Source organism: Lipotes vexillifer, unplaced genomic scaffold, assembly GCF_000442215.2.
Source record: "Lipotes vexillifer unplaced genomic scaffold, Lipotes_vexillifer_v1.1 scaffold1038, whole genome shotgun sequence".
Taxonomy (NCBI): Eukaryota; Metazoa; Chordata; class Mammalia; order Artiodactyla; family Lipotidae; genus Lipotes; species Lipotes vexillifer.
Genome location: NW_006780148.1, coordinates 12100 through 84188, shown reverse-complemented (window position 1 = coordinate 84188; position 72089 = coordinate 12100). Strand labels below are relative to the sequence as shown.

Below are 72089 nucleotides of genomic sequence, written 5' to 3'. Positions count from 1 at the left end.
ATCCATTCTTAACCACTATATTATATGATCTCTCCTCAAGGGAGTAAACCAAGATTGAAGAGAATATGCACTCTATTAAGCTGGAAGAGGAAAAGAGAGAGATCTCAGGCTTAGTGGATTGTATATCCTCTTATTTCCTGGTTTACTTCTTTCTTTGGGCAGAGCACATACTTCAGCAGCTTCCTGAGAGGGTTCATAAGACGGAAATTTTAGAGAACTTGGATATCTGAAAATGTCTTTAGTCTTCCCCCACACTTACTCAGTAGTTTCCCCACTGTTGTGCTGATCGAATTCCCCAGAAATAATCTTCTCCCTGAAGGATTTAAGCTTGGTTACCAGTTTTAGTGGGGAAAAGAGTGTGAGTTTCATCATTCACATGATGCCCTTCTTATATAGAGCCTCTGATCTCATCTGTACCCATTGTCCCTAAGTCGTACTCTCTCCAGAGAATAAACCTTCAATCTTCTGCTATAGTGGGAGAGAGACAGGTTTCTTGTACTGGAAGGAAAGAGCCTTAAGTGCATGTCTTCAGTGCTTTATAAATTGATGTTCAATCAACTCTGTTTTCACTTCCTTCCCCAGCAGAAGATATTGAGACCTCTTAAGACTTTGAGGACTTATTTGGTGCATATAAGGTTGCTTCTTAGCTTTTTCCACTGTCAATTCAGAATCCTCTTGGATTCACAAAAGAAACGATCACCTATCCATCTCATTCCTGCTCTTAAGACTTTGAGGACTTATTTGGTGCATATAAGGTTGCTTCTTAGCTTTTTCCACTGTCAATTCAGAATCCTCTTGGATTCACAAAAGAAACGATCACCTATCCATCTTATTCCTGCTTGCAAAGTTTTATTGCTGTTGTCTCCTACCCTATCATCTTCATTCTTGTCAGAAATCCTTTGAAAGTTCCCTTTTTGATATTTTATTTGGATTTCTGAAAGGAGTGAAAATAACTACAGTTCAAACTGTCACCTTAAACTGGAAGTCAAAATAACCTGTTGACCTGTCTTCATGTGCATACTCTTGCCACAGTCTAATCCATTCTCCAGACCTCAGCTGGAGTAATCTTTTGAAATGCAAGTCTAGTATGTCACCTCTCTGTTGAAAATAGTTCATTGGTTTTCCACTGGAAAGCTCAAAGTCTTTAACGTGAACCGTAACCCCCAGCAGGGTCTGACTTCTTCCTGCAGCCTTTCATTGTCCTGTGCACTCTGCCCACACTGGTCTTCTTTCAGTTCTCTGATTGCCACTGAGCCTGTGCACTTCTCTGCCTGCACCACCTCTCGTCCCTTCCCCTTCCCAGCAATTTCCCTTTACCTTGTTAATTCTTCCTTTCCTCCAGCTCATCTGTCACTTCTCTTCCTGACTTCCACGAGCAGGCCAGGCCCTCCTATGAAATCCTCTCAGAGGAACATGTATTTCCCTTTTACAACTCTTATCCCTGTTGTAAATTTACATTTAGTTGAATAATTCTTTCACTAGTTTTCTCTCTTCTCCTGAACTACAGTCTTCACGAGAATAAATACCATGTCCATTTTTGTTCACCATTGTCTCCTGGAGTTGTGTGTAATACATTATAAGCATTTAATACACATTTGTTGAAATGGAAAAGATCAAAACTTGCTTCATTCCCTCATTCTCTAGTTTATTGTCACCTTCCGAACTCTAAGGGGAGCTCAATGTTCTCTTCCCTCATTTCATCACTGGGAAGGGAGCAGAGGACCAATGTGGGTTAGACCTAGACCACGAGGCCTCTGGCCATAGTCCTTACGGACAGAATTTTTTGGTGTCCACATGGCATGGTGTCAGGCAGAGTACAATGCACTAATTATCGATCCTGGGGAAAACTCCAAACACATCTGCCCATTGCATCTTGGTATTGATTGGAGTTTCAAAAACAAAAAAAACAAAAAAAACAAAAACAAAAAAAACAATGCAGTCCAGCCCTGGATGGGACAGCACTTAACTTACATAGAGAAGAGGCACAGCAAGCTCAGCTTCAATAATGGGCATCGGCACCCCATAGCTAAAGGGTCTCTCCCTGCTGCTGACACAGGGTAATTAGCCTAGGTGCTGCACCCATTCATGCTGCAGTGAAAGGAACACTGTTCCCTCACCTTAGAGGACAGTCATAACAGTGGGGTTGGTCAGGTACCATATGAGGCACATGCTTTAAGCAGAGACAAAAGAGTACTCATTGAGATTGAAACAAGGAAACATATTCCCACACAAGGTAATAAACCAGGCACGTCTGTGTGGGCTCCTTAACCCTTGGTAAGGAAGTGTTCCAGACCCAAGGTCCATTCTTATGCAGCTGAGTGGGGGCTCCATGAGACTGCCTTTTCCAATGCAAGGTCTTCTTGATTCTCTCTCTCTCTCTCTCTCTCTCTTTTGTTTTGGTTTTCTCCCTTTGTTCTCTCTTTAGAATTTCTCTGTAGATTCTTAGGTCTTCCTCTTGCTTCTTCCTTTTGTTTTATGTTCCTGGGACTGGATGGAACACAGGGGAAGGAAGCCTAAGCAGAAGGAGATATCCTCTTTCACACATGGTCCTGCCTGTTCACTAGAAATAGGTTCTACAGTGAGATTTGGGGGTCATAGCTTCATCACTGAAACCCAGAGGTTTTATCCAGCACCCTTCCTGCATGCCTCCTTTTTGTTAATTATAGCATCCATAGACTATTCAGGATCTCAGTCTCCTCCATATTTCTACCATGAAGACAAGACTCTCATTTACATCAGGCAAGAAGTTATCCAAGTTAGAATGCTGGGGTCCTGTTAAATTCTAATTGACCACACATCATTCATTTGTTGATTCTGTTAAGTCTTTCGGATCTGACTTCTGTTACACACAACTGAGCAACTTCCTTTATTTAATTAGTAGTATCCATACAGTGCTCCAGTGATTCCTGGAGGTTTTGTAGGTGAGCCCCTGAGAACCACTGCAGGGGACAAACTGGAAAGGAGCATACAGGCCACCAGAGAGACATGTAAGATTTTCATGTTATATGCTTTTCCTGGTGCTTTACTATGGGTCTTTAATGCTTATATATATAAGACCATTTTATCTACACAACAACTCTACTATTGTCATCTTCATTTGATGGGTGAAGAAACTGAAGTTCAGCAACTAAAATGATACAGCTAGCAAGTGGCAGAATTGGGCTTGGAACTATGGTATTCTGATTTCTGAGCCTACCTTCTTGATTTCTAAGTTATACAGTTGGCTCTTCATATCCATGGCTTTCACATTTATGGATTCAACCAACTGCAGTTTGAAAATATTTGGGAAAAAATTCCAGAAATTTCCAAAAAGCAAAACTTTAATTTGCCACATACTGGCAACTATTTACATAGCATTTATACTGTACTAGGTATTATAAGTAATCTAGAGATGATTTAAAGTATACAGAAGCATGTGCATAGGTTATATGCAAAAACTATAACATTTTATATAAGGGACTTGAATATCCCTGTATTTTGGTATCTGAAGGGGTCCTGGAACTAATCCCCTGAGGATACCGAGGGACAACTGTAATGGAGTTTACTGTGTCTTAGGGACTGTTCTAAATGCTTTACAAGCATTATTTCATTTAGTCCTCATAATGGCCCTGCATGGTGGGTACTGTTAATTTCCTCTACAAATGGAGAAGTTTAAAGATAAGGAACTTGTCCATAGTCACGAAGTGGAAGAGCTGGGATTTATACTTGAATCTGGCTCATCCAAGAGCCCACGGTCTTAATCCCTATGCTCTACATGTCCTCCTGTATGTGATGACTGGCTGCACATGTGGGCTTGTCTCTTCTGCTACAGTATGAGGTTCTTGAGGAAAGAGGACAGTGATTTCTTCAGCTTTGTCTTTCAGGAGCCTTAGCAAGGTTCTGGACACACAGTCCTTGCTCAATAAATACCAGTTGAATTGAATGGAAGTCAGGGTTTGCAAGAGGGTCCTTGGAGTTTAGAAGATGGAGGAACTCTGAGACCAAGTGATGAAAGGCTGTTCTTGTGGATGTTGAAGACCTAGGAAGGACAGCTGAAAACTGTCTGGTACCAAAATCATGCAGGAGGGTAAGTAGTGCTGTAGTCGTGGTAGCATGCCTAGTAAAGTTGACTAATTGCCCAGGCAGAGCCAAAGAATGGCTCGGTGTGGTTACCATGTTTCAGGGTATAGTCTTCTGTTTTGCTGTTCCAGAAACTTTCTTTCTGTTTTCTAAAATGATTACATTTTCATGTTGACACACTAAAGGCTCAAGAAACTGTTCAATAGCCAGAATACCATATAGGTAAACTCAATTACCTTGACTGGAATTTTCTTCTTTTGATTATAATGGTGTAGTCATCAGAGAAAGGCAGAAGGCAGACTAGAAAAAAACAGCCATTCACTATATTGTTCTGTTTGGAGAAAATCTATGTGAATAGAAGGGGGATGGTCATCTTCGAAAAACAAGCGCAGCTGGCAATATCTGTCTAAGCCTTTCCAAGGGAAGGAGTCTGATCTAAGCACACTTGTTCAGATGAGCCTTATAGTAAGTGCTCATTAAATGACAGCTGTATTTTTGTTAAGATGGGTTAGATGGGTTTCTTAGGTACCCTTAAATGAAAAACAGTTTTTGACATTAGATGACTCATGTTCTATTTTCATGCTTAGCAAACAATCCTCTCATCATTTGACTTCATATAGAGAGTGTTTACAGCCAGTAAAGTGCTGGTCAGCCTGAGTTGATCTCAGTTTCACTTTACTAGTGCTTCTTCTTGTGAATTAATATTGACAATATTGACATTTTGGAGCACTGTTTCTGTGTGCTTGTTTACATGGAGTCTGCCTCAGAAGATAGCATACTCTCCCTGTATAATTCAGAGCAGTGTTCTCTGGAAGCCAACCACTTGGGTTCAATTCCTGGTTAATACTATCTCTGTAACCTTGGGCAAGCTACACAATCCTTTATGCCTCAATTTCTCTTATTTGTAAAATAGGAAAAATAACAGTACCTACCTCTAAAAGTAGTTGTAAGAATAAAATGAGATAATACACAGGGGCTGGCACATAATAAACTCTCAATAGATGTTAGTTTTTAAGTTCAGGTTCTTGAGCTTGCTAGGCTAGGACCAAACCCTGGAGTTTTGGAAATAATCAAGGTAAATGCTGCCTAGTCATGGAGCCTAGCTCCCTGAGGTGACATCTTCTGCTTGTCTATGGGATCACCTTGACATTTGAAACAAGTCACTAATACTTATGTAGTCTCAGATATTTACATATATTTGCTCATTCAACATTTCTGGCAACCTTAAGAGTCAGGTACTAATATTATCCCCATTTTACAGATGAGGAAACTGAGGCATAGAGAGGCTAAATAATTTGCCCAAGTGAGTAAATGGTGGCTCACTCAGAGAACCACCTTTTATTCACTTGTTAAACTACCTCTTCTTTCTCAAAGAGAATGGGTATTTTGCAGTGAGAGATATTGAAAACTCATTTTTTTCTCTCATATGTAACAATGCTTTAAAGTAATAGTTTCTTAGTGAGCTTTGAATCCACCCATAAATATATCCTGTAATTATAAAACGTGGTGGGCTGCTTTGTTACTTGCAAATAATAAAACACAAGGTTGTTCACCAGTTCTTACAAAGCAGGCACCACAGAACGTGCCTGTAACTGTGCTTTTCGCTTCCCAATTTGCAAAATTGGCTTTATGTGTTGTTTCAAAAAACCCAAAGGTAGGAAGAACTGTATAAAGACATTTACAGACTTCTGTCTCTAAAGTTGAATATGCATGCACTTATTAAGCCCCTTGGGTGTTGGCACTGTACCTGTAACATCTCAGGCAGCAACACTAACATTTTTCTGGTTTTTTAAAAGTTTTTACAAAGAGGCTTTCGTTAGATGCTTAGAACACATAACTGCAGCGCTGAAAAGATGAAGAAATCGCAAAATTTTCTCCGCTTTTGCGTCTCTTTTCTTAACTCCTGGGAATCACGAACGTTTGTCCAGTGTATTTCGGCTGTTATTTACTGAAGCCTCTCACCGCAGCAACGGGTTAACCCCGAACTTTGTCTCAGAAGCTCTCTCCTGTCCCTTGTTCAGGTTCCCGGCTTGGTTGGAATCTGAGCATGCGCAGGAGCTCAGCAACTCCAGGGCGAGCGAGCGCGCTTGTGGGAGCCACCTCCCTTCCCTGGACGACGGGAAGTAGGTGAGCGTCTGGGCGCGTGCGCAAACGTGGCCGGGGCGCTGGGGTGGTGGGTTACGCCTGGAGAGCGCATGGGCAGACAAACTGTGCGTCCGTTTGTCCGGAGCAGAGGGGAGAGTGGGCGCCATCTTCTTCTAGGCTCACTCAGGGGTCTGCCTGTTTTGGGGAGGCTGCTGCGACGAGGAGTGCACCCCGACCCCAGCCTTGTGGTTCCGACTCGGCAGCAGCGGTGTGTGTTTATTGCCAAGTGCGAAGCAGTTACCCCTGGGGCGCCGGGGGCTGGGAGGGGTTGGCGGCCGGGACGGAAGCACAGGGAAAGGCGGGGCCGCGCAAGGAACTAGCGTAGCTTCTGTCGTTAGGGCACCCTCTTTCCTTGCTAAATACCGACTCCCCCGTCCATGTGGTGGTGTGTGTGCACTTGCCAGTCTGCTTGAGAGTGAAGATCTCGAAGGATTGCATAGGTATTTTTTTTCTTTGCTATGTCATCGTAGTCAGCGGTGGCAGAAAAGCGCTGAAGGCCTGGCTCGTTAGGCTTGAGGGGAGCTAAAGTGTTTCAGTTAGATTTGGGGACAGTTCACGCTTTGACGAGTTAGGGCGGAATGTTTGCCCTTGGGACGGTGTAACGGAAAGGCACGGAGGTTGGGCGGTCCAGGTTAATATGAAGGCTGATTTTTGGCTGAAGGTCTGGCTACAGCATCGGATCCCATGTAGCAACTTTGGCCTGGTGCGAAAGAAGGAAGCTCTGACCCCTGGGAGTATGGACAAAGGCTTTGGGCTATAGAAGCAATGCCTTCGGATGATCCGTTTGAGGATGATGGATGTTATGGGAATTCCTGTGCCGTGTGGATTCATCTTCATTTACGGTTCCTACTGGGGACTTGGCTCTGTGTCGTCATGCCTTTAGTTTTTTATTTTAACCATCTACATTATAAAAGGATAAAAGGCAGATCGTCATAAAGAATCATTGTGGACTGGGGTAGATTATTTTCTGCAGGGGAAACTCTTGGGTTTGTGCTTCAAGTGTGCTTCATCCTAACTTTAGGTTTTAAGAAATAGTGGCAGTGTTCTCCCCCTCACCATGTCTGGAAAATGACTTGCTATTCTCTAGTTAAAATAAATGGATCTGAAATAATACCATTTAAATTTAGCCTTCCTCCCTTTTCCCTTTCAGTCTTGATGAGAAGATGCACATTTCGTGGGTTTTTTTTGTGTGTGTGTGATAATGATGATTAAGTGGGATGAATCGTTGGATAAAATTAGCAAAATTATTTAAAATGAGCTTGTTAATTTCAGCGACTTGCCCTTAAATGAGCTCTTAAGGACCCACTTCCTTCTTTTCATAGGTTAGAAGTTCTAACAGATCACTGTCTTTAAACCAACACAGCCACAAAAATACTTTTGTTGCATTCGTAAGTAGAAAAATTTTAAGTGTAGAGTATTTTAGGGTATTTTTGTGTCTTACTTTTTTGTGTAATGTTCTAAGAATAGAATTTCTGGGGAATTTGCTTAAGGAAATAACATGGGAACCACAGGAAAGATGCTCATTTTCAGAGCTGGTTTCTTATAGGTGGTCTCCTAGGTGTGTTTTTTAGAGGGATAAATGGTACATTACCTTTCTATCTCAAGGGCAGACAAGTTTAAGCAGTAGTTATATTTGTGGCAAATTAGAAGAAACATTTTATATATTCTACTTGAATTGCAATTCACGAATTTGTACTCATGGAACTACTTAGAATATTGTTTACAAATTAGGGAGGATAAATTATAAGACTTTTTTTGTGTGTGTGTGTGGTACGTGGGCCTCTCATTGTTGTGGCCTCTCCTGTTGCAGAGCACAGGTTCCGGGCGCGCAGGCTCAGCGGCCATGGCTCACGGGCCTAGCCGCTCTGAGGCATGTGGGATCCTCCCGGACCGGGGCACGAACCCGCGTCCCCTGCATCGGCAGGCAGACTCTCAACCACTGCACCACCAGGGAAGCCCCTATAAGACATTTTTTGTATTTGGCATTAATTATTCCGTGAAATGTTCTCAGTTTTTTCTGTAGATATATTTCTGTTCCTTTTTGAATTTTTAAGAAAGTTTAGGAGGGACAAAATGATGTTTATTACACTGCTTTCTAAAATATTTTAAAAGCAAAAAAGGAGCTAAGTCATTTTGCATAGGAAGGAGTCTTGGAACAGTGGACAACTATTCCAAATGTGGACAGCTATTCCAGAAGCCATTTGTAGTTTTTGTTAAAATGTTGGTGTGGATGTTGGTTTGTTGAAGAAACTAAGTTTACACACATTTTTTGGCAGGGGGTGGGGGTGGGTGGGGGTGGGGTTGGGGAGACAGTGCAGATATTTTCTAATAGACTATTTTTTAGAACGGTTTTTTAGTTTCACAGTAATATTTAGTGGAAGGTAGAAAGATTTCCCATATGTCCTCTGCCCCTCCCCCCACATACCATGCAAATATTTTATAGTAAAACTCATTAATATTTTTAATATCAGTTTGGCATTGATAATTCAGATGTGTAAAATGTGCCAGTTAATTTCTTGCTATCCTTGTTAGTTTAGCTTGTAGTTTAAAAAGTAATCTATGGACATTTTTCAAAGGAAAATAAGCCTTGCAGACCTCAAAGAACATGTTTTCAGACACCACTTTTGTGGATGAGTGGTACTTAGGTGTAAGTACTGAATTAAAACAACCTTTATTTGCACACTAAAAACATAAACTTATAATCATTAATTTAGCCGGTCTTAAAAACTTACTTGGTTAAGACTACTTTGTTTGGGTACATCTGAAAGTATTAGATGTAATTTCCTTAAGGAATATTAAATTGAGATTTTTCAGTTGTTAATACTGATATCCCCAAACATTCCAAACTAGTGTATTCTTTTTTTTTTTTTTGCGGTACGGGGGCCTCTCACTCTTGTGGCCTCCTCCGTTGCGGAGCACAGGCTCCGGACGCACAGGCTCAGTGGCCATGGCTCACGGGCCCAGTGCTCCGTGGCATGTGGGATCCTCCCGGACCGGGGCACGAACCCATGTCCCCTGCATCGGCAGGCGGACTCCCAACCACTGCGCCACCAGGGAAGCCCCAAACTAATATATTCTTACTATATTTTTACCTTTCTATATTTTCATTTGGGTTTCCTCGGTAGAATGCAGGATAGTTGTTTGAAATGGAATAAACATTAGCATAATAAGATTCTGTGTTTATCTGAATATTTTCTTTCTGGCTTAAGATGAGTTTTAATAGTTTTTTAGGAGTTTAAGATAAGGAGTAGCAATGGTTGAGTATAAGAGTAGTAGTAATTGAGATTTTAGATTTTAGGGATATTTTATTATTTGTCTTATTTATAGTGGAATCAGGAAATTTGGTTCCATGTTTAGAATGTGAGGTGTATATGTAGAACGTAAAATTGTGTCCAAATGGTAGCCATTGGTCTTAGATTTATTGCTTTAAAAATTGGTCTTTGAATTTGAAACATTAGTGTTCATTGTACCATTTATTAATTTGATTTGGTCTTATGTTTTGAACGGGAGGAGATTTGCAGGAGAGTTGGACATAATGAATTAGATGTTGGTCTTTTCATGGGTGGAAATGAATAAAAGGTGTTTTGGGAATTTTGGGTGTTAAATTGTCATTTTACTTGTAGAACAATTTTTTTTTAAGTGGATATAAAATTCATATACAGTGAAATGCACAGACCTTAAGGATAGAATTCGTTTAGACTTGATAAATTTATACAACCATATAACCAACACTCCAATCAAAATATATAACATGTCCATCACCTTTTTCCTCATGTCACTTCCAATCAAGGACCGATTGTTAAATTTTCAGGTTTTTTGTTTCTAAATAATTTGCCGATGTCTACTTGGAATCTGTACCTTCTTTTTGCTGAAGGATGATTAATTTCCCCTTGGAACAAAGATAACCATTTTGTAATGTCCTTAGTTGTGCTTCTTATATTGCTTCACTTTTAATAGGTAATTCTGAAGTGAATATCCTAATCTGGCGTTGTTTAAGATCAATTGCAGGGTCCAAGGATTAATTATATTTCATTTTCTTTCCACAGTTAAGTTGCTTTTACAGAATTAACAGGTCTCCAAGAAATTAAAAAAGGTAAGATATCCAGAGCTTAAGGCGTTTCACAGAAGCTTGACAAAAAAAAATGCAAAGTAGAATAGTACATCTAGGTACATATGGCTTCTGTACTTTATGTCTGGTCAGTGATGCACTAGTGGTAAGCAGTTTATTATCATGAGCAGCAATTATATACTGACCATAGATGCCTTTTCTAAGTATGTAAAATTCGTTGTGGTTGGTAAAATTCTTTAATCACCAAAGCTCTCTCTCCCATGTTTCAGTAGAAGATATGTCTGAAAATAGTTTGGTCTTGTTGTGAAGTAGCACTTGGCAGACTTACAAAGAAGATGTGATATTTTTGATGCTCATACTGTATAGGATAGGTGACAGGAAATGTTTCTTCAAAGTAGCTGGTTTATTTATTTGTATGTTTAGTTGGGAGAAAGTTTATTCCTTTTTTTCTTTCTAAGAATTAGATACAGTCAATATCTTTGTGAACTCATGTCTTATTTTCATTTATAAATGCTGAAGAAGGTAGGAACCAAGTAACTATTAAGCTTAGTTTGGGATTAGGTACTTCAAAAATAAGACTTGCTATTATGTGTACCTTTCTGTCTGCAGGTCATTATTGCTGTGGTTTGAGCTCAGCATGGCTGTAGTCATCCGTTTACTGGGGCTTCCTTTTATTGCGGGGCCTGTGGATATTCGTCACTTCTTCACGGGATTGACTATTCCTGATGGAGGAGTGCATATAATTGGAGGGGAAGTTGGGGAGGCTTTTATTATCTTTGCAACAGATGAAGATGCAAGACGTGCCATAAGTCGTTCAGGAGGGTTTATCAAGGATTCATCTGTAGAGCTTTTTCTTAGTAGTAAGGCAGAAATGCAGAAGACTATAGAAATGAAAAGAACTGATCGCATGGGAAGAGAGAGACCAGGATCTGGGGCACCAGGGGTTGGCAGCTTATCTAATTTTGTTGAGGCTGTTAAAGAAGAAGCAAGTAATTCTGGATATGGCTCTCCGATTAATCAAGATGCTGGGTTTCATACTAATGGTACAGGACAAGGTGATTTAAGGCCAAGAAAGACACGGCCATTGAAGGCAGAGAATCCTTACTTGTTTCTACGAGGCTTGCCTTACTTAGTTAACGAAGATGATGTACGTGTCTTTTTCTCTGGTTTGTGTGTGGATGGAGTAATTTTCTTAAAACATCATGATGGCCGAAATAATGGTGATGCCATAGTAAAATTTGCTTCATGTATCGATGCTTCAGGAGGTCTTAAATGTCATAGAAGTTTTATGGGTTCAAGATTTATTGAAGTAATGCAAGGCTCGGAACAACAGTGGATTGAGTTTGGAGGTAATGCAGTTAAGGAGGGTGACATTTCTATGAGGACTGAAGAACATTCTCCACCAAGAGGAATTAATGATAGACATTTTTGGAAACGATCTCATTCAAAATCTCCCAGAAGAACACGTTCTCGTTCTCCTCTTGGATTTTATGTTCACTTAAAAAATCTGTCCCTAAGTATTAACAAAAGAGATTTAAGAAATTTCTTTAGAGATACTGATCTGACTAATGAACAGATTAGGTTTTTATATAAGGATGAAAGAAGAACAAGATATGCCTTTGTGATGTTCAAGACTCTGAAAGACTATAACACTGCTCTGGGTTTACATAAGACTGTTTTACAGTATCGTCCAGTTCATATTGATCCAGTTTCTAGAAAACAGATGCTGAAGTTCATTGACTGTTATGAAAAGAAAAGACCAGCGTCAACAGAGAAAGAGAGGCTTGGACACGTTTCACAAAAATACTCTCAAGAAGGCTATTCAGGCCAGAAACTGTGCATATATATAAGAAATTTTCCATTTGATGTTACAAAAGTTGAAGTGCAGAAGTTCTTTGCAGACTTTTCTCTTGCTGAGGATGACATTTACTTGCTTTATGATGACAAAGGAGTTGGTCTAGGAGAAGCATTGGTGAAATTCAGATCAGAAGAACAGGCCATGAAAGCTGAACGTTTAAACCGACGAAGATTCTTGGGGACAGAGGTATTGTTAAGGCTCATATCTGAGGTACAAATGCGGGAGTTTGGTGTAAATTTTTCTTCAATGTCCAGTGAGAGAATGCATGACCATTCACAGTCATGTGACAGAGATGATCATTCCCATTCATTTGACTCAAATGATCTACCATTATACTCGGTTGGCCCTTCTGAAAACTTTAGGCATCAGCAGGAGGACTTGAGGCAACTGGACAATTTCAAGCATCCCCAGGGGGATTTCCGACCTCCTGAAAGGCGCCCTCCAGAAGACTTTAGGCATTCCCCAGAGGATTTCAGGCACTCCCCTGAAGACTTCAGGCGCCTTCGGGAGGAACACTTCAGGCGGCCTCCTGAGGAGGACTTCAGGCGCTCTTGGGAAGAGGACTTCAGACACTCTCCGGAGGAGGATTTCAGGCACTCTCGGGAGGAGGACTGGAGGCGGCCACCTGAGGAGGATTTCAGGCGGCCTCCCAAGGAAGACTTCAGGAGACCCCCTGAGGAGGACTGGAGGCGGCCCCCCCAGGGAGACTTCAGGAGGCCACCTGAGGAGGATTGGAGACGGCCTCCTGAGGAGGACTTCAGACGGCTTCCCCTCGGGGAATGGAGGCGGCCACCTGAGGAAGACTTCAGGCGGCCCCCTGAGGAGGATTTCAGGCGACTTCCAGAGGAAGACTTCCGGCGACCTCCTGAGGAGGACTTCAGGCGGCCCCACGAGGAGGACTTCAGGCGGTCTCCTGAGGAGGATTTCCGGCGTTCTCCTGAGAAGGACTTCAGGCGGCCACCTGCGGAACACTTCCGGCGGCCACCCCCAGAGCATTTCCGGAGGCCGCCCCCGGAGCACTTCCGGCGGCCACCTCAGGAGCATTTCCGGCGGCCGCCCCCAGAGCATTTCAGACGGCCGCCCCAGGAGCATTTCAGACGGCCGCCTCAGGAACATTTCAGGCGGCCATCCCAGGAGCATTTCAGGCGCCCCCGAGAGGAAGATTTTAGGCACTCACTGGATGAAGATTTCAGGGGTCCTCCAGATGAAGACTTTAGGCACCCTCCTGATGAGGACTTCAGGAGTCCCCAGGAGGAAGATTTTAGAAGCCCTTCTGATGAGGACTTCAGGCGGCTCCCGGAGGAAGACCTCAGGGAAGCTCCAGAGGAGGACCCTAGACTTACTGACAGTTTTAGACTTCCTGGTGAGGAGTTTAGGAGCCCCCCTGATGATTTTAGAAGTCATCGCCCTTTTGTGAATTTTGGTCGCCCAGAAGGTGGCAAGTTTGATTTTGGAAAGCGTAATATGGGAAGTTTTCCTGAGGGGAGATTTATGCCTGATCCAAAATTAAATTGTAATTCAGGTAGAGTAACACCCATTAAGATAATGAATCTTCCATTTAAAGCTAATGTTAATGAAATTCTAGACTTTTTCCATGGTTACAGAATCATACCTGATTCAGTTTCAATACAGTATAACGAGCAAGGATTACCTACAGGGGAAGCCATTGTTGCCATGATAAACTACAATGAAGCTATGGCTGCTATTAAAGATCTGAATGATAGGCCAGTTGGCCCCCGCAAAGTTAAGTTAATTTTGCTCTAGAGAGCATTTCTAAATTCAGAATTACCTCCCCACAGTATTGATGCAGTAAAATGCATTTTTTTAAGTGTTTACTTTTAACTAATGAAAAGAAACATTTTAATTTTGACCTGTGAATAGAACAAATGTAAATAGTAGAATGTGAATCTGGTTTTCTTTTGCTTGCAAATTGCCGTTCACTTTTTCTAACTTAAAAATATATATGCTTTTTTTTTTTTTTGACCAGTGGGGGAGAGAACTAATTCCCTGAGTGCATTAATTTTTGTTGATGTCATGGGTAAACGTCAAGACTTGTATAGTAGAACTGTATTTGGGGAAGATAAGTTTTATATTCACTTTTGTTTCCATTCTGTAGTCTACATCTTTTTACTCAAACTGTATAAGGAAATGGTCAGTGACTGATTGTTCAGGGTTAGCATTTTCATTGCTAACTGCCTGCAGAATTAATGCCCTCTTCCTTGTCTGAGATATTACTATGTTAAGCCTCCCCTTAATCATAAATAGTTCAAAATTGACAGACTGTGAACTTGAAGTTTACTTATGTAAAAAGCTTAGGAAATTCTTAAAACTTCGATGATCATAACTTTCAAAATTTTATAAAAATAAAAAAATTGCAACTGAATAAACCAACTAATTGTATTTGTATAAAGAGAAAAAAGAATTATAGCTTCTTTTGTGAAGGTTTCCAACAGCTGTATAAGGTAATATTTATGACAGGAGAAACCAAACATTCTGTAATAATAGTGTATTAGTGCTGTGTATAGTTCTCTGGTTTCTTCCAACATCTCATCAACCAAACTGATAAGATTTACTCAAAATACTTAAAGACAAAAAAATAAAAAAGTAATTATAGGTACAAGAGGACTTTCAGGCTTACGCTGGTAAGAATCTGATAAATGGACGTAGTTTGTGTTTCTAGGAAGAATTTACTGATGATTGATATAACTTGTATTTTTCAAATTAGGTTCTCATTTCTTAATTTCAAAACTTTTTATCCAAAGACTTAATGACTAAATATAACAAGACTTTTGTAAGATTGAATTTTGACTTCTTTGATATTTGACATTTAGTGTAGACATTTTGCAAATACTGGATTTGATTTTCTATACAATCATAATGTTAATGCTTACATTGGGCACTTACTATGTGCTAGGCAGTATAAGTACTTTACATTCATAATGTCAATCTTAATTATTCCCTAAGAAGCTTAAGAGTATTTAGCTCTATTTCACAAATGAGATAATGAAATTCAGAATGAAATTCAGAGAGTTTAAGTTACTTGCCTAAAGTCATAGCTAGTAAATCATGGAGCCAGTTTCAACCCAGACAGACTACACACTCCAGTTCATGCTCTTAATACTTTTGCCTGCTAACTTTGTTAAATGCTGTTTTTAATTTTAGTAAGACCATGCTAAAAATATTTTCAAGAGTAAAGGATATTTTCTTACTTCCATTTTTCCTTTAAAAATAGCATTAAGAAAAGATAAAATTAGTATGCCCAAACATTGTTAATAAAAGACAAAGTAACTAAAACTTCCAGGGTTTCTCTGGGAGACAAACATTATATATTGGCTTCTAATTTAAAATTGTTCATCTTATGAAACATGATTTGACTTTGGTTGGCCTTTTATAGTTTACATAAAACAAGGTTAATTTTCCTCAATTCTGTGATTTAGATATTTCCCACAGTGAGCAAATAAGAATAAAGTTTGAATTTATATCAGTAGTTTAGTCATTTAATAATAGGGTATGGCAGAAGTAGAATACTTTGTCAGTATTTAGCCAGTTAGTGCTGTAAGTATTTTTGGATTAATCTTAGAAAAACCAACCGAAGTTTCTGCGTTTTTTTTTTTTTTTTTTGCGGTACGCGGGCCTCTCACTGTTGTGGCCTCTTCTGTTGTGGAGCACAGGCTCCGGATGCTTAGGCTCAGCGGCCATGGCTCACGGGCCCAGCCGCTCCGCGGCATGTGGGATCCTCCCAGACCGGGGCACGAACCCGTGTCCCCTGTATTGGCAGGGGGACTCCCAACCACTGCGCCACCAGGGAAGCCCTCTGTGTTTTTAATTATGTTGAGTATCGTTCTTGCTAGTGGAATGAATAAATTGGTAAATTTGGTTCAACAAAGCACATCAGTATGGCTCTTGCAACTAGTAAGCTTACAAGCAGCTAGGAAAATGACAATAGGAAGAAATATTTTTTAACTGATCAGAGATTATTTAGATAATTTATTTGAGGAGTATGTGGGAAGACTTAAAAATGCTTCTTAAATATATATCAATAAAAGCTAAGATGAATCTTAAAGTGCAGTATCACTTAATATTGAACTGCTTCTCAGTCTAGGCTGGGATGGTGGTGGTAGATAAGAGGCTATCACAATAGTAAACAAAGGCTTTGTATTTCGATTGTAAAATTAATGGATTGATATGAATAGTTAATTTACTCCGTAATCTTCGGTTTAATATATTTTTTAACTTTAAAAAGTTTATTACAGAAAGCTGGCTTCTACTGCTTGGGAGCCATTTTTGCATATCTGTTCCCAACTCTGCCTTCAGTGACATGTTGATAACTTAAATTGGCCGTGGTAGGAGTATTCACACCATGGAAATTGGTAAATGCAGAAAATCAGGGCATTTTCCACCCCCGAGAGTCAACTACCAGCACATCACCAATTTCAAACAGGTAAGAGAATAGTGTACTAAATCCTCATACACCCATCACCCAGCTTCAATAATTATCTCATAGCCAGTTTTGTTTCCTCTCCTAGATGTATCAGGTATAGTGGCATATTGGTTCTCTAGTTTAATACCCAGTGGCATTTTAATTATCTTAAAGCCAAACATTTTTGACTCGAGGTATTCTGAAAAATATAGATCATGCCTAGAAAGTAAACTTAATCCCAAGAGATAGGTAAGAATCATTGTGTTAGGAGCACACACTTACCACTTACTGAAAACACTGTCAAGAGCACTGGCTCTTGGTCCATATATCACCTATTAAGCAGTGACCCTGTCACCTCCATCTTTGTATTAAATGTAAGCTAATGTTTACTGAGCTGTAATAGATATTGTGTATTTATGATCTTTAATTACATGTGAATTAACTATATCATTTAGTTCTAATAACCCTAATAAACCTATTTTGGAGATAAGAAATGGAAGCCTATAGCCTGTCTTTTTATAAGGAAGCTAAAAGAGGCTTTTACATTTTTAAATAGGGTTACATAAGTACCTATGTAATAGCCTTGTCTCTCAGCTCACAAATTGTAAAAATACTTACTGTGTAACCCTTTAAGGAGTTTACCAACCTACGTCTGGTCTAAAATTTAATTTTACATCGAAAGTATTTTGTATATTCCTTTTCTCCTTAGAATATTTTTTTTGAAGTAGCCAAAGCATACATCTTATATCAGAATTATTTGCTGATTGCTTTATATATCAGGCACTATATTAACTTTATAAAGAGAAGTGAATTGCTATCATAAGCAGCAAGAGCAATACTAGAACTGTTTTTTTTTCCTCCCAGCTACAAATACCAAGATTAAATACTGAGAAAATAAAAATGCAATGATATCCTCAGTTTTTTAAGAATATCAAATTATTTAGGATTTTAAAATGTTTTGAATATTTTACTTAAAAACTAAGTAAATTTATCACTTAGGGCTATTTTCATGAAGCAGTGCTTTGTTAAGAACAGAACCATGAATAACAAAGTCAAAAAAGCTTTCTGGAAAGTTTTATTTTTCTGTTATCTTTTTGTGGTAATCCCAAATGATCATTTCCTAATTTTTATATGCCTGACTGGGATCTATGAAATAACAGAAGTACAATTCCCCATCCAAAGAATAAAAGCATCAGACATACTGAAAGGCTCTGATTAAATTGTTTTATATTTTCAGGAACAAGAGTGACTGTACACTCTATTGATTAGATGGTAATTTGGTAAAAGTTTTATAGAATTTTTACTGATTTATGATTTTCCATGATGTTTTTCAGGGCAACATTCCACCAAATCATAGCTTTGCAAAAGATGTAGTGCCATATATAGCACTTTAGTATGACAGTGGCTTCGTTTTAAAACCAGAATCAAGCTGAATGTAGCTTTCTAAAGCTAAAATTTATGCTTTATGTATAGTTGTAAAACACCAATATCCTAGTGTCCTATTATTGTTAAGAGTGACTATAATACTCTCATTGAAAAGTAAATTTATATATTGAATGATGAAACTTCAGGTTGTAGTAGAAGTGAAAAAAAAGTAAAAAAAGAAAACTTGGCTTTTTGATTAAAGCTTTATGGAACAGAATTTTTATTTCATCAGAATGACTAGGACCCTTTTCTGGTACTGAAAGCATGGTGTCTTAACCTAAAGGAAGCAAGTGGAATTGTTAAGATTTTTTGTTGTTGTTGTTATCTATTTAACTAGTGTAACCTCAACTAGGTATAATGCATTAATATGAAATACTTCTGAAATACATAATCTTTTTTAAAAAATGGAACTTATACAAAAAGATCACATGCTGCTAGACAGAATGTTGAAATGACTGGTGTGTAATATTTTTTAAAACTTCATTTTTGGTCAGCATAAATTTCCTTTAATAATTTCTCCATTTCCAATAGGATTTCATTTCATTTCAAGCCAGTATAAAGTTTTACAGTTTTAGTCATTCTGGATTCCAAGTCATTTAAGATGAAAATGGAAATGCAAAGTTTACTTAAGAAATTTAATTTTCTTCTTCTGTAACATCTAAGTCTTCATCCTCTTCATCATCTTCTATTTGTTGATCCTTTCTTAGTCGACAGGTGGATACCTGTTAAAAGTTAAAACATTTTAAATAATACTAACTAAAAAATATTTTTACATGCTTGGTATCTTTTTTTTTTTTTTGCGGTACGTGGGCCTCTCACTGTTGAGGCCTCTCCCATTGCGGAGCACAGCCTCCGGACGTGCAGGCTCAGCGGCCATGGCTCACGGGCCCAGCCGCTCCGCAGCATGTGGGATCTTCCCGGACTGGGGCACGAACCTGTGTCCCCTGCATCGGCAGGCGGACTCTCAACCACTGCGCCACCAGGGAAGTCCTTGGTATCTTTTTAATACGCCCTGATAGAGAAGTACACGTAGAACAAATATTTCAGGAAAATGTCCATAAGTAGTAATTTTTAGTAATGAAAATTCCCTATGAATTATTGTATTTTAAGGTTTGAAAACAGACGCAAAATTTTTTCATTCATATTATTTTTTGAAGAAAAATGTGAAATTAGCCATTTGATTCCAGTTGGGTACCAGTACTTCAATAACCGACTTTCAGAGAAAAGTATAGTCTCCGTATATTATAAATGTCAAAAAATATTTTAAGTTAAACAGCTCTTAGGTCACAAAAACAGGTATCTGAATGAGAGTCATTAAAGGGATGGCAAAAACAGAAGGATATTTCAACTAGGCAACTGAAATATTAAACTTTAAAAATAGTGTGATTTAAATGTAATGAGTTGAGAATCTGAATTCACTACTTGGCTTTAAGTCCTGAGTGTTGCCACTTGGATCATCCTGCTTCAAACTTTTCTGAGGGTGATTATACCCGGGGACGTCTGGCAATGTCTGGAGACACTGTTGATTGTCAAAACTGGGGTGTGTGTTTGTGTGTCACTGGCATCTTGTGGGCAGAGGCTAGGGATGCTGCTCAACATCTGTACAATGCACAGGACAGTACCCCTGCCTCCCTCCCCCACTCCAAATTATCTGGCTCAAAGTTAATAGTGCTGAGGTTGAGAAACCCTGGGATTATGTATTCTAAAGTGCTACACAGATCTTGGCTAACTTAGGTGATATTTTTAGCTCTAAAAGGTCAAAACTCTGCATACTATAATACTATAGTACTGTAATACTAGTACTATAATACTAGATTTATGGAATTTATGTGCAAGGCACTTAGTACTGGAATAATAAAAATATAATTTGGTTAAGGGGAGAGATGCATAAATAAAAAACAGTAAATAAATGCTTAGAGGAGAATCAAATGTAAACAGAAGGTACTGGGTCACACTTACCTGAAAGTTATATTTTGAAAATATTTTGCTCAATTTTGAATTCTGAAGGCTAGATATGAAAAAGGCCATAGCTTTCTAAATCAGGAGTTGGCAAGCTATAGCCCAGTTTGTGGGGTTTCTGTAAATAAAGTTTTAATACAACTACTGATTTGTTCATGTATTGTTTATGGCTGCTCTTGGTTGGGGCAGAGACCATATGGCCCACAAAACCTGCTCTTTTCTGTGTGGCCCTTTAGAGAAAAAGGTGGTTGACCCCTCCCTGTTCTAGATACCAGGTACTTCAGGCTTTCAGGATATAGAAGAAAAGAAAATTGATTCTTTACCCTAAAGATATGTGCATCTGGATCTATGATAATGTTCAACAAAAGCCCTGTTTAGGTATCATTTCTAGTAAGCTGTGATAGTGGGATTTAAACCCTAAATAGTCTGATTTCAGAATCTGTGCTCTTCATGCTATACCAGAGAACAAATGTAGATCAGCATTTTCCTGTCCCTTCCACCTCTGCTCCCAAGTGTTCTGCTTCAGAGAGTAATATCTTACAGATGATATAAGAATTAAGAGCCGAACCTAGTGCAGTCTTCTGTTATTTTACATAAGAGGGTAAGAGAGGGTAAGTTATTCGAAGTCCTGTAGTCACAGGAAAGGGTAGTACTGAACAATTCCAAAGGCAGTAGCTCACATTCCTTTAAATTATGGTTTCTAGCTCACCTGTCCTGTTCCAGATACACACTTAGCTGACAGTGATCTCTGAAGAGGTGACTTTGAATTTGCTCTTACGATATCTAAACGGGATGAATAATCTGGTGGATACAGAGAATTTCGGAAAACCTGTTGCAATGATAAAATGTTATAAAGTGATACTAAACAATGGAAATCCAGAAAATCATGTTAAGTTCCCCTTAGTTTATCATGTTAAGTTCCCCTTAGCTTAGAATTTTTTTAAGCAACTCCCCTCCCCACACTGGGACAAAGTTTATTTATTGTAAATTTAAAACAAAAATCAAAAAAATAAAATAAATATTTTAAGTTGGAAAGATGTAAGCTAAAAAATTCTATTGAACCACCTAAGATGATGACGGGCCCTGAAACAATCACTTAAGAGCTTTTGCTGGTGAAACATGAAAAGTTCCTACATTCAAAGAGTATGCAAGCCAGTGGGAAGACTAAGTCAACTTTCTTTCTGTTCGCTTATCCTCAACTCTTTATCAGTTTAAACTCACTGATGGCTTTCATAGTACATCACAGAAGAGTAAATGGAGCCACTCTAATTTATGGATTCCAATCTCCCTAGGATCTGGAATGCCATCGCTTGGCAGTAGTTCCAAATCTTACTGTGGTCTTAAGCTTCCCTACCTGTAGCTTTTCCACCATTTCTGTAACAAAGAAGGCAAGTCTTGTCAGATGTGAATTTCTTCATATTCCCTCTTTTTTTCCTCAACTCTTTACCCTATCCTTTTCCTTTTTTTTTTTTGCGGTACACGGGCCTCTCACTGTTGTGGCCTCTCCCGTTGCGGAGCACGGACACGCAGGCTCAGCGGCCATGGCTCATGGGCCCAGCCGCTCCGCAGCATGTGGGATCTTCCCGGACCAGGGCATGAACCCGCGTCCCCTGCATTGGCAGGTGGACTCTCCACCACTGCGCCACCAGGGAACCCCCCTTTTCCTTTTTTAAAGCAAATGTCATTTTGATTCTCTCGAAGGTACACTTTCCCTTTAGCGAAACTTCAACAAACAAAAGCTCTCTTTCTCCAGTTTTCCTCCCCCACAAACAAGATCCGTTAAAAAAAGATTACTTCAAGGTATAACTTTACTTTTTAAAAAACTTCTCAAACATTCTACTTCATTTGTCAACAAACTACAATTAGGCTTTCCCCTTCCACTGAAATTGGTCTTGCTGTCAGTCACCAAAGTTGTCTTTTTGTCTTCAGCTGACCTTGTCCTGAAACTTCTATTCCATGCATGCCATCACGAAACTCTTCACATGCTAGCTGCTCTATTTCTTCACATCCCTTTTTCTACTGCATATACCTGAAATATTTTTAAAGGGTTTCCCTTAGGCCACGTTACCTTTTTGACACCTTTCTCTGAAAGATCTACATAGTGTTTAATGGCTACCCTTCCACCAATTCTCTGTAGACTCTTCTGATAGCCATATTTATGCTCCCCAGTACCTTCTGTTCTAGACCAACACTGTCCAATAGAATTTTCTGAGATGATGGAAATGCTTGCTGTTCTGTGCTGTCCAAAAAGGCCACATATGGCTACTGAGCCCTGGAAATGTTTACGTGACTGACAAACTGAATTTTTAAGTATAATTTAATCTTAAATAGCCACATATGCCTAATGGCTACTATACTGCAGTGTAGCTCTGGATTCACCTTTACAGTGAAAGACATTACCAAAACCTTAGACCAAGCTAGAAGCCTGGGCATTCTCCCTAAATTTCTCACCTGAGGTAGTTCTATTTTAATTTATTGACTCTATACATCTTTAGCTTACTTAGAATTAGCGTACTACAGACCAAAATATGATTTCTCTACTAGAAAACCTTGGCTCCTGACTACTGAGAGTCTAAATGCCTTAGGTGACATTCAAGGCTTACAATCACCCAAACCTACCCATTATACTTCACTTTTAGCATATATACCTATATGCAGAACATGTAATACTACTGTGACTTTGCAGTGCTGGTTCCTCAGCCTGGAGTTTCAGCGCACTTACTCATCCTTCAGGAGCCAAGTCAAATGCCATCTTTTTTCTGCTTTCCCCTGTTCTCTAGTCAGTAGCTCCTATTGTTTATACCCTCAGTACAGCTTTTATCTCACTGTTTTGTAATTACATGTCTGTTTCTACAACTAGTTTTAAGTTCCTCTAGAGCAAGAAGCCTTGTTTTATCTTTGCAGTTCCTTCCAGCTTAAGACAGTAGCCTGGTAAATGAATGATGTTAACGTGAACTTAATCTGGGTGTTTTGAGAAAAAACGACCCAAACTAGGGGATGTCTCTACACATTTCTTTAAACCTTAAAGAAGTGCAGGACACAAAAGGAATCAAGGGATGAAACTTAACGCAAGAGGTATGACTTGGTTTAAGGGCAATTCAGGCATGCTAATAATTAGGTTATTGAACAGTTTACTGAGGACCCAGTTATATTTTGGTGCCAGACATGGAACCTGGCATCCTGGTATGATATCAAAACTGGACAACTCAATCCACTGGTATTTGGAAGAAATATATTTTTGTTAGAACAACATTCCTTTTTAAGCTTTTCTAGCAAAGATAAAAGTGGGAAGTGGAAGATAATTTACAACCCTTGGGGTAAAAGTCTAAACCAGTTGAATATTAGTCTCCTACTGCAAAACAACAGATTTACAGGAATATTAATTTATTGGCAATAATGCATTTTCCAATATGGTCCAAGATCTCTTCTAGGAATGAGTCTCAAGATCTGAATATGCTCTGAACTGAATGTACAGAGGTGATCTTTTGAAGGGGAATATGGGCCTGACAATACTTTTTATGTGAAGAACAAATCAGGTAAGATGGTTTCTGATAACTAGACGCAAAAAATTAGCTGCTGCCTGAGTAAGTCAGGACTGCTATCTAAGAAGAACAGCAAATTATTTCTCTGTTCCTCTCTGCATATTTTCTCTACTTGTTTCCAAGAAACTTGTATTTAAAGGGTCCTTCCTCATCTTGGTACCTGTTTGATGTAATTTTACTTCGACTTGTCCCACACAACTTTCCCCAGACTGCTCTCTTCTTTCCACAATTTCTGTATGGCATTGTAGTGATAGCTTAGGCCTATAGTTCATGACATCTCAGGACCTTTGTATACCTATTTGAGCTCTCTGCCTGAAAGCTGTTGCCAGGTATCCTACTTATCCCTCAAATTCTGATTAAGAAATCATTCTTTCTCTAGACTATTTAGAATCCTCCATCACATAAACTTGCAGCACACTATATTTTTTCTTTATTTTTTCTTTGTATATTTTTTTCTTCTTCACATTATAAAATGTAAATAGTTACACAGTATATCTTTTAAATGTCTGAACTCCTTTTAAGTTTCTGCTTTTTTGACAACTTGGACCAATTCTTATAATGCTAAATCCTTGGCACTTAGAATGGTATCTGGCATATAACAGGTGCTCAATAAACAGTTGATGAGTGTACTTTTTATGAGGTAAGTACTGTAAGTATCTCCATTTTACAGATGAGGAAGCTGAAGCATGAAAAACTTAACTTGCGCAATACTGCCCCATTAGAAAAAATGGGGAAGTTCATACTCTACCACACAGCCCTGAGATCTTGAATTTTTTTAATGAATCCTACAAGCTACCTAGCTAGCTGATGAAGAACAGTGGTAAGAGAAGTGGTAAAGGAAGTGGTGTGACAAAAAAGATATCTAGGACCTCTGGAATGAGAAGGAAAATCTTGGGGTCCAAAGGGCTTGAAGGAGCTTTTAGTGACTTTAGTGACAAGTGTATTGGGTCAAGGGTATTAGAAAAAGGAGAATGAAAATACTTGTAAAGGAAACTTAAGTCTTGTAGGAAAAGCGAGGGATCAATTTTGAACCTGCCACTCAATATAATGTTTCTTGTAGGAAATGGTTCATGTCACTCATCAAGAACCATGCTTCTGGCAGTGTAGATAGGATAAAAACACAATGTCTATAGTCAAACTTCTGGGTTTGGCTCCCAGCTTTGTTACTAGCTATGGGATCCTCTGGGAGGTTCCTTAACCTCACCATGCCTCAGTTTTCTCATCCACAGAAGTGAGGATAATAAATACTTTTATTAAAGTTGATGGTAGGGTTAAAATAATACAATGAAAATGCATAGATCAGTAGCTGGTTCAAAGTAATCACTATATAAACATTTGGTACTTTTACAAATTACAGATAAAAGCTTGATCTATTTTTTAAAAAAATAGGATATAAAAAGGAGTAAAAATTTAGAAACCTTAGCTTTAGTATTTGGAGGGAATAGACACTTAAGAAGCCATCTATTAACAAACAGTAATAGAAATACGATCTATTTCAGCAAAAATACTTTGCCTTTTTTTCCCCTTTTGGAAGGTAAGATTGTAGGACATTAACTCTTCAGATGAGCTTGCTGAAACCAGGCTTTGATATTTAATTGCTCTAATGTTAGCTGGCCAGTAAGATTTATTTGCATTTAACTATCAGTACAAAGCAAACCTACATTCATTTCATAGCTTACTGATTAAGTCCCACAAAACTAGTTAGAAGCCAGATTCTGCTATTTACTAGCTAAGTGGCCAAGGGCAAGTTAAGTTACTTAAAACCTCTACACCTGTTTCTTTAGTTGTAAATGGAGAATGATAACAGTACCTACATCACAGGAGTGAGTGAGAAAAATGCATGTAAAGCTTTGGGTGTTGTGGCATAAACACTCAAATGTTAGCTTAAATCAATAAATGCTATTTTTAGCACATGTAAGTGACATATCACTAGTCAAAATGATACATTATTTCATGTAGTGGCTTTATTTCTATGTTTTACTAGGTATTAATCCTTGGATTAATCCTTGGAACTCTACCATGGTTAATTTGAACAGTTAAAAAATAAATAGAAATAAATAGAAAGTCATACAGGTTCAGCTATTTGGAACTGCATACAATAACATCTAAACCATGTAGTGTTCTAATTTAAGATATTTTTACCCAAACTAATGCTTTCTTTTAAACATTTCTATATCAGTAGAAGAACTGAGCTTAGATGGACATAGTCTTACCTCTAAATCTTCTTCTTCATCAATCTTTTGTATATTTTGGTAGGCAGCAGTGTAGACCTCTAAAGCTTTGCCGTGAAATAACATTTCGATAGTGATAAATTCTGAAAATATAGTCTAAAAAAACAAGGATTTGAATTTAAACAATCATAAAAACTGCTTCATGAATTTAGTAAATTTATTCCTTACTATATAGTCTTGGCATTTTATGAGATACAGAGGTGTCTGTTTTTCCACAGGGCACATGAAGTACAAAAGATAACTGGAATAAAAATAGTTGCAAAGACCTTCTGCAGCAAAACTTTCAAATTACACAAAATATTTCCTATCTTATTATTTACTTCCCTTTTTTAGTCGGTTCTTCTATTAGATATTTATGACTTCAAAAAAGATTTGACTAAAATGTATGTCATTATGTACTCTGTTGCTCAGTGCCTATAAGTATTAGCCAAACCAGTTTAGTTCTGAAGCTGTTTTTTTTTTTAGCAGCTCCAACTGATGTTTAAAAGAATGTTTTTTAGGCAAGAATTCTATCCCATCATATTTATATGATACTTGTATTCTCTAACCACAAAGGGATTACTTGGTAATAATATTCCTACTACTGATAATAGCACCATACATTTGCATAGAGCTTTCCAGTTTACAAATATATGACTTGTCCAGTGTTGCTCACAGCTATAATGTTAAGACTTAGATCTGATTCTTCAAAGTTATAGCTCTTGCTCATTGTACTGTGCTGTTCTCACCGGAATCAATCATTTCCTTTGCAAATAAACTACAGGTAAACTCTATGAGCATGATGATGACAACTTACGGTAGGGAAGGTCATGAGCAAAGAGGATGAATAAAGATGTGCATGTTGATCTAAGCAGAGGTGAGATAATCGGTGGGTAGGGAAATTATACAAGCCAGACAAGTTTTCAATAAAATAGGATCTATCCTTTTATTATCTTGTCCCTTATCAAAATAAAAAATCAGAGCATTAATGTAAAGAGAAGTGGGCAGAATAAGAATAGGATAGAAAATACTCAAGCATTGTCCTTTAAGGGGCAATGTAGATGAGATGGGTTAGGCTAGAAGGCAATAGTCAAATACTCATTTTCCTTCATTTCTGTTCCCCTGTGTTAACCACCCAGATAGGAGTGGTCCTGCACCTTGGAAAGTAGCCATACAGATATCCCTTAGTGTCCTGTGATTTTTTTTCCCCCTCTCCATCTCCATTCTTAAGGATTAGAAAAATATTTAAGGGAGAACTAACAGGCTTCTGATTGCTACTCAGTGGAAATAGATCTGTAGTTGAAAGTAACCCTTCTGAGCTGCCAAGCTCATATGTAGGGCTAAATGCAAAGATTGGGCTCTGGGATAAATGACTTCTAACTGTAACTGACAATGACCTTTACTGTCACTTCATATAGGTCACAAAGTGCTCTGGTATACTGGACTGGCAACTGACTAATAAACAGCATTGTGCCAAGGTGCAACTTTGGATTCCACACCAAGAATCTCCAGATAGGAACACCTTAGAGGTAGAATGACTTTTGACTAGGGCTGGTATTTCTCTTGTCAGTCTTCCTAAGATAGTTTACTAGCTAGAAAGTAAGGGGTTAAGCTTAAATCACTCAAGTAAGTTGGGTATTACTCCTATTTTTAAATAGTTCTACAAATGAACATTCTAAATCTTTAATAGACTGGCACACTATTTAATAACTAATGAAATCCAAACATTTACAGCCTTATTACACCTAAATCTGTAGGTTTAGGCTTAATTCAAGTCTATTCCACTGTGGTAACTTGGAGGAATATGGAAAAAATTCAAAATAATTTAAAATATTTTTTGAATATTTGAATATAGTTATTAAATCCCTGAAGCCAAAATCTCTGAATGTGATGTCATCTCTGAACTAACAATTTCTTAATAATAGCATTTTATAGGAGTTTGATTCCCCTTAGCTCATAAGTAAGCCCTGAAAATATGTTGATATGTCTGTCACTGAAGAATGATACATTATTTTGGTTTATCCATATCCTCTGATAAAAGAATCTATTACACTCTCATTTTAAAAGACAGAGCTCAACTTTGAGTCTGTTAGCATTTTGCAGTCTCAAAATTTAGTTTCAATTAGTGATAAAAAACATTTTAAGAAGTAGCTTTAATTAGTAAATGGCTATTATTTACTACTTGGAACATGAGTGAAAAATCACTCTCAAGTTTTGTGATACTTTGGTTTAATCCTTTATGGTTTGACCTTTTATTTCCTGACAAAACATATACTATGTATCTATTTAAGATGGGAATGGCCCTGTTAACTCTTCTGTCGAAAACAGTGATGGAGAATCAGTGGCATTGCTAAGGTAGTATTCCAGACTTGGAATTTTTGACCCAAGAACCATGAAGCCTTAAGATTATCACAGAGGACAGTTATATCCCTGAGTATAGTAAGGAGGAAAAATTACCAGTTTTACTTTTTCTTTCTAGCTATTGATAGAATTTCATAAAACATGGGAAAATGGGCAGAAAGGAGGAGGATAATAGCAAGGAAGAATCAGATGACAACTGGTATAAGAAAGAACATAAAAACACTGTGTTTTTAAAATAAAATAATTTCAGTGAGTCACCAGAAAGGTGGTGGAACTTTGAAAGATCCATTCATACTTAGAAAAAATTTTCCTCAAATAAACATAGCTTTCAATGATCTCATGTAATCTGCTAATCTGGCATGGGTCAGTATGGTCAGGAACAGAGGCATTCACGCATTCCTTTTTTTCCTCACTTTCAGTTTTATTTTGTGTGACTAGAAGGCCATTTGGGTACGTACTTAATTTTTATTGGTGGGGGGGTGGGGGAGCTAACATGAAATTCTCTACCCATCGGCAAGTATTCTGCAAAGCAGGTAGCCTAGTAGTTTAAAATAGGGGCTCTGGATTAAGATAAACCTGGGTTCAAATCAAGACGGAAACAAATCAGCTGTGTAATATTAAACAGTTTGTTCTTTTTTCCTTAATTTCAACACCTTAGGTTTTGCCCTAAGGATTAAATGTAATCCAAGAAAAGGTGCAGTATGGTAACTGGCTTAGAGTAACTGCTCAGCACAAGTTTGCTGTTTTTATTGTCCAAGGAGTAAACCAGCTAAATTAGAAAATGTTCCTTATCATAACATTAAAGCCTCCATCTGGTTTAATTAGAAAGCAGGATATTTAACAAAAAAGTCATAAAAGGTCTTGTTAATAATTTTGGCAAATGGGAAATGACAACTCTCCAGAGTAGAGGCTATTTAATAAATGATGTCAGGAGAACTTCCTATCCATTTGAAAATAATAAAGTTAGACATCTACCTCATACCATATGCAAAATACAACTGCATAAAATAAAATACTAAAAAATCATACAAATACTAGAAGAAAATATGAGCAAATAATTATATAATCTTGGGGATGAAAACTCCTTTCTAAGCATGACACCAAGGCAGAAATCAAAAAGGAGATCAATAGATCTGGCAGCAAAAATAAGACTTTAAGGTGGTAAAAACATACCATAAGCAACAAAATGGGAAAATATATTTGCAGCATATCTTCTCTTTAATATAATGGGTTAATTTTCTCAATATAAAGAATTTTTACAAATTAATAAGAAAAATGCCAACACTCAATAAAAATATAGGCTAAGGTCAAATGTGAGTAATTTACTAGAGAAAAATGTGTCATTAAATATATGAAAAAATACTCTGCCTCAACAGTAGTAACTAGCAAATTAAGATGATGCTGATTTTTCACCTATTAGATTGGCTGTTGTTAAAAATACTACTACTCGTCATTGTTACATTGGTGTGCTCATGTAAGGTTCTGCAGAAATGTTAACTAGTTAAAGCTTTGTGGACAGAAGTTAAAAACAGCTATCCAAATTGAAAGTGTGTATGCTCTTTGAATGAGAATGCCAGTTCTAGTAATTTATCCCAGAAGAATAACTGGACCAGAAAAAAGGCTGATGTTTAATGATGCAATGAGGTCTATAATTGCAAAAATAATCTAGATGTCCATCAATGAGGGCTGGTTAAATAAACTGATACATCCATATAGCAAAATACTATATGAGGATGCCATTATGGACAATATGGATCTTTGTTTCCTCAGCACAAATATATCCATGATATATTAAATTTTAAAAAGATGCTACATATAGTGTGGTCCCATTTAAATAAAACTGTATAGTGGTAATAATATTACTTTTCTCATAGGACACTGTGAGGAGGAAATGAGTTTATCCATATAAAATGCTTAGAATGTGTGACATAGTTAATGTCTAACAAATATTTGTTGTTATTATTCTTAGTAGTATATTTCTTGTGTATATTTCATAGAGAGAAAGTCTGGAAGGGTATAAACCAAAATGCTAATGGCTTATTTCTGAGCAGTGGAATTATTATATTTTTCTCAATAACTTTATGAAAAAAAGTCATGGTGATTTCATATTTATTTATAAGAAAAATAAAGTTACTAAAAATTAAGTTTTGAAGCTACTTCTTGCGCACGTCAGCTACTTTACCAATACTGAATTCCTGTCCCTGTCTGTTCCAGGAGTGACCCCTGGTCAAGATCGTTTTCATAGGTCAGAAATTCCCTTGACACCATATAACTGATGACTTTTTCCATTACATGGAAACAAATAGGATTGTGAGTTTTCTTCCACATTCTATACAACTAAGTTCATACCAGCTTTTCTCAGAAAGACAGATTCTTTGCAAGGTTCCTATCAAAAGTCTTTTCCTAAAAATTGTGCTACCTTACTAATTAACACTGCTGCTAAAATTCAGATGGACTTGTCAATTAAACCCCACCTCAAACACAGTTAATAAGGTTATGAGCATTGCTCACTACTGCCAATCATTTCTACCCCCAGGGAGGTTAAAGAAAGACCCGGAAGCTCTGCCTCCATCTGAAGCAGTAGCCTGATAACAGGTACAATAAGAATGTTCTTTAAAAAAAAAAAAGTTTTGTGTCTGATTCTCCCAAAACATGAGCGGGATCAACAGTTTTGACTTTTCCAAGAATTTATCTCACAAACAGAAGTGTTTGTCAGACATGGTAAAATCAACGTGGCAATATCTGAATATTGTTTTTGTTAGAAATAGGGGGTGGTAAAGTAACCCTTCTGATTGATTTTTGAGGCTTTTGGGTATAGGATCTGTGCATCCCTCATAAAGCATCTCAAATGAGGCCTAACTTGGAAAAGGAACAATTTGACAGTAAGGAGGAAAGACATACAGAACAGAGATTCATAACCTTAACAGACTCTGGTATTAATCTCTGGAACTCATATTTCTGGGAGTTTGCTAGAGTCATGGGGGCCTGTATTAAAAGTGTACACTTTCACAGATGACATGATCTTGTATGTAGAAAATCTTGAGGAATCTGCAAAAAACTATCAGACCTAATAAATGAGTTTTGCAAGGTTGCCAAGATATAAGATCAGTGCACAAAAAATCAACTGTATTTCTGTGCACTTGCAATGAACAACTGAAATGAAATCAAGTAAACAATTCCATTTACAGTAGCATCAATAATCATAAAATACTTAGGAAAAAGTTTAAGAAAAGCACAAAACCTACATTTTGAAAATTATAAACATTGTTAAAAGAAATTACGGATGATTTAAATAAATGGAAAACCAGCCCATGTTCATGGATTGGAAGAATTAATCTTAAGATGGCAGTACTCCTCAAATGGACCTACAGATTTGATGCAATCCCTGTCAGCATCCCAGCTGACTTGTAGAAACTGACAAGCTGATTCTAAAATTCATACTGAATTACAACAGATCCAGAATAGCGAAAACAATCTTAAAAAGGAACAAAATAGAACTCACACACCCTGATTTTAAAAGTTACTACAAAGCACTGTTAATTAATCAGGACAGTGTGGTACTGGCCTAAGGACAGAGATAGATCAATAAGAATGGGAGTTCAGAAACAAAACCACGTCAACCGATTTTCAACAAGAGTGCCTAGACTTCAATGAGAAAAGAACAGTCTCTTCAACAAATGGTGCTGGAACAACTGGATAGTCAGTCACATGCAAAAGAATGGGGTTTAACACCTTCAGTTCACATGATACACAAAAATTAAATGCATAAAAGACTTAACAATGAAAACTATAAAAGTGTTAGAAGAAAACATAGGGATAAATCTTTATAATCTCAGATTTGGCAATGGATCCTTAGATATGACACTAAAAGCACAAGCAACAAAAGAAAAAGATAAATTGGACTTCATCAAAATTAAAAAGCTTTGTGCTTCATGGGACACCATCAAGATAGTGAAGAGAACTCACAGAATGGAAGAAAATAACTGCAAAACATATCTGATAAGGGATCTGTATCCAGAATATATAAAGAACTCTTAAAATGCAATAAAAAAAAGATAACCCAGTTAAAAGATCAGACACTTTTTTTTCCAAGAAGACATACAGATGGCCAATGGGCAATGAAAAGATACTCATCAATAACCAGCAGGAAAATGCAAATCAAAACCACAGTTAAGATACCACTCTACACCCACTAGGATGGCTATAATGAAAAAGTCTGATGAACAACAAGTATTGGTGAGGATGCAGAGAAATTGGAACCCTCATATACTACTGGTGGGAAAATGCAATGGCACAGCCACTTTGGAAAACATTCCGGCAGTTTCTCACATAATTAAAGATAGAGTTACCATATGAACCAGCAATTCAACAGGTTATATGGTTGAACTGAAATGAAATGTCCAAGAGAAATGAAAATATGTCTATACAAAAACTTGTCAATCAATGTTTATACCATTAATCATAATAGCCAAAAGGTAGAAACAATCCAAAAGTCCATCAACTGATGAAAAGATAAACATAATGTGGTTAATATCCATACAATGGAATATTATTCCACCATAAAAAGGAATGAGATACTGATACATACTACACTATGGCTAAACCCTAAAAGCATGCTAAGTGAAAGAAACCAGTTACAAAAGCCATGTATTTTATGATTCCATTCATATGAAATGTATGTTCAGAATAGCCAAATCCAAAGAGACATGAGATTAGTGATGGTTGTTTAGGCTGGGGGTGAGGGCTGGGGGAGCAGGAAGGTCAAAGTTAAAGTGTACTAGGCCTCACTTTGAGATGATAAAAATGTTCTAAAATTGAGTGATGATGGTTGTACATATCTGAACACACTAAAAACCACTGAGCTGTACATTTTAAATAGGAGAATTGTATGGTATATGAATTATCTCTCCATTTTTTAAAAAGTAGGTTTTTTCCCGTCTTCTTCTTTTTTTTGTGACCACCACAAGACTTCCCTCTTCCAGGGTCATGATATAGCAGGCCAAGAGAGAAGCCTGGAAGCCCTTTTCTTCTCTGTGCACCCTCCACTGTGCAGTCCCTTACTCCATGTCCTACTGCTTCAGGAAATCCCAGGTCATAGGAATTGTAGTTGGGAATTCTGCACTCACTGTCTCTGCCCGTTTTGTAATTGGTGATGCTCATGGGATTAAAAACACCTGTAGAGTTGGCCAGCATGCAGATGGAACACTGAAGTGAGCCTAAAGGTCAGAGACACAGATTGCCATGTGTAAAAGAGAAGTTTTTAGGCATGAAGAACAGCGGTAAAGTGAGGAATCAGGCTCCCAAGTCACTAAAGAAGCCCTTACTTAGGTGGCAATGAATGAGACATACCTCACAAGTCTCCAATCTCATTTTTCAGATTAAAGCTAATTATTTTAATCTTCCTTCCCTTCTCCCTCAATTTAAGAGAGGATGTCAGCAGTTGTAAAATGTTATGCCCTGCCCACACTCTCCTACGTCAGTAAAAGGGTTTGTCTCAGGGCAGCTCCTGAGGTGCTCTTCCTGAGTAGCAATCTACACAGCAGAGTGCAGAGTGAATTGAAAGGCTTAAATTTTTTTTAATTTTTTTAATCTTCAGGACCAACCAAAATAGAGACGTTTGAGCCTGGCTATCAGAAAAATCAAAGTTCTGAAATCCTATGAAACTATGATAGGAAATTAAAAAAAAATAAAAGGGCAAAATGAATGTTGTTTTATGGACTGTAGAGAGAAATGATACAATTAAGTGGCAGATAATGCCTCTTTTATTGATAAGAACATAACTTTTGAAAGCAGGATATTTTCTTTGTTAATAAGTTATTAAAATGACAAAAAATACTTTTCTTTAAAAGCTGTTCCAGGAAAATTTGCAGTGGGCCAAAAGGCATGCTTAGATGACTTGTTTTAAAGGCCATAACGTGATCATAAGTAATCCTCCAAATCTTTCCAAGATGCCTATGAGAAAGTCACTGAAGACCTTCTCAAGTCCGTGATCCTAAATGTCTGCTGATGTGTTATAATAAGTCAATTCTTGTGACACCATACCATGGTGGATGCAAGTTTATGTGGTTAGCTACTCTTAATTATTTGATAATATGTAGGTATTAGAAACCTATAAGCTATAAAAATTAGTGATAGTGTATCATAATGGAAAGCACAGATTTTTAAAATACATAATTGGTTTACAGTTCAGACTTTTGGCTATGATACTTCAGAAAAGTTACTTTATATCTCTGCTTAATTTTTTTTTCTTTTTTTACATAATATATGATAACACCACCTCACTTTCATGGGGTTGCCGTAAAGATTAAAAGATAATTTATGTAAAGTGCCTGGAGCCGTACCTGATACATAAAAACATAATAAATGTCATTTTTCTGTGATTAACACTATTTGTAATAACATTTGAATATCTGGCCTTTGGTTGGGAATGGAGCCCCTTTAAATACCATTGTTTCCATAAGAAAATAATATTTGATATGTTTCTGTTTACATCTTTTTCACACAGACTATTTATGAACTAAAAAAATCAGTAATTTAAATTGTCATAAATTTAAATAAAAAATAAGGTTAGAAAACATATTTTGAACCTTAACAGTTACTTTGTTACCTTTATATCCTTTATTTTCTGCTTTTCAAAGCTGTCAATAGTCTCCTCCAGATGGCGAGTTGTTCGAGCAGCATCCATTGTGGCCCTTTGTAATTCAGTTTCTGCCTACAAAAGTGTCCCCGCCAAAGTACAGGAAAAACTCAAGTCAGAATCCATTCGACTGAGTCTTTTTGTAAACGCTACCACTGTGGCACTGGCTTTTTGCCATAACAGCATCAATCATTCAAAATATATTTTACCACATAAAGTAAAACGATCTATACGATAAGCACATGCAGAATAAAGAACTTTAAATCTTTCAGGTGACATGATTCATGATCTCAAACAAAAGAAAACAAAAATTCCTTCCCTTTCTGCATACAAAATCATTTTTTTTCTATATCACCCTTGGATGATTTACTGTAAAACAATCTTCTACATTTTCTACTGCTTTCACATATTTCACTGTCTCTGCCATTTATCATACTCTCCTTTTCTCCTCACTATCTCTCTCCCCTTTAACCCTTTCTCCCCCCAAATACTTAAGTATTTTCAATCTTCTAGTTCTCCAAATGCATGAAATGTTTCTACTTCTGTAATATTCTAATCAGGTAGAGTAGAATATACACTACAAATATTTATTTCAGCATGGATTTTCTATTTGTATATTCTTCTTATAAGCTAACAATATTACTTAGTTAATGCTTATTACAAAAAATATATACCAGCAAATAATAAATTAGATGGAAAATCTAATACTTTCCTTCAAAGTACTCGTACTATCTAGATCCATGTTGTACAATCAATACGGTGGCCACTAGCAACATGTAGCTATTTACATTTAAATTAATTAAAATCAAATGTAAATTAAAAAACTGGTTACTCTAGTTGCCATTTCAAGAGCTCAATAGCCATATATATAGCTAGTGGCTACAGTGCTGTAAAGTGCAGAACATTTCCAATCTAATCATGTATTTCTCTTTAAAAAAATCATCTCTTCCTTTAAGGACAACAGTTTGCCCCAAAATATTTAAAATTTTTTGTTAAATAATAACACATTTTTAAAAACGTGGCCCAATTTTCTGATTAAACTCTTTCTAATAATGTTGTTTCCTATGTTAGTATTATGTTTACTCAAAAGTATCACATATCATCATCTTAATATTTACTCCATAGGAAAAATTTGCAGTTGTGAATCAAAGTTTTGTGAAACATAATATTATGACATTTAAGCCTTTGCTTTCTTTTTCAAGAAAATGTATAAATTGAAATAAGTAAAAAGGTTTACTATAGGGGTCCATCTCTTCACACATCACTTTATTACCCACCTGTGACTGAAATTTTTCATAAAGGAAAAAAATACATTTCAAATAGAACAATTTCTTCCAATAAATTAAAATCATATGCTATTATAGAATTATATCTTCTTGCAATTAGATTATACATTAATCATAACTTTATATTGATTATATACTCTTACAACTAGGTTAATTCAGATATACAATTTCAAGAAACTAAGCATTTAAAACTTATTTATATATATCTCTGTGTGTGTACGTTTGCTATATTGGGTATAGTTTTCTTTAAATCCATGCAAACTTTTATGCTTTTAATCATAACCAGTAATCAAAAACAACTCTCTTTATTACTGATTTTCAGATTTTTAAAAATATAACTATCACAGGATTTATTATGAAAAAATTTCTAACAGTTATGATGCATGTTAACCTTTTACTAATGAGAATATTCAAGCAGACTATTTTTCTAATACTGTTCAGTACACGTGACTTGTGAAATTCTTTACCGTGACTACTTACTTTTGACTTAACGTCTTTTCCCTCCCCGTTTATTGACAGTTTCATTTTAAAATCTGGAAGGGTAGGTAGAGTTGGCTAAATTAGCAAAGAGCAGGGAAGCAGAAGCCACAGCTGGGACATGGGTATCTTAACCTTCTACCACACTCCAGCAACTACGATTCATTTCTTAGTCTCAAATCCTTTTACTCCGGCACAGCCACATGCCCAAATTCGCACAGCTATTTTTAGCAAAGTGGATACAGATTTCTGTTTCTTCCTTTTGTTGAAAATTCTTCAAAATCCTATAACATACCAATTTGGGTAGGAGATACTTTTGATTAAAATACTGTGATACTTTATGAATAAGGATATCAGTATATTTAATGAAATTAGTCATGAGTGCAAAATGGCTTATAAAAGAGTGAGCCAGATTGGTGTTTTTCTAACTGTTGCAAGAAGCTTTTTCAGAAGCCACCAGGGGCCTTAGGGGAAGGCCCTAGGCAGAACACTGGGATTCTTCTTTACCCCATCCTCTTATACCAGAACTACTCTTTTATTTTATATACTGAACTTTAATGTACTTCTTTTGAAGATCAGATGAATTTTAAGGGTCTATCCTGGTAAATATTCTATGATGCTATGATAGAATATCTTTATATTTATAGTGGATGCATTTATATGTAGACTGTCCTTTATTTTCTGGTTTCAGGTTGTCAAAATCCACTGGAGTCCTACACCTTTCCCACTGAGCGTGGCAATTCATCTACAGCCCTCATCTATTCAGTTGCTGCTTTATCTCCCCCTGTGTGAACTCCTGACCTGCTTTGTCTATGGTATAAGACAGCCTCCTCCACAGCAGTGTTTACAGCAAAGTACCAAAGTCAGAGGCGTCTGTCTTAGGAAGACATTTATTTCCACATCGAGTGTCCATAGCAATACCCCTGAATCAATCTTACCACCTCCTCAAGATTCCAGATGTGACATTTTTTCTGCCCTTATGTACTCTCCCCTCCTCCAAACAAAGCAGCAAAATTTTGACCTCTGGCTTTATTCTTAAAAACTGGTGATATTCCCTAGTCTCTGCCTTAGTCCATAGTTGTCAGTCAGATTTTCCAGCATTCTGTAGTTTGTCTGACTTGCTTGAAACCCAGACTCTATAATCTCCAGTTTGTAGATCCCAGACATGTGGCTGCCCATTTTTATTACAAGGTTGGGCGTATGTATCTTTGGTCCAAAGGAAGGAGGACCAGGCTGTTGGTGCAGCCCAAAATCACTAATCAAGGGATTCCCCTCAGAAATGGAGGTGTTCTGGAACCTCAAATGTCCCCAAAGAGTCAATCCTCACGTGGTTTCTGGCAAAGGTGCGCTGTAAAAAACCTTAAGGAAGTAGGGAGGAGACACAAGGGATGGGAAAAAGAGGTAGCAGGATAAGTTAGTACTTTATATACAACTGCACCTATCCCAGTTGCTGGCAATTAGCCAGATGCTATTTTCTTTATTTAGTTAGTTAATTTATTTATCTAACTATTTATTTATTTATTTATGGCTGCATTGGGTCTTCGTTGCTGCATGTGGGCTTTCTCTAGTTACGGTGAGCAGGGGCTACTCTTCCTTGTGGTGCACCGGCTTCTCACTGCAGTAGCTTCTGTTGTTGCGGAACATGGGCTCTAGGTGCACGGGCTTCAGTAGTTGTGGCTCATGGGCTCTATAGCGCAGGCTCAGTAGTTGTGGTGCACGGGCTTAGTTGCTCTGCAGCATGTGGGATCTTCCAGGACCAGGGCTCGAACCCGTGTCCCATGCACTGGCAGGCGGATTCTTAACCACTGCACCACCAGGGAAGTCCCTGTTTAGTTTTGAACAAGGCACATTCTAGTTTAACAAATAATCATTCTGAACAGAAGAACCTTGTTACAGTAGACACTCCTATTTAGATCTGTGTCCAGCTGTGGTCCTCAATTACACTCTTGAATCTCCTGAGGGTCTTTGGCTGGAAGTCATAATTGTGGTTTCACATAGCTGTTGTTTTTTAAGATGAAGGGAATTTTACCAGGAAAAAAATTATTGTTCCTTCCTTTTCTCAAATGCAGGGCTGAGAGGGCATTGATATATTAGGATTAATGACAGATCTTTAACTTTATAATTAATATTTAGTCATCATTTATGTAAAAAATCTTAGAATTTTGTATTTATTCTTTATAAAAACATCTACACATGAGTGTTTTATATTTTGAATATCTTGTGGAAAACAACATAAGACTGAATTAAGTTGTGTATTCTCTTTAAAATTAGCTAATTTCCTTAGTGAGAATTTGTAAATGCATGTGTTTCTTTTCAAACTTTACATTCATATTCTTTGCACATTTAAAGTAGAAATGCATAATTTCCATATATATTTACTTATGTACTGCATACCTTACAAAATATCTTTTTAAAGACCCAAATTCAAAGGATACAATAACATGTCGATCAGATGGGTTTCTCTGACGTGTTCTTTCTAACTGAGTTAACTGTTTAGCTTCTCGATTCCTTGCTGTTAATGTTGCTTTGAGGTCATCCTGCAAAACAGGCATTTTTTGTTGTTAATAAAAATCTCTTATTTAAGAAGTAAAATGTACACTTCTCTATTTTAAGAATGGAAGAACACTCCCTATTTGATCCAGGCATCATTACCACAGGAATTATTACTATTGCATAATCAGTGTGTGTCTTTTTGTGTGAGACTGTGTGCATGTGTGTAGTTTAATATCCTCTCAAATAATGACACAATTTCAATGCAAAACTATATATATATTTATATATATGTATATACACACACATAAAAGTCTGATTGTGGTGGCAGTTACAGATGTATACACATTTATTAAAACTCAGTGTACATTTGAAACAGGAGAATTTTATTGCATGTAAATTATACCTCAATAAAGTTGATTTAAAAAATAGAACTTTGGGAATGTAATGTATACCCTGGTGACTAGAGTTAATAATACTGTACTGCATTTTGAAAGTTGCTAGGAGACTAGATCTTAAAAGTTCTCATCACAAGAAAAAAAAATTTGTAACTATGTTTCATGACATGTTAACTAGACTTATTGTGACCATTTCATAATATATACAAACATCAAATTGTTATGTTGTACACTTGAAACTAATATATGTCAATTATACCTCAAAAAAGAAATTAAGAAAAAAAACTTTGTCACATTCATTTTTAGTTTACATGTTATTGCCTGCTTTAAAACAAAAATATAAACAAATTCATTTAGTAAAATAATTTCTGTCCATATGTTCTTCATGAATATAAATATTAAATATTTTAAAGTTTCCATAATAAACAAAACTGCTTTATGATGCTACAGTAATATATAAAAATACTTCCTTATTCTCAAAGTTCTAAAAAAGAATGACTAAACACTACTCTGTACCTTTTATTAAAAGGACAGTTATTGGAAACCTCATATGTTTTGCCAGAACACCTAATAATAGCAGAAAAATGAATTTACTTACTCGTTTCATTTTTACAATGGTTCCATAAGCTTTCAAAGGTTCAACTACTTTGGCTTCAAGTCTTTCAACCTATTGAAAATTATTATAAAATATAACTGAAAAGAAACATAGACATATCAAAATTTAAATTCTGAAATAAAACCTGTGCTGTCAAACCTGAACATAATTACTACACTGATTAATACTTGAAATTTTTAAAATTAAAATGTCAGTTACCTTTATAAATAAAAGAATAACCACCAGAAATTGATAAGACTCAGAATCTAAACTCAAATACATTAAAAACTGTTAAGCTGTGCAGTAGCAATAAAAGCTTTTGGTAAGTTTTAAGACACCTCAAATTTTATTGCAGCTACCACTTTCAGTGTGTTTAATATTTGGATGGATACTTTACATACATTATATCCGAAAAGTAAAAGCCCAACCTTCCAGATAAGAAAATCAAAGCTGAAAAATATAGCATATTGGAAACATTTAAAACAACACAATCCTCAAAAGCAAAAAAGCCTACAGACCACTTAGAGAACAAGATAAATAGTGTTTCTGAGCTGTTATACTGTATGGTCAATCTCTCTTTTATTTAGAATTAAACAGTTTTTCTTAAACATTACAATATTTATCAGATTTTGAGTAATTTCTCCTTTTACTAATAGCACTAGTGGAAGGCACTAAAGAAACAGATTTTTTTTTTAAGGCAAGTATATAACTATAGCATAAGAAAAATAACTCCTGGACATTAAAATTTTCTTTTTCAGGATAGCTAATACAAGATGACATGTATTTAATTGTTTAAAATGAACATATATTACTTTTGTAGCAGGAAAAAGGCTTGTTTTTTGATGATACAGGTTTATATAATCAGTGAGTGTATATCACTTCATATTTGTTTAGTTTCTATAAACAGAATGTATATGAATGTTTCATTTTAAAAAATTTTAGGAAAATGGAGAAGATCAAGTTCTCATTGAGCATTTAAATATCAGGAATCCTAAAATCAAATCCATGAATACTCAGGATTATTTATTCCATTTCAAATAATCCATACACTGATTATTCAGTGTAAAGATGAGCCAAGTCTTTTTTTCTGTTCTCCTTTTTGTAGCCTACCTTTTGTTCATTGTTCTTTAGCACCTCCACCATTTGGTAAGCAAGTGAAATAAAAAGAACAAATGTAAACCAATTCAGTTTGCTATTTGATAAATAGCATAAAGGTTTTCTAGAAAGGGGCACTGAAATTATTGGCTAACGTAGGGTTCTAGTATTATCTGTGAGTATAAACTACTTTTGAAACATTAAGTTCCCAGTTACACATAACTGAGAGTTGCTGATTACAGAATAAATATCATATGACAAGAACATTTTCCCCCAAAGTACCCCCAAAAGTAATTACTACTTAAATTTCTGTATGATTAGCAGTTATAGGTTCAAAGATCATTATCTTCTTTTTGATTTTGAGGGTTTTTGATAATTGAAATTTGTGTTTTAGGCTTTTAAAAAGGAAGAAAAGCACTGATGAGAAAAGTACAAAAGAAGCAATGCAGCTCTAATTGGGCAACTTCTGACAAGTTAAAAGTTAAAGTGAAATTTTCTGACCTGTATCTTGAATCCTGAAGTAAATATAAGTGAAAGTACTGATGAGATATTAAAGTAAATGGGCTTTAACAATTTAAACAATTACAACACCACCTTCTTCTCCCCCCCACCCCAAAGCAAAAAAACCCAAACAAACCCACAAGAAAACAAAAAACTCCACAAAATTTCACTACTGGTTTGTATGCATAATACCATGGTGACTAGAATTAATAATACTGTTCCCCCCCCACAGGCCTTTCAATGAAACATTGGTCAACTTTCCAGAGCATGGAAGCAGCAACAAAAATCTTTTGTTCATTTACTACTTATTCACTCACATTACCACTTCCAACATCTTCCATCTCCATATATACTTTAAAATATACCTACCTGCACACAAGCCACAAATCATGCTCCTTTTCTTGCTCTGGGGTACTACGTTTACTACACCCTGCAAATAGCCACCCCATGGCCAAAAGTTGGCAAGTAAGGTGGGGAAATTCAGTACTTCAAAACACCCTAGAGTTTAGTTTGAAAATGGTAAAATCACAGGAAGCGTCCCTTTAATAGACTTACACAATGTTACCGACATGAAAAGGTACGTTTATCATCAAGAGTGTGTTCGCCACTGCAGTTAGGTAGATTACAAGTCTTCAGGGCTCCTCCGTCCACTACGTCTGGGCTCATTCACAACATGACGGTGTGACTTCACTCCATACCTCTGCTTGTCGATAATCCTGAAGTTTGGCAAACTCATCAGCAAAGGTTTTCAGGCCCTGCTTTAACTTCGGGGTCTCTGTAGAAGCATAAACGTTGATTTCATTCACCAGGAGGTCTGCTTTGTCTCGCAGTCTGGCAGTTTTCCGCACATAAGCAGCAAAGATTTGGCACAGCTCTCCAAAGTGCTTCTCCACATTTGTGACAGCATCTTGCAGTTGTCTGGTTTGAGCATCCCTAGAGAAAAAGATGACACAAAAAGAAAATCATTCTCATTTGAGATGAGATGGCTTCATCTTCACGTTAATTTGATTATGCCAACATTCCCGGGGTATTCTGCAGCTTCGACGGCGCAAACCTTCAAAGATCCTACCATCTCCCAAGGCCGATCCTCCTCCTCTAGGTCCCCATTCGGGGCCTGGCCTCCACATCCCACAGTGCAGGCGCACGAAGAGGCCTGGCCCCGGCCGGCGGCGCCGCTGCGAGGTGGCGGCTCCCGGGGCAGCTCCGCGCTACGCTGCCGGGGCGCGCCCGGCTGCCACCCGGCGTCTGCACCGCCCGCGGCAGTGCGGGGGCCGGCGCCTGGGGAGCTTGAGGGCCGGCCACCGGGGCTCGCCGAAGCCCAGGGAGGTAGGCCCCAGAGCGCGGCGGCGGATGTCCAGCCCCCGGCCCCGCGCCGCAGCTCGGCGCGGAGGCCCACGGAGGAAGGCTCCACTCCCCCACCCGAGCCCTCGCGTGTGGCGGCCCTGGGCAGCTGCGGCCCCGGGGCTGTTACCGGTTTTCCAAGCTGCGCCTCAACATCTTGCCTCAAGCACGGTCGGAGACCCGGGGCTGGGGCCCAAAGACAGCGGTTCTGAAACGCCCGGGCGTGCGCGGGGTCGCGAGAGCCTGAGAGCCCGCCCCACGCGCCGCCGCGGCGGCCCCGGCGTTTCCACGGCAACGCGGCGCGCGCCCGCGCGGTCGGCGCCGGCGTCCCGGAGCGCGGAAGCGAGAAAGGTGACCCGGCATCCACCCGCGCCCAGCGGCTGGGGCGTCCACCTGCGCGCTCCTGCCCGCGCGAGCGTCTGGAACGCGGCGGAAGGCTGGGGGCTGCCGGGCCTCTCCGCGTACTGCGGCAACCCGCCACCAAACTCCCGCCTTCGTCCCTACATGCTGGACTGTGAGCAAAGCAGGAGAAACGGTAACGAGGAGGGAGGGAAAACTGGAGGCCAGTGGGGCCAGTCTCTGCTTATGCGACGCTGAGTCTTAGAAACTGTGCACATCTTGTCCACTTCTCTGTGTTGAAGCCGAACTTGTGGGCTCTTGGAAGGAGCCGTGCTTTCCGCCGTATTCATTTATTCAGCTTTTCACTTATTAAGCAGATATTTACCGAGTTCCCATTTTGTGGAAAAAATAATGTTCGACCCTGGGAATAATACAAAGAATCCCCTCCCCGCCCGTAACCTTCCCGGCCCTGAAGGGCCTTAGAGTTTGATGAGGAGACACTTAAACCTTTGCGATATAACCCGAGATAAATAATAAACAAAACCCCCTATCCTTGGCCTTCGCTTCTGCTGCTCTTCCAAGTAAACACCATCAGGACTAAATCTAGGCTTTATTTCTTTCAAGAACCCCCCCGTGACAACTTGCACCCTTCCCTCTTCCAGACAGCGTTAGGGCCCCCTTCGTGTATTCTGTTGATTTTGTACTGTGTCCCGTAGTCTAGACTTTTGAGCTCTTGGAGGCAGAGGGAATGTAATCTTGGCCTTGTATTCCTCAGCGCTTGGTGCTGATAAAAGTTTGTTTTGGACAAACGGATGTCCCCAGTCGTATGTTACCTCTCTTACAGAACTTTTATTCTCTCATGTTACAGTGTATGCCTCTCTTCTCCCGTTGCATTCATTCAGGAAGTTATCCATTGACTGCCTGGTGTGTTCCAGATGTTATGCTGAGCTCTGAGCATGGAGTGGTAACTTAAAACCAGAATAGTCTTTATTCTTAGAGAGCCCACTTGGAGGGATAGACACTAATCAAACAAATATTGATACATGTAAGATTGTAACTGAGTTGTGTGCTACTGTATCAGTTTTTGCTGTGTAGCAAACCACCACAAAACCTAGTGGCTTACAGCAATGCTTTAGCTAACTCAGGATTCCGTGAGTGAGCTGGGTGGTTTTTCTACTTTGGGTCTGCTCAGCTGGGATCTTTCATACATTCCCGGTCAGCTGGCGGGTCTGCTGGTGGCTGGATGATCTAGGATGGTCTTGCTACCAAGTCTTCTGGTGGGAAGGCTGTCAGCAGGGGCAAAAAAGGCAACATGTTAGTAGCCACTCTTGCAATGTGACACAAGTACTAAGGAAAAATAGATGACACCAAGAGAGCATATACTGAATATAAACGTTTGTTTTGAACTATTTGGGGAAAGGACTAAAGTGACGTTTGAGCTGAGATCCAAAAATTGGGAAGGGGGTAACTAGGTGAAGAGGGAAGGAAAAACAGTCCAAAGAGAGGGATAATACAGGCAAATTGCCCTCCCCCCTCCACCCTGTTCCCATCTATACCTCAACTTCATGTTTCAGAAAATGGTACCAACCTCCAGCTGATTGTTCTAGTCAGAAACCTAGCAGTCATCCTTTCTTTTCCCTAGGCACGCTGGCAGTTATCACCTGTTCTACCTCCAAAACGTATCCTGAACCATTCCTTTTTCATTTCTACATCACCATAATCCAAACTACTGGTATTCACCTTTACTGCAAACCCTTCTTACGGGTCTCTTCAGGTCCATAGTTACACACTGAAATGCAAAATAAAAGATGTGGGTCAGATCATGCCAACCTTTCAGAGCCTCTGCTGGATGTGTCTGAATGTTTGTGTCTCCCCAGAATTCATATGTTGAAATCCTACCCACTAAGGTGATGGTATTAGGATGTGGGGCCTTTGGAAGGTGCTTAGGGCATGAGGGCAGAGACCTCATGAATGGGATTAAGTGCTCTTATACAAGAGACTCCGGAGAGCTCCCTAGCTCCTTCTGACATCATGTACTGAGCAGACGGTCTCAGCAGGCACTGAATTGGCCAGTGCCATGATCTTGGATCATGAATTGTGAGAAGTAAATTTCTGGGTTTTTTTCTGTGCTACCCAGTTTGTAGCATTTTTGCTATAGCAGCTCAATGGACTAAGACTCCCAGTGTACTTAAATAAAATTTTAAATTCTTACTCTGGCTATTAAGGCTGTATCTCACTCTTGCCTACCCATCTACCTTCTCTCACTGCTATAGCTACAATATCTTTCTTTCTGTCTCTAGCATATATCTAGCTCATTTCAGAGTCAGTTTTGTGTTTGTTTTCTCTGCCTAGAACACTCCATTCTCATATCTGGCCCCTTTTCATCATATAGAATTCTACTTAAAAGAGACCTAGAGAGTGAGGCTTTCTCTGATCACCTAGCTATCACCATATCACCCTTTTTTGTTTCCTTTGAAACACATGCTACTCTCTATTTGTTTATATGCTGTTTGCCTCCCATGACTAGAATATATTCTCCATGAAACCAAGCACTTTGCTGTCATGTTCATGTTAGATTTCCCATACCACCACAGTCCTTGACTCATAGTAGGAACTCAGTAATTAGCTGAGTTTGTCAGTGAATGAGTAAGTGAAAACCCCATGACAGAGGGAGCATGGTGTGTGTGAGGAAATGGAAGAAAACCAGTGAGGCTGGAGCAGAGGAAGTGGGCATGATGATATGTGTTGTAGTGGGAGGGTAGGTAGGGCCAGGTATTGTAGGGCATCTCAGCCATGCTAAGGAGTTTGGTTCTTGTATTAGTCAGGGTTCTCCAGAGAGAACCATATATATGGTTTTCTTATAAAGAATTGGCTCCTATAATTATGGAGGCCAATTCCCAAGATTTGTAGTCAGCAAGCTGGAAACCCAGGAGAGCTAATGGCATGAATTCCAGTATGAAAGCTATTAGGCTCAAGACCCAAGAAGAGCTGATGTTTCTGGCTGGGTCTGAAGACTGGAAAAAACCAAAATCTCAGCTCACACAGTCAGGCAGGAGGAAATCCGTCTTCCTCAGCCTTTTTGTTCTTGTCAGGTCTTAAATTGGTTGGATGAGGCCCACCCACATTAGGAAGGGCAATCCCTTTTACTCAGTCTACCAATTCAAATGTTGAGCCCATCCAGAAACACCCTTACAAACACACCCAGAGTAATGTTTAGCCAAATGTGTGGGCATCCTGTGGCCTAGTCAAGGTGACACAGATTAACCATCAAAGTCCTTATCTTGGTATCTATGTGAAGATATTGATGTGCTATAGCAAGGACTATCTTATTCATCATGTAACTCAAATCTTTTAGCAGATGCCTCATATATAGTATAGTAATTGTTGAATAAATATATATTGAAGTGCACTCTTTCAGTCTCCACCCAATGTTTGAACTGAATGTGTTCTAGGAACCCTTCTCCTGAAATTTAGGCTCTTTGATCTTATTCTCCTGTCAACAGACATTTCAAAACATGCATCAGTACAATTGTTCTCCAGTCTTTGCACTGCTTGGAGAAACTTTCTTTCTTACAGGCTATACTTTCTCCTAGGACACCTCTCATAGAAGAGGAGCTGGGAGACTGGGGAGGCCAAGTGCCATGGCCAAGGTCACATGATGAGATAGTAGGGGAGCTGGAATGAAATCCTTTGTCTTTCCTCTCTCTCCAGTGCTCTTTCCACTGTACCAGGATCCACTCCCCCCCATTATGCTTTTTTGAAAAGTTATTAAACAAATGTAAACATAAATAAAGTACTAAGTAGTCAATGAATGTCATTTCATGTTTGGAATAAGGAGAGGGTGTGCCCATCATTGGTTGTAGCATTCCAGAATCTCTCGGGATTATTGTTCCAGGTTACAAGCAGTGTAACCTGACTTTTCTTTTTTTTTTTTTTTTTTTTTTACAGAGCTGATGTTTATTATGTTTATTCACAATTTGATTATGCTCAGTGGACAGCACATCTCCAGGAACCTCCCGGAGCCTGGGGATCTGAGCTATGGTCACAGACCATGCAGGAGGCTTCACTGGGGTTGGGAGGCTGAGGGCTTTCCCTGGGCCCATCTGCTGATAGGGAAGGAGGAGAGGCTGCGAGCATCACCATTTCTTAAGTTAGGGCTTTCTCCTTTCTACACTTCTCCACGCCCTATTAGTCGTCATCATCATCATCCTCTGGAACAAAAATATCATGCTCCTCAAGTAAAGCGGCAAAGTTCTTGCTAATTAGCATCCCGACATGGAGAAAGGGGATCACAATGGAGAACACACGGAGAAGGCCGAAGGACATCCTTTATTTACAAAGTCATTCCACAATTCGTTTTTCATCCCATCAACTCTATGGTAGAGAGGTTACATGACTTGTCTATACTGGATGCATAAAGCGGAGTCTTGTGGCTCCGGAGAGCCAGGGCACCGCACTCCTCACGATGAGCTAGTAGTGCTAAGTGCCGTCTTCCTCCGCTCTTGCCCCCCATCTTCTGTCTCCACGTACCCTGCTCAACTCCTAACCTGACTTTTCTTAAACTACAACTGCCTTTTCGTATACCACTATATGATATTTGTATATTTATTGTGAAAAACAGCACAATCTTATTTTGTATAAAATTGAATAAATTCCAGTGCGGGATGGCTTAAGAAAGGTCCAGTGGAGACAAAGAGTTACATTAACTTCATTCACTCATTTTTTCAGCCCTACTTACTGAGAACTCATCATGTACCAGATGCTGGATTTACCAATCTTTAATCCAAGTGCTCTGAATAACGTGGAAAGAGACAGCTATACACATAACTGGATCATTAAAAATTTTTTTCTATTCTTTTTTTAGAACTTTAGAGGTGATGATGTTTAAATTAGATTATTTTATTTAAATTGTTATTATTTTGTTAATCTTTCTCCTCCCCTACCCTTTTGTCCCATTTTATTTTTAAAAATAATATATATATATATTTTTTAAATATTTAAATATTTAAATATTTAAATATTTAAATATTTTAAATATTTTTTTTTAAAAAAAATATTTTTTTATTTTCCTTATGTTTTTCTTTTGGCTGCGTCAGGTCTTAGTTGTGGCACACGGGATGTTTGTTGAGGCGTGCAGGATCTTTTTGTTACGGCGCACTGTCTGCTTGGGTTTTCTCTCTAGGTACGGCATATGGGCTTCTTTCTAGCTGAGGCGTCACGTTGAAGTGTGCGAGCTCAATAGTTGTGGCACGTGGGCTTAGTTGCCCCACAGTATATGGGATCTTAATTCCCTGACCAGGGATGGAACCTGCATCCCCTGCATTGGAAGGCGGATTCTTTACCACTGGACCACCAGGGAAGTCCCTGTCCCATTTTAGAAATGAAGAAGAATGTTAAATGACCAACTATGATATATTGTATTTATTTGCTAGTGTTTATGCCTAAATAATATAGCTTCAGATGCAGCTGTCCCATGTTAAGAAGCTTAAGCAAATTGTTTTAATGCTGATGCACAGAAATAAACCTCTCTCCAGTAAAATTTTAGGCTTTTTTTGGTTTGTATGATTTTATTTCTTGCTTTAAAGATTCAATACTTGAGGGGATATAGGGGGCTCCTTCTAGTGGTGAATTTAGTATTTAAAATTACTTGGTCAAGCACTAGAAGCCAAGAGTGTAGAATGAAACTACCCCAGAATCCTATCTCATTTAACACCAGTTTTTAAGTAGAGATCACCTATAGCCGGTTTTCTTTTTAGTAATTAAGGGGCGGAGTATTATTAAGTGATAAAGCACATGGGCTTTGATGGACTCTGAGGTCTCATACCTGGAATTAAATTCTGGCTCCATCATTTTCTCAACTGTTAGCATGCCTAAGAACCACCTGGAGGGCATGTTAAAACACAACCTTCTAAGCCCCACCCCAGAGTTTCTGATTTGGGAGGTCTGGAGTGAGAGCCAAGAATATGCATTTATAACAAATTCTCAAGTGATACTGATACTGCTGGTCCAGGGACCACACTTTGAGAAGCACCATCCTTGACTCCTAGAGTGGTGAAACTAAATCTTATATTCCTCAAGGTTTAGCCATAGGGTTATTTTGAGGGTTAAATGGAACAGTAGATGTCAAGCGCTTAGCATGGTACCCGACATTGTAAGTGCTCCACAGAGGTTAACTCCTAGTAATAGATCTATCAGTGTTTTCCAATGTGAAAAATTCAAAAAATAGCGTAGAGCTTTTTAATAATATTGTTGTTGAGCTACTATTGTTAGCTAAGTTATATCAGTAATTTTACTTATGATTGAGTGTGCTTGACAGTGTACTAAGCATTATTAATATATCTATTAGCATCTCTCTCATTAATACATTGATCTTTATGCATATTGCTTTGAAAAATTGATACAAAACCAAACAAAAACGACACACTGAGGGGGCTATGTCAAAGAGACAGAGGGGCCAATTGAAAGGGATCCCAGTGACCAAAGTTGGGACAATTTGAGCGATAAAATGAAGTGGTAATTGATTATAACCCACATTAAAAAGTAAATATCCCTGAGTTCATGCTGAGATAAATAAATGATTGAAGGAAGGAAGGAATAAACAAACAAATAAATGGAGAAGAAGAGACAAATCTCCCATGTTAGTAATTCCAAATATTCTCTGTAGACGCTATGCCCTCAAAGACGTGGGGGATAGCTACCCACTCCTTAAGTGTGAGCAGCACGTGGTGACTTCCTTGCAAAGAGGGAAAAAAGAGTAACTTTACAGCAGAGAAACATGGCACACACCACCTCAGCCGGTGACTAAAGTCAATATCAACAGTGGTAAGTCATGTTACTAGTATGTACCCTTTATATAATATACCTTAAACTTATGGTCTTCTTCCTGATAACCCATAACCCCAGTGTAACCATGAGAAACACATCAGATAAATCCCAGTTCAGGGATACTTTACAATATACCTGACCATTACTTCTAAAATTTGTCAAGGTCACCAAAAATAAGGAAAGTCTGAGAAACTGTCACAGCCAAGAAGACCTTAAAGAGACATGACAACTAAATGTAATGTCATATACTGGATGGGGTGGGTCCTGGAACAGGAAATGTACATTAGGTAAAAACCAAGGAAATATGAATAAGGTATGGAAAAAAATAAAGCAAAACTCTGACTTTTAGGAAAAAAAGACATATATTTGTTATTAGAAGTAGCATCAAAACTTGAAAGGCATAGTAAAGAAAATAAATGCCAATGCTATATGATAAAATGTTATGTTAATATTAGGTGAACATTTTTCTAGATTGATCTATCTACCTATCTAATAAGTAGAGGTAGAGCATATATATGCATATATATACATACATATATATATACACACACATATATAAAAAATAGGCATGAAGACAAGCAATCTTATAAAAATAAGATCTTTATATGTGTTTTTAAATTTTATTTTATTTTATTTTATTTTATTTGAAAATCATTATTTGATTTTTTTTTACATTATGAAATATATCAAACATACAGAAAATAATTAACTGACCCCTATAGTAGTATATTTACTGGGCAGATTTGACCATATTTGCTTCAGTTTTTTTAAATAAGCAAAAGTTCCAGATGAGTTAAAGCCCTACCCCTTCATCTTGTTCCCTCTGTCCCTTTTGTCTCATAATAATCGCTGTCTTCAAGATGGTGTGTATTCTTTCCATGCCTGTTTGTATATTTCTACTTTACATGTATGTGTTTATTAATGATGTACTATTTTTATGTTTTTGAACTTTACATAACTGGTATAATATGTTATATACCTTTCTGAAATTTACTTTTCAACACAGCATTATGTTTTAGAGATTTATCCATGTTGTTACATTTAGTACTGTATAGATTTCTTTTGTATGAATAACTGATGGTGTTTTCGTTCTTCTGGTAAATATTGGTTGTTTTTTTTCCTATTTACAAAATATGCTGTAATGTATATGTACTTTATTTTCTCTAGAGTATCTGTATAGAAATGGTTTGTCTTTTCATGTTGTTTGTAATCACTTTTGCATAGCAGAAGTTTTTAATATTAGGTCTTTAATCTAGTTGAAATTTATTTTTGTATATATTCTGAGGTAAAGATCTAATTTTATCTTTTTCTATATGGATAACCACTTGTGCCAAATTAATGTATTGCATTTTTGGTTCACCCCCCCCCCCCCCATCCCAACTGATTTTTTTCTTTCTTTTTTTTTTTTTTCCTACTTCTGTCATATACCAATTTCCCATACATAGTTTTGCCTGTTTCTAGGCATTCTATTCTACTGGCCTATTTGTTTATAGCTGGACCAATTCTAAACCATTTACATTAGAGATATTCTGAATGGATCTAATTACTCGAAACAAGAGAAACTTGTTTGTTGATTTTTAAGATAAATCAAGTTGGCCTTAATGTGAAAAAAATTTTTAATGGCTGTAACCACAATTTATTTTCCTAATCCACTTTTTGGGGACAGCTTTATTGCGATATAATCTATACACAATTTGCCTATTTAAAGTGTACAATTCCATCTTTTTTAGTACATTTACAGACTTGTACATCTATTACCACAATCAATTTTAGAACATTTTTATCACCCCCAAAAGAAACTCTGCACACATTAGTGGTCACTCTCTATTTCTCCTCAATCCTCCCAGCCCCAGGCAATCAATAATCTACTTTCAGTCTCTATAGTTTTGCCTCTTTGGGACATATATAAATGAAATCATACAATATGTGGTCTTTTGTGACTGACCTTTTTCACTTAAGATAATGTTTTCAAGGGTCATTCATCTTATAATATGTATCAGAACTTTGTTCTTTTTTTTGCTGAGTAATATTCCATTGTATGGATATACCAGTTTGACTTATCCATTCATCTGTTGATAGACATTTGGGTTATTTCCACTTTTTGGCTATTACAAATAATGCTGCTATGAACATGTGTCTTCAAGTTTTTGTGTGGACACATGTTTCTATTTCTCTTGGTTATATACCTAGGAGTGGAATTACTGGATCCTTTGATAATACTATGTTTAACTTTTTGAGGAACTTCCAGACAGTTTTGCAAAGTGGCTGCACCATTTTACATTCCCACTAGCAGTGTGTGAGAGCTCCAGTTTCTCCACATCCTCACCAACACGTTATTATCTGACTTTATTGATTCTAGCCATCCTAGTGAGTATGAAGTGGTATCTCAAAATGGTTTTGATTTCCATTTCCCTGATGGCTAGTAACGTTGAGCATCTTTTCATGTTCTTATTGGCCATTTGTAAATCTGTTTTGGAGAAGTAACTATTTGTATCTTTTGTCTATTTTTAAACTGGGTTGTTTGTCTTTTTATTACTGACTTATAAGTGTTCTTTATATATTCTAGATATAAGTCCTTATCAGATATATAGATTTGCAAATATTTTCTCCTATATATGGATTGTCTTTTCACTTTCTTGATAGTATCTTTTGAAGCACAAAAGTTTTTAATTTTGATGAAATTCAGTTTATCTAATTTTTTTTTTGTTCCTAGTGCTTTTGGTGCTTAGTTTAGGCAAAGCCTTCTTTGCCTACCTAAGGTCATGAAGAATCAATCCTATATTTTCTTTTAAGAATTTTATAGTTTGGGCACTTACATTTATGTCTATGGTCTAGTTCGAGCTAAATTTTGTGTATGGTGTGAGGAGGGGTCAAAGTTCATTCTTTTGCATGTGATTATTCAGTTGTCCCCGAACATTCATGGAAGAGACTATTTTTCCCCCAGAGTGTCTTGGTATCCTTGTTGAAAATAATTGATCATTAATGTAAGGGTTAATTTCTGGATCTCAACTTCTTGCCATTGATTTTTTGTTGATCCTTGTGCCAGTACTATACAGTCTTATAATTTTGTAGTTGTTTTGAAATTTGAGTAAAGATAGGATATTTTTAAAGACATTGTTTTTAATTAAAATGTTAACTTTAATTTTATTGAATTCAATAACACAGAAAAAAGAAATAAAGTACAATATAAGGAGGTCTTGAAATTTAGAAAATAATATTCCTGTTCCAAGGATATTAGTTCCTAAAAGATCTAAGATTAAAAAAAGGGAAGTCATTAAGAATAGAAGTTCTCATATTTTGTAAACATGTGCTTAAATTTCAGGTTCTATGTTTAACTCTCATATGAAAAATAAGGAAATTAGCATCTTCATAATTCCTACCTCTTCCCTTTCCTCACATTTTGTTTTTATTAATAATATTTTCATGGCACATTATCAATGTTACTAACAATATATTTGAAACTACAACCCATACAGTGGTTTAGTCTTGGTTATACATTTACATCAACTAAATGCTCCCTACCAGTCCATGTTATCTAAGTTGTTGACTATAAGCTCAAAGTTGTGTGTAATATTATCTTTTTTTATTGAGTTATGGTTGATGTACACTATTATACAAGTTGCAGGTGTACAATACAGTGATTCACAGTTTGTAAAGCTTATACTCCATTTGTAGTTATTACAAGATATTGGCTATATTCCATGTGTTGTACAATTTATCTTTGTAGCTTATACATCATACTATGTACCTCTTAATCCCCAAATCCTATATTGCCCCTCTCCCCAGTGGTAACCAGTAGTTTTTTCTCTATACCTGTAAGTCTGCTTTTTTGTTATATTCACTTTTTTGTTATATTCAAAATAGTTCGTTATATTTTTTAGATTCCACATATAAGCGATGTCATACAGTATCTGTCTTTCTCTGACTTATTTCACTTAGCATAATACCCTCCAAGTCCATCCATGTTGTTGCACATGGCAATATTTTCAATTTTGATGGCTGAGTAGCCTTCCATTGTGTATGTATAACACATCTTCTTTATCCATTCATATGTTGATGGGCACGTGAGTTGCTTCCATATCTTGACTATTGTAAATAATGCTACTGTGAACATTGGAGTGCATGTATCTTTTTGAATTAGTGTTTTGGGGTTTTTTTTGGAATTTATACCCAGGAGTGGAATTGCTGGGTCATTTTCCAGTGCTATTTTTTGTTTTTTGAGAAATCTCCATGCTGTTTTTCAGTGTGGCTGCACTAATTAAGGGGTTCCCCTTAATTAGTGGGGTTCCCAATTACAGGGGTTCCCCTTTCTCCACGTTCTCACCAACATTTGTAATTTGTGTTCTTTTTGATGATAGCCATTCTAACAGGCATGAAGTGAAATCTTATCATGGTTTTGATTTGCACTTCCCTGATGATTAGCAATGTTGAGCATCTTTTCATGTGCCTGTTGGCCATCTGCATTTTCTCTTTGGAAAAATGTCTATTCAGTTCTTCTGCCCATGTTTTAATTGGGTGGTTTGTTTTTTTGATGTTGAGTTGTATGAGCTGTTTATATATGTTGGATATTAATCCCTTATTGGTCATATCATTTGCAAATATCTTCTCTCATTCAGTAGGTTTTCTTTTCATTTTGTCAGTGGTTTCCTTTGCTGTGTAAAAGCTTTTAAGTTTAATTAGGTCCATTTGTTTATTTTTTTTTCTCTTGTTTCCTTTGCTTTAGGAGACAGATCCAAAAAAATATTGCTGTGTCAAAGAGTGTTCTGCTTATGTTTTTTTTTCCCCTAGGAGTTTTATAGTATCTGATTTAGGTCTTTAATTCATTTTGAGTTTATTTTTGTATATAGTGTTAAAGAATGTTCTAATTTCATTCTTTTACATGTAGCTATCCAGTCTCCCCAGCACCACTTATTGAAGAGACTGTCTTTTCTCCATTGTATAGTATTGCCTCCTTTGTGATAGATTAATTGACCATGAGTGTGTCAGTTTTTTTATGGGCTCTCTATTCTGTTCTATTGATCTATGTGTCTGTTTTTGTGCCAGTACTACACTGTTTTGATTACTGTAGCTTTGTAGAATAGTATGAAGTCAGGGAACATAATTCCTTCAGCTCTGTTCTTCTTTCTTAAAATTGTTTTGGCTACTAGGAGTCTTTTGTTTTTCCATACAAATTTTAAAATTATTTTTTCTATTTCTGTGAAAAATGCTATTGGTATTTTGATAGGGATTGCACTGAATTTGTAGATTGCCTTGGGTATTATGGTCATTTTAACAATATTAACTCTACCAATCCATAAGCATGGTATATCTTTCCATCTTTTGTGTCCTCTTCAGTTTCTTTCATCAGTGTCTTATAGTTTTCCAAGTACAGGTCTTTTACTTACTTAAGTAGGTTTATTTCTAGGTATTTTATTCTTTGTATTGCAATGGTAAACGGGATTGTTTCCCTATTTTCTCTTTCTGATAGTTCATTGTTAATGTATAGAAATGCAACAGATTTCTATATATTAATTTTGTATCCTTCAACTTTACTGAATTCATTGATGAGCTGTAGTAGTTTTCTGGTGGCTTCTTTAGGATTTTCTAAGTATAGCATCATGTGATCTGCAAACAGTGACACTTTTACTTCTTCCTTTCCAATTTGGATTCCTTTTATCTCTTTTTCTTTTCTGATTGCTGTGGCTAGGACTTCCAAAACTATGTTGAAGAAAAGTGGTGAAAGTGGGGATTCTCTTCTTGTTCCTGATGTTAGAGAAAAAGTTTTCAGCTCTTCACCATAGAGTATGATGTTAGATGTGGGTTTGTCATATATGGCCTTTATTATGTTGAGGTATTTTCCCTCTATGCCCACTTTCTGGAGATTTTTTTTATCATAAATGGATGTTGAACTTTACCAGAAGCTTTTTCTGCATCTATTGAGATGATCATATATATGCCATCTAGGTCTTCTTTTGAAAAAAGTCAGCTCAGGTATTCTGCCCATTTTAAAAATTGGGTTATTCATTTTTTTGATATTGAGTTTTATGAGTTTTTATATATTGTGGATATTAACCCGTTATCAGACATGCCACTTTCAAATATCTTCTCCCATTCAGGAGTTGGCCTTTCTGTTTCGTTGATGGTTTACTTCACTGTGGAAAAGCTTTTAAGTTTAATTAGGTCCCATTTGTTTAGTTTTGCTTTTATATCCCTTGCCTGAGGAGACAGACCCCCCTGACAATAATATCACTAAGACTTATGTCAAAGGTGTACTGCCTAGGCTATCTTCTCGAGTTTTATTATTTTCAGACTTACATTTTAGTCGTTAATCCATTTTAAGTTAATTTTTGTATATGGTATGAGGAAATGTTCTAAGTTTATTCTTTTAGATACAACTCTCCAGTTTTCCCATCACCACTTATTGAAAAACTGTCTTTTACCCATTGTATCGCTTTGCCTCCTTTGTCATAGCTTAATTTACCATATGTGCATGGTTTTATTTCTGGGCTCTCTATTCTGTTCCATTGATCTACGTGTCTGTTTTTGTGCCCGTACCATACTGTTTTGATTCCTGTAGCTTTGTAGTGTATTCTGAAGTCAGGGGCAGGGCATTTCCAGCTTCCAGAATGAGAGTGGGCATTCTCTTCTTGTTCCTGATCTTAGAGAAAAAGTTTTCAGTTTTTCACCATGGAGTATGATGTTAGCTGTGGTCTTGTCATACATGGCCTTTATTATGTTGAGATATATTCCCTCTATACCTACTTTGTCGAGCATTTTTATAATAAATGGGTGTTGAGTTTTGTCAAATGCTTTTTCTGCCACCTATTGAGACGATCATGTGATTCTTATCTTTCCTTTTGCTAATGTGGTATATCACATTGATTTGCAGACATTGAACCATTCTTATATCCGTGGAAGAAATCGAACTTGGGACTTCCCTGGTGGTCCATTGGTTGAGTCTGCACTCCCACTGCAGGGGCTGTGGGTCTGATCCCTGATCGGGGAGCAAAGATCCCACATGCTGTGTGGCATGGCCAAGAAAATAAATAAATAAATAAATAAAACATTTTTTAAAAGAAAGAAATCAAACTTGATCATGGTCTGTGAACCTATTTATATGTTGTTGATTTGATTTGCTAAATTATTTTTGAGGATTTTTGCATCTGTATTCATCAGGGATTTTGGCCTGTAATTTTCTTTCTTTTCTTTTCTTTTTTTTTTTTTTTTTTGTAGTGTCTTTGCCTGGTTTTGGTATTAGAGTAAAAGTGGCCTTGTAGAATAAATTTGGGAATTTTCTCTCCTCTTCATTTTGGGAATAGTTTGAGAAGTATAGTTATTAACTGTTCTTTTTATGTTTAGTAGAATTCCCCTGTCTGATCCTGGACTTGTATTTGTTGGGAGTTTTTTGATCACTGCTTCAATTTCAATACTAGTAATTTATCTTTTCAGATTATTTATTTCTTCCTGATTCAGTCTCAGAAGATTGTATGTTTCTAGGAATTTATCCATTTCTTCTTGGTTGTCCAGTTTGTTGGCATATAACTAACTGTTCATAGTATTCTCTTATGATTATTTGTATTTCTGTGATACTGATTGTAACTTGTTTTTCATTTCTTATTTTGTTCATTTTGGTCCTTTCCCCATTTTTTAATGTCTTGCTAATGGCTTATCAATTTTGTTTATCTTTTTCAAAAACCAGTTCTTGGTTTTATTGATCTTTTCTACATCATTTTCTTGTCTCTATTTAATTTGTTTTCTCTCTTATCTTTATTCTTTCCTTCCTTCTTCTGACTTTGGTATTTGTTTGTTCTTTTTCTAATTCCTTTAGATGGTAGGTTAGGTGGTTTATTTGACATTTTTCTTGTTTCAAGAGGTAGGCCTCTATCAATATAAACTTCTCTAGTTTTGTTGCATTTCATAGAGTTTTGGAAGGTTATGGCTTTATTCTAATTGGTTGCAAGATATTTTCTGATTTCCTCTTTGATTTCTTCATTGACCCATTGGTTTTTTTATTAACATGTTGTTTAGTCTCCATGTGATTGTGTTTTTCCCATTTTTCTTCCTGTAATTGATTTCTAATTTCACACTATTGTAGTCAAAAAATGCTTGATATAATTTCTATCCTTTTAAATTTGTTGAGACTTGTTTTGTGGCCTAGTATGTAGTCTCTCCTAGAAGAATTCCATGTGCACTTGAAAAGAATATGTATTCTGCTGGTATTGGATGGAATGTCCTGTAGATATCTACTAAGTCCAACTGGTCTAATGTGTCATTTAAGGCAGTGATCCCCAACCTTTTTGGCCCAAGGGACTAGCTTTGTAGAAGACAATTTTTCCATGGACCGGGGGGCGGGAGGGATGGTTCAGGCAAGTAATGCGAATGATCGCCAGTGATTGGGAGTGAGTAGTAGATGAAGTTTCACTCACTCGCCCACTGCTTACCTCCTACTGTGTGGCCCAGTTCCTAACAGGCTGCAGACTGGTACTGGTCTGCGGCCTGGGGGTTGGGGACCCTGATCTAAGGCCAGTGTTTCCTTATTGATTTTCTTTCTGGATGATCTGCCCATTGATGTAAGTGGGGTGTTAAAGCCCCCTATTATTATTGTATTATTGTTAATTTCTCCCTTCATGTCTGTTAATATTTGTATATATGTTGATGAACATTATATCTGCTTCTTGTATTGTTCTCTTTATCATTATATAATGCCCTTCTTTGTTTTTTATTATAAACTTTGTTTTAAAGTCTATTTTTTTCTGATATGAATATTGCTACCCAGCTTTCTCTTTGTTTCTATTTGCGTGGAATATGTTTTTCTATCCCCTCACTTTCAATCTGTGTGTCTTTAGCTCAGAAGTGAGTATCTTTTAGGCAGCATATAGATGGGTCTTATTTTTTCATCCAGTTAGTCACTCTGTGTCTTTTGATTGGGCATTTAATCCATAGACATTTAAAGTGATTATTGATAGGTATGCACTTATTGCCATTTTTTTTCCCTGTATTCTGGTTGTTTTGTAGTTCTCTGTTCTTTTTTTCTTCTTTTAGTCTCTTGTTTTGTGGTTTGATGATTTTCTTTAGTGTTATATTTGTGTTCCTTTCTCTCTAGTTTTGTATATCTATTGTAGGTGTTTTGATCTGTATTTACACATTGATCTATAACCATTTCTACTTATTAAAAACTGGTAGTCATTTAAGTTCAAACACATTCTAAAAGCTCTACATTTCAGCTGCCCCACCATGTTTTGTGTGTTGTTTTTTTTTTTTTGCGGTACATGGGCCTCTCACTGTTGTGGCCTCTCCCGTTGCAGAGCACAGGCTTCGGATGCGCAGGCTCAGCAGCCATGGCTCACAGGCCTAGCCGCTCCGTGGCATGTGGGATCTTCCCGGACCAGGGCATGAACCCGTGTCCCCTGCATCAGCAGGCGGACTCTCAACCACTGCGCCACCAGGGAAGCCCTGTTTTGTGTTTTTGATGTCATATTTTACATCTTGATGTCTATCCCTTAACTGTTTATTGTTGTTATAGTTGATTTTACAATTTTTGTCTTTTAACCTTTGTGCTAGCTAATTTAAGTGATTGATCCATAGCCTTTACCAGCAGGATTTTTCCCTTTCTATAATTTCTTATTTCTTGTTGTAGCCTTTTCTTTCCACTTAGTAAGAAGACCCTTTAACACTTCTTGTAAGACTGGTTTGTTATTGATGAACTCTTTTAGTTTTTGCTTCTCTGAGAAGTTCTTTATCTCCTCTTCAATTCTGAATGATAACCTTGCTGGGTAGAGTATCCTAGGTTGTAGGTTTTGTCCTTTCAGCACTTTAAATATATCTTGCTGTTCCCTACTGGCCTGCAAAGGTTCTGAAAAATCAGCTGATAGCCTTATGGGTTTCCCTTGTATATAACTCGTTTTTCTCTTCCTGTCTTTAGAATTATTTTTTATCTTTAACTTTTGCCATTTTAATTATGATATGTCTTGGTGTGCTTCTCTTTTTGTTCATCTTGTTTGGGACTCTCTGTGCTTCATGGACCTGGATATCTGTTTCCTTCTTCAGGTTCGGGAAGTTTTCAGCCATAATTTCATCAAATACCTTTTTACCCTTTTCTCTCTCTTCTTCTTCTGGGCCTCCTATAATGAAAATGTTAGTATGCTTGATGTTTTCTCAGAGGTCCCTTAAACTATTCTCATTTTTTAAAATGTGTTTTTCTTTTTGCTGCTGTGATTGGATGATTTCCATTATTCGACCTTTCAGATTGTTTATGTGTTCTTCTCTATCACCTAATATGCTGTTAATTCCCTCTAGTGTGTTTTTCATTTCAGTTATTGTATTCTTTGGTTCTGACTGATTCTTTTTTTAAAAAAATATTTTCTAGTTCTTTGTTAAAATTCTCACTGTGTTCATATATTCTTTTCCCCAGTTCCGCTTATTATTGCTTTGAGCTCTTTTTTTTTTTTTCCATAAATTATTTCTTTCTGTTTCATCAGGTTTTTGTGTTCAGGGTTTTTCTTTTTCTTTCATTTTAAACATATTCCTCTGTCTTTTCATTTTGTTCAACTTTGTCTCTATGAAATTAGGTGACTCAGTTACCTTACTTGGTTTTGAAGTCGTGTCCTTGTGTGGGAGCATCCCTTTTCAGTCTGTGTATGCCCAGTGGCTTTGGTCAGAGAACTGGATCTGAAGTAGGCAGGGATCATGTCTTCCCCAGGGTGTGCTGGCAGCCACCACTTTGGTGGTGGGTAGGTCTGGAGGTGGAGTGGCTAGAGCAAGAGCCAGGTACAAGTTGGGGTTTTTCCATGACCAGTGGCTGTTACTGCCCTATCAGGGGCTAGGGCAGGGCCCATGGGGCTGGAGCAGGAGCTTTGAGGAAGCTAGGTTTCTCCCAGGTGTGATGGTAGTCTTTGCCTTGGTTTGGGATGTGGCCTGAGCCTGAGGCTTGGGGCTGTACTTCTGTGTTGGTTTCATTTTTCCTCTGGGGTGTGCGCCTTGGTTAGAGCCTGTGTTTGGGCTGGAGGGGTTGGTGTCACACCACTGAGCTAGCCTTATCCCGTCCCAAGTATACACAGGGATGCATGCTATGACGATGGTGGTCTCTGCTCTGGAGTTAGCCTCATTCCCTTCCAGTTGTGTGCAATCAGAAGGCATGTGCTGGCAATGGCTGCCTCCATGCTGGTCAGAGGCAGGGCCAGAGTCCAAGCTGGCTCCATTCCCTCCAAGTTTGTGCACTCTTGTTGGCAATGGCAGACTCCCTCTTAGTGGGGAGCAGTGTTGGAGCAAGAGGGGCTGGAGCAGGAGCCCAGTGCGGGCTGGAGGAGTGCTCTGGGGCAGCCCTGGCATGCTGGGGAGTGCTGCCTCAGCGCTATGACTGGGAGTAAGCCAGGCTCTGTGCATGCTCTTTAAGAGTGGAGTCTCAGTTTCCTACAGCCCTCTGATAAGCCCCAGTGGGTTTTAGACCAGCTAAGGTGCTTCATCTTCATGGTGTCACACCCCAGGGCTGGCATGTCTAATATGTAGCTCGGACCCCTTACTCCCCAGGGAGGATCCCTGAGCTTGTAATGTCCTCTCCTCTCTGTTTCCCCCACTAGGGGTGCAGGTCCCGACCAAATTGCTTCTCCTCACTTCCTACCAGACTCTGTGTGGGTCTTTCTTTATAACCTTAGTTGTAGAAGAGCTGTTCTGCTAGTCCCCAGGTCAATTTCAGCAAGAGTCATTCTATATGTCATTGTAGTTTTGATGTGTTCATGAGGGAAGGTGAGCCCAGCATCCTCCTACTGTGCCAGCTTGATCTCTTTCTTTTGGTAAATATTTCTTTTCTATTGACTAGAGTTTTAGGTGGTACATATACTTATATATATGGTGTGGTAACTATTTTATATAAAACTCCAGCCAATAAAAAAGAAATGTGTATATATATATATATATTTATTTATTTCTATTAATATAAAACATACAATGGCACAAGTTAAGTTTTTATGGAATTGTAAATACTATGTAGGCTATTTTGTAAATTGTTTAAAATATATTGATAATGTACTTGGAAATTTTTCTATAACAGAATATACGTCTATCTCATTCTATTTAGTGGCTGTATAGTACTCCATGGTATGAATGTTTCATTATGCATTAACTATTAACCTATTGTTGGATATGTAGGTTATCTACCATTTTTTGCTATTACAAACAATACTGAAGTGATCACTTTATACCTTATCAGTGTGCACAAGGTGTGTGCAATCTTTAAGAAAAATTCCTAGAAGTTGAACTTTTGGTTTTAAAAGGTTAATGGTTTAAAGTTTAAATTTCTGGGCTAAAAGATTTAAAAAGACTCTAAAAAGACTTATAAATTTCTGTTCCTTTCAACAGTGTGTGAGAAAAGTATTACTTTCTCTACACCCTTGCCTTTACTGAATATTATCTATTCTTTAAAATTTTGCCAATAGTGAATAATGCTTTCTCCTTGTTTTAATTTGCATTTCTGTGAATAGCAGTGAAGTTGAGCATCATATATATATATAGACATATATATGTATATATATTTGTCCTTTTAAAAGCATTTCATTTGGAAATAATTTCAAAACTACAACTATAAAAACAGTACAAGAAACATATGCACACACTATTTACCCAGGTTCATCTGTTGCTAACATTTGACCCCATTTGCTTTATCATTTGCTCTCTCTGCATATGTTTGCATGGGTGTGTGTGTGTGTGTGTGTATGTGTGCAGAATTTTTTGCTGACCTATTTGAAGGTTACGTATATTATAACCCTTTAAAGTATATTCATGTATATTTTCTAAAAATAGGAATACTTTTTTACATAACCATAATGAAGTTATCAAATTCATAAGTTAATATTGATACAATACCTTAGTCTATCATTCATAGTCCAGTTTTGTCCATTGACCTAATAATATCCCTGATAGCAGTTTTTCCACTCCAGTAAAAGATCCAGTCTAGGATAAGGTATCACATTTAATTGTCACGTTTCTTTAGCTTTCTTTAATATAGAACATTTCTATAACCTTCTTGTCTTTTATGACATTAATATTTTGTAAGAATGTAATCCTCTGTGCCCCGCTTTCTTAGTAGAATGTTTATCATTTTGTGCTTGTCAGATGTTTCCTAATAACAGACTGAGGTTATGCATTCTTGGCAAAAATACTGCATAGTTGATGGTGTGTTCTTCTCAGGGTGTCACATATGGAGCATAGGTTGTCCATCTCTTCCTTATTGTTAATGGTAATAGTCACATGTCAGTTGTTCAACATGCATCCCTTATATGTTAAGTACTGGGTTCAAAGATGAATAAAATAATCCCTTTACCAAGGAGATTATGGTCTAGGGAGGAAGCAGAAATATAAACAGAAAAAGTATGTTGAATGTTGTAATAGAGGCATGAACAATGGAGTAACTAATTCTACCTTTAGGAGTAACTCTGGCCAGGGAAGTTGGGGAAGCTTTACAGAGATAAGTTACTTGAGAACAGGGACTATCATTATGAATGTTTGTTTCCTGTATAGCATCTGGCTGGCCTTATACTCATTAAATGTGTTAAATAAATGAATGAAAAAAAATCTATGTACCTCAAAATAAAACTGTCAGAATATGATACAAAATATGATTTTATCTCTCTTTTTAGCTCACTATTGATTACAGAATTGAATGTTTTACACACTAAAGAAATAGAGTTACATACTGAGAGAAAATGTTCCTAGTAAATTATGTGCAAAAATGTGGTTTATAAATTTATGATGTAAGCTTTTCTAATACAGTTTTATATCCAGTTAGAGACCTTGATTACAAAATTGAAATATGTACAGAATCATAGATCTTGATGCAGAAAAGGATTTCAAGAGTGCATTCATTCCAATCTCTTCTCTTCGGGCAAGGCCAATTTTACACGTGAATCCATGGGACTCAGAGAAGTTTAATGGTTTGACAAGGTCAAAGTTATACAGTTATCAAGGAGTCTATAGTCCTGATCAAATGCCAGGCATGTTCCTGGCAATAATAGGTGCTAAATTCATATTTGCAGAATGAATAATGTTCCTTCTTCCTAGTGTATTGTGTTATCTACTATTCACACTGAACTTTTAGGAATCCCTATGATTGCAGTTTCTATTTGTGGTCTCCAAGAGTCACAGCTAATCCTTCAAGTCATATCCTAAAGTTACAAGTTCTATTGCTGTGAACTAATACCACTGTCTAATAAAAATATGTTTGTAATTATAAATCTTGTGGTGGCTACATTAAAAAAATAAAAAGAAAGAATAAAGTTAATTTTCATAATATATTTTATTTAATGAATATATTCAAAGTTTTAGCATTTTAGTATGTAAACAATATAAAAGTTATTGAGATGTTTTACATTCCTTTTTCATAATTTCTTAGAAAGGCGGTGTGTATTTTGCATCCCAATCTTATTTTGGACTATCTACATTTCAAGTGCTCTATGGCCACGTGTAGCTAGTGGTTACCGTATAGTCCAATACTAACAATATGAAGTGTGTGTTGGACAGTGCAGATCTAGCATGACCTTTGGTAATCTACCCTTATGCTTTGCATTGTTCAGTGCCAGCTGCCAAAGGACAGATGTCTCAATGAAAGGTCTCTTCTCCCACCAGACCTGACTGTGACATAGTCTCAGGGTTGTGAGTACAGATCTTTATATTGTTCTTTCATAGAATTGTGGAGTTTTAGAAAGGAATGAGAAAATATAGTAGTACTTTAATAAAAACATACACACACACAACTGCTTGCTTCTCATGCTTATGGTATCAACAGCTAGTTGTGATGTTTTCAGAATTAGACCATGGATAATGTGTTCATCTAAACTGACCTCCATGTTCCTTTTATAGATTGATACATCATAGCATCAAGATAAAATTGCTTACCCCTAGATTTGAGGGGAGGAAGAGAAGATAGCTTTGATGAAAATTTGACATTCAGATTTTAAATACTTTATTTTATATGTTGATAGTGAACATTTTTCTTCGCTATTATTAAAGATGGAAACCTTTGTAAAAGATAACATTTCAAATTAGTAGGTAAAGATAATGGACTTACTACATGATCCTGGGAAAACTGAGCATACCTTTGTAGAACTGTAAAATAATAAAGGTGGATCTGAACTTTATTTCTATATCAATATGGTGCCCTGTGAGACATTCTGTTTCATGTATTGTTGGTGGAGTGGAAAATTGGAGGGCAATTTGGCAATGTCAATTTAAATTGTATGTTTCTACCTCTAGGAACATATCCAAGATATATGTTCATACATGTACAAAAAGAAGTATATAAAATATAATTTACTTTATCAATTATTTATAATAACAAAAAATTAGAAAACAAAATGTGTATCAGTATAGGATTAGCTAAATAAATTTTGATACATCCATACAGTAGCTTTTCATATACTTCTTTAAAAACGAGATCTCGCTAATATTCTGATATAAAATTCACCCTAAGACATATACAGAAAACAAGATACAGAAATGTATATAGATCGGGGTCAGCAAACAATCCAACTTACTGCCTGTTTTTGTAAATAAAGTTTTATTGGAACACAGATTCTCCCATTTGTTTATATTTTGTCTATGGCTGCTCTTGTGCCACGATATGAGTACTTTTTTTTTTTAACATTTTTATTGGCGTATAATTGCTTTACAAAGGTGTGTTAGTTTCTGCTTTATAACAAAGTGAATCAGCTATACATATACATATATCCCCATATCTCCTCCCTCTTGCATCTCCCTCCCACCCTCCATATCACACCGCTCTAGGTGGTCACAAAGCACGGAGCTGATCTCCCTGTGCTATGTGGCTGCTTCCCACTAGCTATCTACATTTGGTAGTATATATAAGTCCATGCACTCTCTCACTTCATCCCAGCTTACCCTTCCCCCTACCCTTGTCCTCAAGTCCATTCTCTACATCTGCGTCTTTATTCCTGTCCTGCCCCTAGGTTCTTCATAACCATTTTTTTTTTAGATTCCATATATATGTGTTACCATATGGTATTTGTTTTTCTCTTTCTGACTTACTTCACTCTGTATGACAGACTCTAGGCCCATCCACCTCACTGCACATAACTCAATTTCATTTCTTTTTATGACTGAGTAATATTCCATTTTATATATGTGCCACATCTTCTTTATCCATTCATCTGTTGATGGACACTTAGGTTGCTTCCATGTCCAGGCTGTTGTAAATAGAGCTGCAGTGAACATTGTGCTACATGACTCTTTTTGAATTACAGTTTTCTCAGGGTATATGCCCAGTAGTGGGATTGCTGGGTCGTATGGTAGCTATATTTTTAGTATTTTATGGACCTCCATACTGTTCTCCATAGTGGCTGTATCAGTTTACATCCCCACCAACAGTGCAAGAGGGTTCTCTTTTCTCCACACGCTCTCCAGCATTTATTGTTTCTAGATTTTTTGATGATGGCCATTGTGACTGGTGTCAGATGATACATCACTGTAGTTTTGACTTGCATTTCTCTAATGATTAGTGATGTTGAGCATCCTTTCATGTGTTTGTTGGCAATCTGTATATCTTCTTTGGAGAAATGTCTATTTAGGTCTTCTGCTCAGTTTGGGATTGGGTTGTTTCTTTTTTTGATACTGAGCTGCATGAGCTGCTTGTAAATTTTGGATATTAATCTTTTGTCAGTTGCTTCATTTCGAAATATTTTCTCCCATTCTGAGGGTTGTCTTTTCGTCTTGTTTATGGTTTCCTGTGCTGTGCAAAAGCTTTTAAGTTTCATTAGGTCCCATTTGTTTATTTTTGTTTTTATTTCCATTTCTCTAGGGGTGGGGCAAAAAGGATCTTGCTGTGATTTATGTCATAGAGTGTTCTGCCTATGTTTTCTTCTAAGAGTTTTATAGTGTCTGGCCTTACATTTAAGTCTTTAACCCGTTTTGAGTTTATTTTTGTGTATGGTGTTAGGAAGTGTTCTAATTTCATTCTTTTACATGTAGCTGTTCAGTTTTCCCAGCACCACTTATTGAAGAGGGTGTCTTTTCTCCATTTTATATTCTTGACTCTTTTATCAAAGATAAGGTGACCATATGTGCCTGGGTTTATCTCTGGGCTTTCTATTCTGTTCCATTGATCTATATTTCTATTTTTGTGCCAGTACCATACTGTCTTGATTACTGTAGCTTTATAGTATAGTCTGAAGTCCGGGAGCCTGATTCCTCCAGCTCCGTTCTTCTTTCTCAAGATTGCTTTGGCTGTTTGGGGTCTTTTGTGTTTCCATAAAAATTGTGCAGTTTTTTGTTCTAGTTCTGTGAAAAATGCCATTGGTAGTTTGATAGGGATTGCATTGAATCTGTAGATTGCTTTGCATAGTATAATCATTTTTACAATGTTGATTCTTCCAATCCAAGAACACGGTATATCTCACCATCTTTTTGTATCATGTTTAATGTCGTTCAACAGTGTCTTATACTTTTCTGCATACAGGTCTTTTGTCTCCTTAGGTAGGTTTATTCCTAGGTATTTTATTGTTTTTTTTGCAATGGTAAATGGGGTTATTTCCTTAATTTCTCTTTCAGATTTTTCATCATTAATGTATAGGAGTGCAAGTGATTTCTGTGCATTAATTTTGTATCCTGCTACTTTACCAAATTCATTGATTAGCTCTAGTAGTTTTCTGGCAGCATCTTTAGGATTCCCTATGTATAGTATCATGTCATCTGCAAACAGTGACAGCTTTACTTCTTCTTTTCCAATTTGTATTCCTTTTATTTCTTTTTCTTCTCTGATTGCTGTGGCTAAAACTGCCAAAACTATGTTGAATAATAGTGGTGAGAGTGGACAACCTTGTCTTGTTCCTGATCTTAGAGGGTATGGTATCAGTTTTTCACCTTTGAGAACGATGTTGGCTGTGGGTCTGTCATACATGTCCTTTATTATGTTGAGGAAAGTTCCCTCTATGCCTACTTTCTGGAGGGTTTTTTTTTTTTATCATAAATGGGTATTGAATTTTGTCTGAAACTTTTTATGCATCTACTGAGATGATCATATGGTTTTTCTCCCTGACTTTGTTAATATGGTGTATCACATTGATTGATTTTCTTATATTGAAGAATCATTGCATCCCTGGGATAAACCCCACTTGATCCTGGTGTATGATCCTTTTAATGTGCTGTTGGATTCTGTTTGCTAGTATTTTGTTGAGGCATTTTGCATCTATGTTCATCAGTGATATTTGCCTGTAGTTTTCTTTCTTTGTTTCATCTTTGTCTGATTTTGGTATGAGTGTGATTGTGGCCTTGTAGAATGAGTTTGGGAGTGTTCCTCCCTCTGCTATATTTTGGAAGAGTTTGAGAAAGATAGGTGTTAGCTTTTCTCTAAATGTTTGATAGAATTTGCCTGTGAAGCCATTTGGTCCTGGGCTTTTATTTGTTGGAAGATTTTTAATCACAGTCTCAATTTCAGTGCTTGTGATTGGTCTGTTTATATTTTCTATTTCTTCCTGGTTCGGTCTCGGAAGGTTGTGCTTTTCTAAGAACTTGTCCATTTCTTCCAGGTTGTCCATTGTATTGGCTTATAGTTGCTTGTAGTAATCTTTCATGATCCTTTGTATTTTTTCAGTGTCAGTTGTTACTTCTCCTGTTTCATTTCTAATTCTATTGGTTTGAGTCTTCTCCCTTTTTTTTTTTTTGATGAGTCTGGCTAATGGTTTATCAATTTTGTTTATCTTCTCAAAGAACCAGCTTTTAGTTTTATTGATCTTTGCTATTGTTTCCTTCATTTCTTTTTCATTTATTTCTGATCTGATCTTTATGATTTCTTTCCTTCTGCTAACTTAGGGGGTTTTTTGTTCTTCTTTCTCTAATTGCTTTAGGTGTAAGGTTAGATTGTTTATTTGAGATGTTTGTTGTTTCTTGAGGTAGGATTGTATTGCTATAAACTTCCCTCTTAGAACTGCTTTTGCTGCATCCCATAGGTTTTGGGTCGTCATGTTTTCATTGTCATTTGTTTCTACGTATTTTTTTGATCTCCTTTTTGATTTCTTTGGTGGTTTCTTGGTTAATTAGTAGTGTATTGTTTAGCCTCCATGTGTTTGTATATTTTGTAGACTTTTTTCTGTAGTCTCATAGTGTTGTGGTTGGCCAAGATACTTGATATGATTTCAGTTTTCTTAAATTTACCAAGGCTTAATCTGTGACCCAAGATATGGTCTCTCCTGGAGAATGTGCCATGAGTATTTGGGAAGACAGGCTATTGTGTTGCTTTTGGATAGAATGTCCTATAAATACCAATTAAGTCCATCTTGTTTAATGTATCATTTAAAACTTATGTTTCCTTATTTATTTTCATTTTGGATGATCTGTCCATTGGTGAAAGTGGGGTGTTAAAGTTCCCTACTATGATTGTGTTACGGTTGATTTCCCCTTTTATGGCTGTTACCATTTGCCTTATGTATGGAGGTGCTCCTATGTTGGGTGCATAAATATTTACAATTGTTATATCTTCTTCTTGGATTGATCCCTTGATCATTATGTAGTGTCTGTCTTTGTCTCTTGTAATAGTCTTTAAAGTCTATTTTGTCTGATATGAGAATTGCTATTCCAGCTTTCTTTTGATTTCCATTTGCATGGAATATCTTTTTCCATACCCTCAGTTTCAGGATGTATGTGTCTCTAGGTCTGAAGTGGGTCTCTTGTAGACAGCATATATATGGGTCTTGTTTTTGTATCCATTCAGCCAATCTGTGTCTTTTGGTGGGAGCATTTAGTCCATTTACATTTAAGGTAGTTAACGTTATGTATGTTCCTATTCCCATTTTCTTAATTGTTTAGGGTTTGTTATTGTAGTTCTTTTCCTTCTCTTGTATTTCCTGCCTAAATTCCTTTAGAATTTGATGTAAAGCTGGTTTGGTGGTGCTGAATTCTCTTAGCTTTTGCTTGTCTGTAAGGGTTTAATTTCTCTGTCAAATCTGAATGAGATCCTTGTTGGGTAGAGTAATATTGGTTGTAGGTCTTTCCCTTTCATCACTTTCATTGTGTCTTGTCACTCCCTTTTGACTTGCACAGTTTCTGCTGAAAGATCAGCTGTTAACCTTATGGGGATTCCTTTGTATGTTATTTTTCTCTTGCTGCTTTTAATACTTTTTATTTGTATTTAATTTTTGATAGTTTGGTTAATATGTGTCTTGGCCTTTTTCTCCTTGGATTTATCCTGTATGGGACTCTCTGCACTTCCTGGATTTGATTAACTGTTTTCTTTCTCATATTAGGGAAGTTTTCAACTATAATATCTTCAAATATTTTCTCAGTCCCTTTCTTTTTCTCTTCTTCTTCTGGGACCCCAATAATTCAATTGTTGGTGCATTTAATGTTGTCCCAGAGGTCTCTGAGACTGTCCTCAATTCTTTTCATTCTTTTTTCTTTATTTTGCTCTGCAGTAGTTATTTCCACTATTTTATCTTCCAGGTTACTTATCCATTTGTCTGTCTCAGTTATTCTGCTATTGATTCCTTCTAAAGAATTTTTAATTTTATTTATTGTGTTGTTCATCATTGTTTGTTTGCTCTTTACTTCTTCTAGGTCCTGTTTCTCTATTTTCTCCATTCTCTTTCCAAGATTTTGGATCATGTTTAATATCATTACTCTGAATTCTTTTTCAGGTAGACTGCCTATTTCCTCTTCATTTGTTTGGTCTGGTGGGTTTTTACCTTGCTCCTTCATCTTCTGTGTGTTTCTCTGTCTTCTCATTTTGCTTAACTTACTGTGTTTGGGGTCTCTTTTTTGCAGAGTGAAGGTTCGTAGTTCCTGTTGTGTTTGGTGTCTGCCTGCAGTGGCTAATGTTGGTTCAGTGGGTTGTGTAGGCTTCCTGTTGGAGGGGACTGGTGCCTGTGTTCTGGTGGATGAGGCTGGATCTTGTCTTTCTGGTGGGCTGGTCCATGTCAGGTGGTGTGTTTTGGGGCATCTGTGACCTTAATATGATTTTAGGCGGCCTCTCTGGTAATGGGTAGGGTTGTGTTCCTGTGTTGCTAGTTTTTTGGCATAGGGAGTCCAGCACTGTAGCTTGCTGGTAGTTGAGTGGAGCTGTGTCTTAGCATTGAGATGGACATATGTGGGAGAGCTTTTATCATTTGAATTACGTGGAGCCGGGAGGTCTCAGGTGGACCAATGTCCTGAACTTGGCTCCCCCACTTCAGAGGCACAGACCTGACACCCGTCTGGAGAACCAAGACTCTGTCAGCCACACAGCTCAGAAAAAAAGGGAGAAAAAAATGAAAGAAGGAAAGAAAAAATAGAATAAAATAAAGTTATTAAAATAAAAAATAATTATTAAAATTAAAAAAATTAAAAAGTAATGAAAAAAATGAAAAGAAAGAGGAGAGCAACGAAACCAAAAAACAAATCCACCAATGATAACAAGCACTAAAAACTATACTAAAGAAAAATAGAAAAAACCAAAAACCAAAAAAAAGAAAGCAACAAAATGGACAGACAGAATCCTAGGACAAATGGTAAAAGCAAAGCTATACAGACAAAATCACACAGAGAAGCATACACATACACACTCATAAAAAGAGAAAAAGAAAAAATATATGTATTGTTGCTCCCAAAGTCCACCATCTCAAGTTTTGGATGATTTGTTGTCTATTCGGTATTCCACAGATGCAGGGTACATCAAGTTGATTGTGGAGAATTAATCCACTGCCCACGAGGCTGCTGGGAGAGATTTCCCTTTCTCTTCATTGTTTGCACAGCTCCTGGGGTTCAGCTTTGGATTCCGCCATGACTCTGCATGTAGGTTGCCTGAGGGCATCTGTTCTTCACTCAGACAGGACAGGGTTAAAGTAGCAGCTGATTAGGGGGCTCTGGCTCATTCAGGCCGGGTGGAGGGAAGGGTTCGGAATGCAGGGCGAGCCTGCGGCGGCAGAGGCCAGCCTGACGTTGCAACAGCCTGAGGTGCTCTGTGTTCTCCTGGGGAAGTTGTCCTTGGATCATGGGACCCTGGCAGTGGCGGGCTGCACAGGCTCCTGGGAGGGGAGGTGTGGATAATGATCTGTGCTTGCACACAGGCTTCTTGGTGGCTGCAGCAGCAGCCTTAGCGTCTCAT

General features: G+C 37.3%; 3 protein-coding genes across 4 annotated transcripts; 1 reads left to right on the top strand and 2 right to left on the bottom strand.

Annotated features, from left to right (window-relative positions):
- Positions 1-10910: 10910 nt before the first annotated feature.
- Positions 10911-13895, top strand: RBM12B (RNA binding motif protein 12B). Its single transcript, XM_007453235.1, has one exon. The coding sequence runs from the start codon at positions 10911-10913 to the stop codon at positions 13893-13895; it is 2985 nt and encodes a 994-aa protein (XP_007453297.1).
- A 4564-nt stretch (positions 13896-18459) lies between these two features.
- Positions 18460-43077, bottom strand: CIBAR1 (CBY1 interacting BAR domain containing 1). 2 transcript variants are annotated; one of them, XM_007453233.1, is made up of 9 exons: positions 42999-43077; positions 42226-42460; positions 39935-40003; positions 38884-38985; positions 35963-35968; positions 34656-34760; positions 25691-25804; positions 20645-20764; positions 18460-18698 (listed from the first exon to the last, which is right to left on the bottom strand). In XM_007453233.1, the coding sequence occupies exons 1-9, from the start codon at positions 43022-43024 to the stop codon at positions 18612-18614; spliced, it is 864 nt and encodes a 287-aa protein (XP_007453295.1). In that variant the 5' UTR covers positions 43025-43077; the 3' UTR covers positions 18460-18611. The 2 variants fall into 2 exon arrangements, with proteins under 2 accessions (XP_007453295.1, XP_007453296.1); XM_007453234.1 differs by lacking the exon at positions 25691-25804 and having other exon boundaries at positions 18524-18698.
- Positions 43078-47395: 4318 nt separating this feature from the next.
- Positions 47396-47720, bottom strand: LOC103089341 (essential MCU regulator, mitochondrial-like). Its single transcript, XM_007453256.1, has 2 exons — positions 47605-47720; positions 47396-47534 (listed from the first exon to the last, which is right to left on the bottom strand). The coding sequence occupies exons 1-2, from the start codon at positions 47718-47720 to the stop codon at positions 47396-47398; spliced, it is 255 nt and encodes an 84-aa protein (XP_007453318.1).
- Positions 47721-72089: the final 24369 nt, after the last annotated feature.

Bases quoted from the DNA above. Each gene is read 5' to 3' on its own strand.
- RBM12B (XM_007453235.1), top strand. From the start codon at position 10,911: ATGGCTGTAGTCATCCGTTTACTGGGGCTTCCTTTTATTGCGGGGCCT.
- CIBAR1 (XM_007453233.1), bottom strand. From the start codon at position 43,024: ATGTTGAGGCGCAGCTTGGAAAACCG. The intron at 25,805-34,655 runs GTAACAAAGTAA...TTGTTTTTTTAG, and splicing joins AGAAAATAAAGGATATAAAG to ACTATATTTTCAGAATTTAT. The intron at 20,765-25,690 runs GTAAGACTATGT...TCATTGCAACAG, and splicing joins ATGAAGAAGAAGATTTAGAG to GTTTTCCGAAATTCTCTGTA.
- LOC103089341 (XM_007453256.1), bottom strand. From the start codon at position 47,720: ATGGGGGGCAAGAGCGGAGGAAGACGGCACTTAGCACTACTAGCTCAT. The intron at 47,535-47,604 runs GTCATGTAACCT...TTGTAAATAAAG, and splicing joins TATGCATCCAGTATAGACAA to GATGTCCTTCGGCCTTCTCC.